Raw genomic sequence first — 72,089 nt, 5'->3', positions numbered from 1 at the left:
TTTTCCTGGGGCCTGTAACCCTGACTACCTGCCTATGGAATAGGGCTACCTTGTCCCTAACTCCTACCACTAAGACACTGCTGTGTTTCATCCCGGATCAGACAGGGATCATGCTGGTAGGTCAGGTGGACCCAGGAGATGAGCATATTCAATAATCCAGCCAGAAAGCTATGCATTGGATTGTCTTTCTGCAGACAGCCTTTCTGAACCCTCCCAAAATCTAAACATAGGCTTAAACATTGACGGTGGCCAGCCTGCTGCAGCTCAGCAGGGGAAAGAGGCTCAGGTGAACCGAAGTCTGGTGAATAATAGGCCATCTGGCCATGGCAGCCTGCCTAGCTTGCAGCAGGCTCCAGAGCATTGGGGAGAAAGACACCGTTTTCTCGGCTGCCTCCTCCAGTCCCAGTCTCCAATCCCCTCCAAGCTTAGGCAGGGCTACCCTCTGGGGAGCTGCCTGACTCTGCAGTCCAGGTGCTCTCTGTCATGCAGCTTTGCTCCCAGCAAGGAATCTCTGAAGAGCTGGCAGGCCAGCCCTTCTGCGAGCAGGTACGGCAGAGAGAGGGGGCTGGGCGTGAACAGGTTGCTGTGGGCACACAGATGACTGGAGGCCCCACTCAAGAGCCGCCGCTGGATCCTTTTGGCAAGACATGCATGCTGTGGTTTGATTCATGGAACTGAGGCAGGAAAGCAAAACAGGAATTATGGGGACCTGCGAAGGGACAGAGCCCGTTATCCCAGGCTCTGAGAAAGGCTCTTGGCAGCTGAGAGGCAAGGATTCCAGCACAATTAACAACATTTGCTGCAAAGGCTGCCTGCATAAGACTTAATATTCCTTTGATATGTAGACATTTGATGTTAAAACAGTACTGGATGTATAGGAGCTTGGGTAGAGAGAGCCTCATTCCTCTCCATGCGTTGCCTGAGAATCTCAAACAAAACTTTGTTTATAGTAAAGCCATGGCATCCCACCTTCCTACAGCCCTTTGGGCTAGGCTCTTACTTTAGTAATTGTAATCCTGTCAGGCCGCAAGCCCAAACACCTAATGATAATTGAATAACTTCAAATCCCACCAGAACCCTATATATGACTGTTTGTAACAATGATCTATGTCTCGCCTTTGAAGAGCCTGTACCCAATGTTGAGTTTGTCCGACTTTCTGAGACGCAGCTTTGAGAAGTCCACTCCCATGTTCTCAGATGTTGCTTCTTCTGACCACCCATCCCTCTTTCTCCTAATCTTCATACTTAAGCCTACATTAAAATATCTTTAATAAAATCTCCAACTCTGCTTTGTAAACTGGCTACTCCTGAAATTATTTTCAGTGTGGAAGCTGAGAGTCCTGGTTTGGTCTGAGCTGAAGTCTCTACAATTGTGGAACGCCTCAAGCTGCTGAGGGAGACAATGGGGAGCTGTGCCTGCTTTATCTGTACCCCCAAATGCCGAAAGGACAACAAAAGCATACTTGGAGGTAACCACCTTTGATGATGGGTCTGCTTTGCTGTCCAAGATGGTTCATCTACCAATTCCACAAGGAGCCACTGGGCCCCACGGGAAAACAAAAACACATAGAAAGCATCCCATAAGACACTTTTTTTTTTTTTTTTAAAGTTTTGAGACAGGGCTTCATTCTGTAGCCCAGGCTGGCCTCAAACTCAAAGCAATTCTCCTACCTCAACTTCCCAAGTGCTGGCATTATATGCACAAGACTTCTTTATAACTGCAGCAGTAAATATTTCTCACTTGGCATGGCTTGGCATGGTCTGAAGTCAGTCCATTTTGGCCTTCTGTTTCTCTGGCCACTGCTGGAGTAAGTAAAAAAAAAAAAAAAAAAAAAAAAAAAAACAAAAGCCACCATTTTCCTAGGCAAACTGCCCTAGCTGAGTCATTTAGAGGGAAACAGTAGGTTGAAGGATGAAAAGCAGTTAAGGATTTGTGAAGGGTGGCTGGCTTATAACCCAATTAGAATTTCAAAGGCGGAAGCCTAGAGCCTAAATTAATTTAGAACGGCAGCTTATCTTGCCAGCACTCACCTCAGAATTTATAGTGTCTCTTTCTATCTCAAATTACATGAGAGTACTCTAAATCAGAGAAGGCTTCTGAATGATCTTTGCTATGGGCTGCTGATGCCTGATAACAAAAGGGCTTCCCACCATCCGGTTTGGGCATTGATCTCCTTGCTGACAGGTCTTCACTCACTGACAGCTGCCTCCTTGAGCAAAGCTGTTTGTGGGAACTGATGCATCGCCCCCACTCCCACCCCCACCCCCCACCCCCTGCCCCCACCCCAACCTACTCTGGAGGTGGGCTAAGTGGCCTTGTTCCTTAGTGCTTCTTCCTTTTCCGGTCACACTGAAACCTCTCCTCCTTTGAAACTCCTTCTCCCCTTGGGCATTATGGTCTGTCACTAAGGTGTCATTCAGTGACTAAGCAGGAGCTTGCCTCTCTGTCTTCCTGTTGCACCCCACACTCTCCCACCTTTCAGCAGCTCCATTTAGCATTTGGAATTCCTGTTTACATTCTCCCCACAAGAAACAAACAAAGTGTGTGTGTGTGTGTGTGTGTGTGTGTGTGTGTGTGTGTGTGTGTGTACTTTTGTTGAGATAGGGTCTCATGAAGCTCAGACTCATCTTAAACTTGCTCTATAGCCAGGGATGACCTTGAACTTCCTGATTCTCTTGTCTCCACCTCCTGAGTTCCAGGATTATAGGCATGTACCACCATGCCCACATTATGTGGTCTGAGGAACTAAACCAAGCTTTTATGCATGCTAGACAAGCACTCTGCCAACTGATTAGCATCCCAAGCCCATTCATGTATACATAGATATTTGTTTACCTTTTTCGATGGGCTCCATACCACCCAGGCTGGCCTGAATGCCATTATGTAGCCCATGCTGACCTCAAGCACAGGGACCTCCTGCTTTGCTCAACAGAATCCTGGGATTACTGGCATGTGTCCTGCTGCAAAGTGATATTTTTTATTAAAATGTTTTCATATAATATAGCTTGATTGTGTTTTTTCCTCCCTCAATTCCTTCCAGATCCTCCCTACCTCCCCTACTCACCCAACTCAATGTTATGTTCTCTCTATATGTATTTCTTCCAAAACAAAACATAAAAGTGAAAGGAACTGAACAAAAACCCCAACAAGACAAAAAAATAAATAAAATAAAACAAAATGAACCCCTTCAACACACACCGCCAAAACAAAACAAAGCAAAAGGCCCCTGGAGTCATTTTGCGTTGGTCACCTGCACCTGGGAATGAAGCCTGGCTTGGAGTGTGGTTGATATACCCAGTAACATTTCACTGGAGAATACTTTTACCTTTTCCAGCAGGTGTATACACTATGAAAGGAATTTAAATGGAGTTAGCATATAATGGGGAGATAATGCCCCAACTAGACATTTTATGCTACCAAATAGACCCTCCAGTGCCAGGAAGGGGTTCTATCTTGAGTCTTTGGCATATGGGGCCCCATAGATGCCATCCTCAAAACATTATAGGCTACTGCCCTGGCTGTTTGTTACTCTCTACAACATGATGGTAAAGCCCTGTTGCTGAAGGTATTTTTAAAAACATCAATTGTGAGCCGGGCAGTAGTGGCATACGCCTTTAATCCCAGCACTCGGGAGGCAGAGGCAGACAGAACTCTGTGAGTACAAGGCTAGCCTGGTCTACAGAGTGAGATCCAGGACAGGCACCAAAACTATATGGAGAAACCCTGTCTCAAAAAAAAAATCAATTGTTACCCCCATTGTTTTCAAACCCATTAATAGTTTCCTGACATTCTTGGGCTGCAATTCCATACTCTCTGGTATCTATATTAGATATCACACTGCATGAACTGGGTTGCATGTAGGTTTAGTTGCTTTTCTATGGTTTGGGGGTTCTGTTTCCCTTTTCTGGCCACATTGGCAACTTTTGAGTCTCTGAACTCACAAAATTAATCCCCTCCACCAGGAAATTTGTTTTCAGTTGTTTCTTTTTCCCCCTGAGACAGGGTTTCTGTGTGTACTCCTATCTGGAATTCACTTCGTAAACCAGGCTAGCCTCAAACTCATGGATCTATTTGCTTCTGCCTTCCAAGTGTCAATGTTTTTCTTCAATAGCTGCCCCTTAATTTTCCCCCATTGCTTAAGTATCTCTACAGAAGCATTCCTTAACTTGCTTATCTAAAAACAATGCCCCTGCATCCAATCCTTCCAACCACCTTCTTAAATACTACCATGGTTTACTGCTGAAGTACATGTTGTTAAGTGATCTTGTGTTTGCTTGTTTGTTTTATGCACCTTGAATGTGGCTATGCCAAGGAAGGAAAAAAAAACCTGTCTGTCTGTTTTGTTCATTGCAGTGTCTCTGGCATCTCGAATAGGGTCCCTGCCCATAGCAAGTATGGCAGGCATTCTATACACACGGCTCACAATGATCCCTGACATGTGTTATGGACACCTTCTCTGAGTATGGACCACTCTTACTCACTTTTTAAATAATTATTTTCCTTATTTATTCTGAGACAGGGTCTCTCTACATAACCCTGGCTGTCCAGGAACTCACTACATAGACCAGGCTGACCTCAAACTCATAGAGATCATCTGCCTGCCTCTGCCTCTGCCTCTGCTTCCTGAGCGCTAGGATTAAGGGTGTGTGCCACCACATCTGACGTATAATTTACTTTTAATTGGCATGCAAAGCCACAAGTTTCCTTATGGCATTTTTATGCATCCTCAGTTTTGGTTAATTCTCCACCCCAATGGTCCTCCTATCCCTTTGCCCTCTGTCCCCACTGAACCCTTCTCACCCCAGTATTTCCTCTTCCACTTTCATGGGTGTTTCGTTACCTTCTCCATCCCTCCTTAAAGCCCCATTTCTCTCCTCTCCCGAGTCCCTTTAAATTTCATGATCTCTACCCATGATCCCCAACCTCTGTCGTCATTAGTTTTTTTGATAATGATACTAACTAGAGTGAGATGGACTCTCAAAGTAGTCTTAATCTGCTGCATTTCCTCCATTGTCTAAGGACAGTGAGCACTTAGTATTTATTGGCTACTTCTTTGAGAACTGTCTACTCAGTCCATTGAGCCATGTGGTGACTGGCAGGCTTGTTTGTTTGGTGCTTATTTTTTGCACTTATGTATGTACTCTTGATAGTAACTAATGAGGAAATTCCACGGAGTCTATCTGATAGTCAAAGGAACTTATTTGGGTTTAACTCACAACAAGCCTGAAGGGGTTGGTCTCGGAATCCAGGAGGGGTGGGGCTTGGTCCAACTTGGTTCTTTGGAGAACTCTGCCTTGATCAACAGCACCACATCAAGATCACATCAAGACCACGAGGTAGCCAAGACAGAGGAGCGCGTACTCACCCAGGTCTTAAGGAGTTTCCATTTGTGTGATCATACTTTTCTGTGGCCACATCCTTCTAACCTTCTTATTCACTTGGTTATTAAGAAGTGACATCAGGCCCGACATGGTGGTGCATGCCTTTAATCTCAGCACTCCAGAGGTAGAGGCAGGAAGATCTCTGTGAGTTTGTGGCCACCTGGTTATAGGATAGCCAGAAGTGTTACACAGAGAAACCCTATCTCAGAAAACAAAAACAAAACAAAATGAAACAAACAAACAAAACAGTGACATCATGATTAGAAAGAAGAAGGAAACTATCAGGAAAAATTTGGAGTCCAATGAAGACCTGGACAAACCTGCAACAGAGTTTGAGCTCTGGTGCTGCAATGATCCTTCAGTATTGCTCTGAGTTTGACCAAGATGGCTACGCCTGTCTTTGTCACTAAATGTGGCCTCCTAGGAAGTGCTGAAATGATAGAGGCATCTTCATGCCTATCTGAGGACATCTCAGGAAGGCCTGACCGCTCCACTGACGACAGCCTGTGATGCTATGCATAACAAATGGGGAAGTGAGTTTTCGATTGCAAGGCAATTGGATGGCACATTGCAGTGTTTACCCCACCCCAGTCTATTGGTCTTTTAACTGCAATCATTTCTTTCCCTACTTAGAACCATTGTTCAGCAGTCCAACTATATTTAAGTATCTTCAAATGCTTGCACCACTACTTTGGCCCAGGCAAAACTTCCACCCATCAGTGACTTCAAGTAACTGTCTTTATATGTATGCCTTGGCTGCTGTACATAGAGAAAATATAATAATTGTCAACATTGGAGTTTCCATGTTTGTGGTCTGTCAATATTGATATACTCCCTCATCAGTATTTTCTCAGTAGTCCAGTAATTTCAAAACAACATATACTTCAAAGCGTTCAACTTCTTACCTCTCCCACCAGCATCCAAACAGACGATCTGTGTTCTGGGAGAAAATCATTATCAAAAAAGAGTTTGTGCAATTTCTTGCTGACAAATGTTCAAGCAGGCAAGATCTATTAATTATACCTTCCAAATAACTTTCAAACTCATCCAGTTCTTGAATTGTTTTTAAACATTTTGTTTTGGGGCAGAAAATCAGAAGACAACTTGTGGGAGTTGGTTCTCTCCTGCCATGTGGTTCCCATGGGTGAAACTCAGGTAGTCAGGTTGGGTAGCAAGTGCCCTTACCCACTAAGCAATCTTGATAGCCCCTAACTATTCATTTCTTACTATGTCCTCATTTCCATTCACTATCTTTGTACATTTGAGTGCACACAACTGCCTTCTAGCTGGTCTCCTTGATTCTAGATTTTTCTTTGTCTCTACGGGAATGAAACAGTTTCTCTTTTGCTGTTGTTGGTTCTTTTTGCTCTTTTGGGGGCCCGCCACCCAGATCCCAAATAAATAACACACATGGAGGCTTCTTCTTCTTCTTTTTTTCCTTCGAGACAGTTTCTCTGTGTAGTTTTGGTGCCTGTCCTGGCTATCACTCTGTAGAACAAGCTGGCCTTGAACTCACAGAGGTCCACCTGGCTCTGCCTCCCAAGTGCTGGGATTAAAGGTGTGTAGCACCATCAGCCAGAAGTTTCTTCTTAATTATAAATGCCTGGCCTTAGCTTGACTTGTTTCTTGTCAGCTTTCCTTAATTTAAATTATCCCATCTACCTTTTGCCTCTGGGCTTTTTCCTTTTCTTCTGTAAATCTTATTCTTACTCTATGGCTGGGTGGCTGGCCCCTGATGTCCTCCTTCTCTGGCTACTTCTCTCCTGTCTCAGAGTTCTCCTTCTATTAATTCTTTCTGCCCGCCAGCCCCGCCTATACTCTCTTCTGTCTCACTATTGGCCGTTCAGCTCTTTATCAGACCATCAGGTGTTCTAGACAGGCACAGTAACACAGCTTCACAGAGTTAAACAAATGCAACATAAACAAAAGTAACACACCTGAAAATAATATTCCTCAACACAAGGCCTTCAGGCATGTTGCTCTTATCCAAGAATACTTTTCCTTTTGCACTAACTCTTACATCATGGCTAATTCCCATGCTCTAGTCTGGTCATACCATAAGTCACCCCTCAATAAGCACTTATTTCATTCTCCAAACTAGAAAAATATCCTGTGCTGTATGTTTTTTTTCATAGCACACAAAGATTTCCTTTATAGCACTGTGATGGTTTGAATAGGAATGGCCCCCATAAGCTCATATATTTAAATGTGTGGTCATTAGGGAGTGGCACTACTTGACAGGGATTAGGAGATGTGGCCTTGTTGGAGGAAGTTTGTCACTAGGGGTGAGCTTTGGGGTTTCAAATGCTCAAGCCAGGCCCAGAGTCTCTCTTTTCCTGCTGCCTGTGGATCCAGATGTAGGACTCTCAAGCTATTTCTCCAGCACTATATCTGCCTGTACACCACCATGTTTCCCAGTATGATGACAATGGACTAAACCTCTGAACTGTAAGCAAGCCTCAATTAAATGCTTTCCTTTGAAGAGTTGCTGTGGTCATGGTGTCTCTTAACAGCAATAAAACACTAAGACAAGCACCTTTTTCATAATACTTTGGATTAATTCCCTTTGCTTTAAAGATGCATTTTTATTATTTTGACTATGTATATGTAACTGTATGGGGATTTGTGACTGTTGAGTGCAGGCATCCATGGAGGCTGGAGGCATAGGATCCCCCTGGAGCTAGAGTTAATAGTGGTTGTGAGCCTCATGACAAGGGTTCTGGGAACCAAACTTGGGTCTTCTGGAAGAGTAGTATGTGTTCTTAACCACCAAGTCATCTCTCTAGACCCTATTAAATGCTTCTTAAACATTTATTTATTTATTTTTGGTACACTTTGTGTGTGTGTGTGTGTGTGTGTGTGTGTGTGTGTGTGTGTGTGTGTGTACCAATTGAACTACATCCCTGGCCCATTACATGCATTTTATTTCATACCTGATAGAGTCTCAAAAGTCTCCATTGATTACAACACTGCTTCTTGCCATCTACTGAGAGGTGGAAGTGGCCAGGAACCCCAGTAATGCAAATCTTGACCTTTACTGTTTGAAGCTGTTATTGGTAGTGCTGGCAATGACTTTCTTGTAGGGTCACTTCAGTGGTATATTTTTGAATATTGTCTTTGGTTTCTTTGCCTTAAGTTTTGTTCTTCACCCCTCTCAATTATTCTGCAAAGTGCCTGAATAAATCCATTATCATCTTAAATTAATTACAGTTAGTCTCTTGCAGCTGAGAACCTTGACTAATACAGAGAGCTACAATTATCTGCTCAAAGTCACTAAAGCAGTAAATCATGAAAATTTGCTTTAAATGTGTCTATGTCTGACTCTAGGGCTAAGTTTCTTTACCCTTCTCACCCTTCTTACCTGTGAAAAGCTTTCCTTCCAAACAAGTCTGGAGCCCCAGTTGTCTCCCCCGCAGTGGTATATCCTTGATTAGTTCTGATAAGTTAAACAAGAATCAAGGAGTCTCTAGTTTATAAAAACCAAATCTAGATTCTTGGGGTGGGGATGGGCATTCCCATGGTTGAAGGCAGAGCTTCACCTAGAATCTTTTTTTCAGAGAGCAAGTATATTACCTTAAAAACAATTGAGGTGACAATAAGCACCATTATAAAGGGCTGCCAAGTGGAGATGCCATTAATTGGGAAAACCAGCAAAAGTACAAGAAAGTGACATCAGTCTAGACTATGAGAAACTATAGGAGACTGTTTGCTTAACAGATAAATGACAGAAGACAAGAGGGATAAAGATTTGTAAATGCACAAAAGCTTATTAATAGTTGCAACATGTGGATCTTATTCTTTCTGATTGCAGTAAACTTAATTAACGTTCCTTAACAATGTGTGTGTTGGATGATTAATGAAATACAGAATTTCTGTCTGTGTTTTCTGTGAGATGATCTCGCATTTTTTTTTTTAAACAAGGTTTATCTGTGTAGCCCTGGCTGTCCTGGAACTTGCTCTATAGACCAGATAGCCTTGAACTGAATCCAAAGATTCACCTACCTCTGCCTCCCAGTGCTGAGATTAAAGGTGTGTGCCCTCATGCCTGCCTTGATCGCTTTTAAATAAATTGAACAAGTTTTGTTTTGTTTTTAGTAAGGTCTTGCTATACAGTCCAGATTGGCCTTGAATTGGCCAACTTCCTGCCTCAGACTCTAGAACACTGGGATTGTAGGTGCACTCCACTCCACCACACCAGCACAATGGATTTGGTTTAAAAAATAGCTTTATCTTACAGAGGTACCTAGTAAAATAGTAGCAGGTAAATGATGTAATGACAGATTCATTTCACAATAATGCCAGAGGAAAGGTCTTTAGAAGCAACAATGTTGACCATACATTGATAAAACTTGAAGCTGGGTGATGATGGGTAAATGGTGGGATGTTACTATACTATTCTTTCAATTTCTGAAAATATCTCATAGGCAAAAAAATCACAAAGGAGGAGGTATTATATGGCATAGACTAATGGTCTAATGGTGTGTGACCCTTTAATACAGGTCTCATGTTGTATTGACCCCCCAACCATAAAATTATTTTCATTGTTACTTCATAACTGTAATTTTGCTGCTGTTGTGAATTATAATATAAATATCTGATATGCAACCCCTGTGAAAGGGATTGAGACCCACGGGTTGAGAAACATTGGCCAAGACAATTAGAAATGAACTCTAGAGTTACATGCCCTGAGTTCATATTCTCTGTTTTTAATAACTTTGTTCAGGACAGATGTGTGGGATGTTTTTAAGGGCGAGGCCTAGGAATGGCTTACAATACTTCTGTTCATATTGTGTTGGTTAGACACCAGCCATAAAGTCTTAGACAAGCTATAAAGGGGAATAGAGAATATGTGCTTGGGAAGATGAAACAGATATGGTAAGCATATAACATGGTTTGTGCCATGGTAAGTAACTTCACTTCCCTGTTCTCCAGTCTACTTCTCTGTAGCATGGGGATGATAATGGGCATATTTCCCTGGGTTACATTAAGTATTAAATGAGTTATATTGAATGGATAGCTCCCATAACAGAATATGACATTGAAAGTACATGTGTGCTGTGGGTTAGGGTTAGGGTTTTGTACACTGGTTAGGGTTAGGGTTTTGTACACTGGTTTAATAAAATGTTGATCGGCCAGCAGCCAGGCAGGAAGTATAGGTGAGATAAGCAGACAAGAAGAATTCTGGGAAGGGGCAGGCTGAGTGAGGAGATGTTAGCCTGCCATCCAAGGAGTAGCATGTAATGGCACACAGGTAAAGCCATGAAAAATGTGGTGACATATAGATGAACAGAAATGGGCTGAGTTTAAGTGTAAGAGCTAGTCAGTAGTAAGCCTGAGCTAATAGCCAAGCAGTTTTAATTAATATAAGCCTGTGTGTGTTTACTTGGGTCTGAGTGGCTACAGACTGGGTGGGACACAGGAAAACTTCTGGCAACAAATGGTGTCCAACATGGGGCTCGAACCCATGACCCTGAGATTAAGAGTCTCATGCTCCACTGACTAAGGTGTGTTTACTTGGATCTGAGTAGCTGTGGACCAGGTGGAACACAGGAAAACTTCAGCTACACATGTGTCTTTTCTTTCTTTCTTCCTTTCTTCCTTCCTTCCTTCCTTCCTTCCTTTCTTTCTTTTTAAGACAAGGTTTCACTGTACAGACCAGACTTAAACTCATGATCCTCTACTTCAGCCTACTGAGTGCTGGGATTACAGGCATGTACCTGCATACCTCATTATTTTTATTTATGTATTAATTCTATATAAAGGTCCATTTTGATACATGAGGGAAATTAGGGACAGTCAAAATATAGGGCCCTTAACGTCGAAACTGGTCTCTAATATCCCTTATTTTTACAGCCCTTAATTTTTCAGCTGGAAATGACTACTAAAATAAACTTTTGTGCTTCTACTCTTCTTTAGAGCTGTGATTGGCTATGTAGGTGTATTCTGGCCAACAAGCATTATCTATGTGTCTTTGGTATAATATTTAGGGAGTAGCCTTCAAAAGAACACAGGAAGCTTCTACTATGCTTCCTACTGGGTGGAATGCTGACACAATGACTGGAGCAAGCATTTGGAATTATGATGCACCATTGATCTGTGTGAGGAAGCTAGGTTTTAGAAGTACACAGCAAGGGGATACAGTCATTCTTAATTCCAGAGACTGAGGAGTTAACACACTAGCCCTAGACTTCCTATGGCTACATTAATGTGAAATAGATCTTTATGTTGTTTATGCCATGTCATTTTGACTGTTTGGGTACGTGCAGCTGAACACTTACTGTAACTGATGTAGGAGACAGCTGATGTACTAGCTGGGACTGAGAGCCTGAACTCAAGAAGTGGATGAGCTTTGTCAGAAATGAGGAAGTCAGCAGAAAAACCGGCTTGAGAGAGATAATGGCATTTAATTTTAGATATGAGTGACTGGAGGCATGTTTAAGATATCAACTGAACATTTAATGCCCAAATGACAGCTGCTTTCAGAGACACCTGCATGCAAAAGGACCCAGTCATTCCTCAAACACCCCCTTTCTTACCTTTGTTGACTTTCCACAGATACCTGTTTTTTTAATATTTATCTTTATTTTGTGTACTGTGCATTGGTGTTTTGCCTGTGTGTATATCTATGTACCATGTGTGTGCAGTTCCCAAGGAGGCCAGAAGAGGGTATCAAATATCTTAGAACTGGAGTTACAGTTGTTAGCTGTCATGTGGGTGCTAGGAATCGACCCCAAGTCTTCTGGAAGAGCAATTATCTCTCCAGCCTTCCATGGACATAATTACTTCATGCTTAGGACCATGTTCTTTTTTTTTTTAATTTTATTTTACAATACCATTCAGGTCTACATATCAGCCACGGGTTCCCCTATTCTCCCCCCTCCCACCCCCTCCCCTTACCCTCAGCCTACCTCCCATTCCCACCTCCTCCAGGGCAAATCCTCCCCCGAGGACTGCGATCAACCTGGTAGACTCAGTCCAGGCAGGTCCAGTCCCTTCCTCCCAGACTGAGCCAAGTGTCCCTGCATAAGCCCCAGGTTTCAAACAGCCAACTCATGCAATGAGCACAGGACTTGGTCACACTGCCTAGTTGCCACCCAAACTGATCAAGCCAATCAACTGTCTCACCTATTCAGAGGGCCTGATCCAGCTGGGGGCCCCTCAGCCTTTGGTTCATAGTTCATGTGTTTCCATTCATTTGGCTATTTTTTTCAATAATTGAGTAAAACCGAAATTTATTATAAGCCACAGTCATCCTAGGGACCTCCATGCTATATATATAGCCTCTATGGTTCTATGGGTTGTGGTCTGATTGTTCTTTATTTTGTATCTAGAACCCACTTATGAGTGAGTACATAACATGACTGTCTTTCTGGGTTTGGGCTACCTCACCCAGGATGATTTTTTCTAGTTCCATCCATTTGCCTGCAAATTTCATGCTTTCATTGTTTTTCTCTGCTGAGTAGTACTCCATTGTGTATATGTACCGCATTTTTTTCATCCATTCTTCCGTTGACGGGCATCTAGGTTGTTTCCAGGTTCTGGCTATTACAAATAGTGCTGCTATGAACATAGCTGAGCATGTATCTTTATGAACCATGTTCTTTTATGTACTTTCATCCCAGCTTTCTTACAAAGTCCTTTGCCCCTTCCATCCCTCAGGGCCATGAGGATACTTTGGCCCATGTGCAGCTGTGTTCTGAATGTCTCTGTTGTCTGTGGCAGGGTGTGAAGTAGAGAGATGGTTGGTGTATCCTCTACTTTGTGTCTCATTTTATTGCTTCAGTTATGAAACAATACAGTTTATGCTCACAAGCATGCCAACATCCATAGATTTCCAGCATCTGAATGTAACTGGACTTCCCTAATCACTAAGCAATCTTTTGCTAATCACTACAGCACATATATAGACTGAGTGATTATGCTGGACAGCCTCTAAGAGGACTCCTTTCCATCCTGATCTGATACATTGCTGTATGATCACTTGGTTGCCAGCTAACTCAGAAACTGACTTCTAATCAGCAGAACACAGCTAAGATGATAAATCACTTCTGTGACTATGTTGTGTAAGATTTTTAAAGGACTTACTTATTATATTTATGTATGTACACATGTGTCTGTGTCTTAGTATGTTTATGTGTGTGGCCGGCCCACACGAGATTGTTGGATAACCTGGAGCTGTAGTTACAGGCAGCTCTGCTCTGACGTGGGTGCTGGGAACTGAACTTGGCTCCTCTGCAGGAACAGCAAGTGATTTCTTAAAAAATGTAATTACTTGAGAAGTTCTTACATGAGTACTGTGTTTACATCATTTGTAGCCTCACTCTTTCCCCTCCAGCTTTTCCTGTGCCCCCCCCCCCACCTCTCAAAGACCCCCTCCTTCGTTAAGGTCTTAGCCTTTGAGCTATCTCTCCAGTCTCATTGTTACATTACATGAAGTTTTAACTGTCTTACTAGCCGATTCTGACTATTACTGTTATTGCTTGCATATTTTGATAAAGCAAGCAGCCAAGCTAAAAGGACTCACATGGTAAGGAATTGAGGTTTTCTCCTACCCAATAGTCAGGAGGGAATCAGAACTCTCCGTCCAAAAGCCAGTGAAGAACAAACTTGCATCAGTAACCACATGAGCTTAGAAATGAACTTTTCCCATGTTGATCTAATCAGTTTCCAATCCTGGATGACAACTTGATTGTATGAGGAACCTCAAAACAGGAGACCTAGATAAGCCATAATCCCATTTCTGTCCCATAGAAAATGAGAGCTAATAAATGGTTATTGGTTTCTGCTGCTAAGTTTCTAGGCATGTATCATGCACCTACAGATAGCCTTCCTCCAGGACCATCTCTATCAGGGTTATTAACATATGCAACTGCGTGCCTTCAGGGACCACTAACTAGCCCACTAGTTCAGCCATCACTGAGTTCTGCACACTATTTGCAGGTACAGTACAGCCTGGATACATACAGAAATGGTAGTGAGTTTGTATGTGGTGCATAGCACAGCTTCATGTAATGCTAGATTGACCCCCTGACTTCTTTCCTTTTTTGGCTCGCTGTGTCCAGTTCCTTTTAAGGTTGTTCTGGGGATCCAAGGAAGGTCAGTTATGAAGTCTCCAGATAGCTCTCTCAAAGCCTCAATTTTTCTACTACAGCATTGGCTTCAGCAGAGCCATTCAAGTCTCCATTTTGACTTTCCAGCAGTGAGGGAAGGACTCCCCTCTGGGTTTCTTGGATATCCATACTTCCATTCTTCCAGTGAGCTAATTTTTTTCTAATCTGAAGGTATTTCTGAAAATATCAATGTTCCTTCCCAAGCTAGCTGGTACTTTCTTTTCATATTCCAGCCCCATTTAGTAGTTACCCATGTTATAATATTGTCAGTCATTCTCAAATGACAGTATGTGTACTTTAAAAATACTCTCTTAGCAACTTTCAAGATGTTTCAGATATATTAATTACAAGTTACATTACTTTTCTTTTGTTTTTGGCTTTTGGCTGTCCTGGAACTCAACTCACTCTGTATACCAGTCTGGCCTCAAATCCACAGAGATCCGCCTGTCTCTACCTCCCAAATGCTGAGATTAGAGCCATGTGCCACCACCTCCTGGCTTGTAAATTACATTTGAATGGACTTATTTTGTGTACGTGCATACACATGGAGGTCAGAGAACAGCCCTTCTGAGCCAGTGCTCTGCTTGCACCATGTAGGTCCCTGGGCTTATCAGGCTTGGTGGCAAGTGCCTTTATGGGCTGAGCCATCTCACTAGCTCTTAAATTGTTTTTCAAGGGTCTCACCATGTAGCCCTGGCTGGCCTGGAACTCACTATGTAGCCCAGGCTGCTCCTGAACTCACGGTGATCTGGATGCCTCTGCCATCTAGGTGCTGGCATTAAACACACAAGGATTAGATAATAGTTTTATATGTTAGTGGGGTTCTATTTTGTATTTCAACATATGTGTGAAGCATACACCAACAAAATCCAGAAAATGGCTTTAAAATTTTAATGTTGGGTATAAAGTTCTCTTCTTTGGAGACCTATCTATTTTATTATGATAATGTGTCCTTTTTAGTTTTTTTTTTTTTTTTTTTTTTTTAAGATTTATTTATTATGTATACAGTATTCTGTCTGCACATATCCCTGCAGGCCAGAAGAGGGCACCAGATCTCATTACAGATGGTTGTGAGCACCAATGTGTTGCTGGGGATTGAACTCAGGACCTTTGGAAGAGCAAGCAGTGCTCTTAACCTCTGAGCCATCTCTCCAGCCCGATAATGTGTCCTTTTAAAATGACATTTCTTGATGTGTGTGCGTGTGCCTATGTATCTGAATGTATGCTGCAGTGCTGGTGTAGAGGTCAGAGGACAGCTTATGGGAGTCAGTTCTTGCCTCCCACCACATGGCATCCAGGAATGGAGCTCATGTCCTCAGACTTGACGACCTTTACCCAGTAAGCCATCTTACCAGTCTTGCATATGTTAAATTGTTGTATCTCTTTTAACAGCTGTGCCATTTTTCTTAATATATCTCCAGCGTGAAAAACAAGGTCCCAGGAATTTTTTTAAATCACTGGTTATTCATCTACTATGGTTTAGCTACTAGGAATACAAAGATGACTAGGCATGAGGCTTTCCCTCAAGAAGTTCCATGAAATGCAAGACACAGAAAAATAAACCAACACTAGTAATGCCTGTGATGAGATCCTTAATAAAAATGTATAGAAAGGGCCGGGCGGTGGTGGCGCACGCCTTTAATCCCAGCACTCGGGAGGCAGAGCCAGGTGGATCTCTGTGAGTTCGAGGCCAGCCTGGGCTACCAAGTGAGTCCCAGGAAAGGCGCAAAGCTACACAGAGAAACCCTGTCTTGAAAAACCAAAAAACAAAACAAAACAAAAAAAAACTGTATAGAAAGGACTGAGAGAAAACCAGTGGGAGTGAATGCAATGGTAAGAAAAAAATTGACAAGGTCTCACTACGCAACCCTGGATGACGTGGAACTTGCTGTGTAGACAACACTAGCCTCAAACTCACAAAGACTGGCCTGTCTCTGCCTCTTGAGTGCCGGGATTAAAGATGTGCACCACCATGCCTAGATAGTAAAAGAAGTTTTATCTAGAAGGTAACTGTGGAGATGAACTTTGAAGCTTACGTAAAGTTTTTGTATATGAAGAAAGGCAGTAGAACATTCGAAGAAGAAACAGCATAATATCACATGTGTCCAAGAAGATATTTTCTTTAAATAGAGTTAAAATGGCTTTAAAATTGGTTTCAAGTGGTTTTATTATGCCCTCTTCTAAAGTTTCAGGGATACTTCAAATGATTAAACACATATTACAGGTTGAAGTAGCTAGTAAGTACATTTTTTCAACCTTCAGATTAGAACACGTGATCTGAAAAGTAAAACTATATAATTTTAGGAATACTAGAATGAAGTGTTTAAATTTGAATTTGTCTGAGAAAATCAGGCCACCACATGTGTTCTGCAAGAAATTAGATGCTATGTAGAGAAATTGGTTCTTACAGCCATTGACAATCTGAGAATGAAAGAAGAGTGTCTGGAGGTTTCTTTGTGGATCTGCTGGCTCCATTGGAGGCTCTCTCACAGGAATCCAGTCCTTCTAGTATGTTTGCATCTTTTAGCTGTAAGGAATGGGAATGGCAGTTTAGGTAGTAAAATGTGTTGAAGGGATCATTTTGGAGGCTCCTGGGATACCTCCTGGAAGAGTGAAACAGTCTTGGTTTCTTAGGTCACTTTCTGTGGCTGCAGTAAAGCACAAAAGGCTGACTGCTTCATAAAGAACAGAAGTGCCAGACGGTGGTAGACCACACCTTTAATTCCAGCACTTGCGAGGCAGAGGCAGGCAGATCTCTGTGAGTTCAAGGCAAGCCTGGTCTACAGAGGGAGTTCCAGAACAATCAGGGCTACACAGAGAAACCCTGTCTTGGAAAAAAAGAGAAAAAGAAGAAGAAAAGGAAAAGAACAGAATGTTGTTTAGGTGACGATAATAGTCCATGACCACATGGCTCATCTCTTTGGCCTCCAGGGAGGGTCTCCAACCTGCATCATAGCATGGCAGATGATGAGGTGAGGGCAGTACACACAAGACAGATCATGTGATACGGTGGGAAGTAAGAGATTCAAGAGTGAGATTTTCTCTTTTAATAACCATCTGCTCGCTTAAGAACTATATAGGAGCCTTCAGGTACTACATTATTCCCTTCTCAGTGTCATGTACCCCATAGCCCAGTTGTCTTCCATCAGGCTGTACCTCCTCCAAGCTGCACCACTTCAACCCCACCAGACAAGAACCCAATGCCTTGTCCATGAAACTTTGGGAGGCGAACGAACCCTCTACAAAGTACGGTACTGGGCAGTAGCAGTAGAATGGCCTTTCAGAGCAGGGTTCACGAACTCTGGACCGAGCAAGGAGAAGACAGCTTAGTGGGCTTATTTCCTTCTAGCCAATTACTGCTGTACAAGAACTTGGCCTGGTGTTTCTAGAGCCAGGAAAGCCAGAATTGGGAGTTTATTATCTGACATTCGCTCAGTTTTCAATATTGGCAACTAACTCAAAATTTAAAAATACCAAACACTTTAAGGGCCAAACAAAACATGTCTACAGCTTCTGTCTCAAAGTGCTGCCACTAGAGTGATTCAATTTCAACAGACTGATCTCTCTATTTTGCTCCATTCTGTTTACTTTTCCTGGAACGAGATTTTGACTAACCCACCTAAAGTCATTCTCTACCTCAGCTTTTTCAGCTATTATTGGAAAGCAGTCACTTAACATGGGCCCAGGTCCTGGGAATGACCGTTTTTATGAGCACAATGAATCATTTCGGGAGACTAACTATCATACCAGCCTGTACTGAGCTCTTAGGCCCATCCTAAGCACATGATGTTTACTGTCCCATTTCACAATAACCTAATGAAATGCCCATTTCCATTTTACAGGGGAAGGAAGAAGACCTCAGTATTGTTTATCTTCTTTGAAACACATATGGAAATTGAATTCCCATTGTGAGACAGGAAGAGGTGGAACTTCTAAGAGATTAGGATTCTGTCCATGTAAATGTATTAATTAATGCATACGCCTAGTGGGTTAATAGGTTCTCTTGAGAGTGGGTCTGCCCTGAGATGCTTCAGGATTCTGCCAGCAAGAAGGTCATGAGCACATCACCTTTGCCTTGGATTAAATCTTGGAATCCAAATCATCTTCTTTGGACCTGTTCCATTCTGTGGTATTGTTATCAGCAACAGAAGATGTACTGCAGCCAGGAGGTTAAGACACATAGTTGGCAAAGGGGAACCCAGGCAGTATGTTCTCTGATCTTGACCTCTTGACCACCTCACATGGCATTCCTAAGGCAAAGGAGGTTTTGACCTAGACAGCTGCTTCACTTGCTTGATTGAGCAGGCAATTTCAGGAAGCATATGGACGACAGAGTTACAGATAAGGGGTTACTGACCTTCCAGATTCTGACAGCCAGGAAACTCGGTCTCAAGCTGGAAAAGCGGCTTGCCTGAGGTCACAGAACTACTGGTAGGAGGCTAGGATCCCTTCACCATCCCTGTTTTCCTAACACCGGCTCCCATTGTCAACCAATCAACCAATAGCTGTGCTCCACAACACCTCCTTTGTGAAGTCTGGGTCTCAGAAAAGTATTCAACTTCTGCCTTTCAGTCCAATCTGTTGGCTGCAATTCTGTGAGATCTACCATTTTATCCCAGGTGTGCCTGTTTATTTATGAAAGTCAAGGGCAGTCCCAGGATGTTTTCCAGAGCAGGAAGCATGCCATTTCTCATCTACATTGCTTTTCCTCTCTGCATTGATCTCCCCACTGGAGAAAAACCAGAAGCTTTCTGACACTGGCCAGCGGAACATAAATAGGAACTCAAGGGTTAAAGTTCAGAGGACAATGTTCCTGCCATTCTCACCGTGCCTTGAGGTTATCTTTAGGTTTGAAAGCACATTCAGATTGCGGAAATGTGAGAAGGGGGATTTAGAAAGAAAGTATTGGGTACAGTTTTTACAATTGGCCTGAAACTTCAGATCATATAGAGACGGCCCATTGGTTCATTTAGTATACTCAGATATTAGGCCCTCTAACAGAAGGCTATAGTTAAGATTGGGTGGAACCCAGAATTGGAGTTAACACTTAAAGCCACCCAAGTTTGCCTGCCTTCTTCTTTTAGCCTCTTTGTGATGTCCTATGGAACAAATGTGCTCATTGCCTCTGATGCATGACATTTGAACCTTGCCCAGGAAACTTGTGTAAATATCCGAAGTAAATTTCCAAAGAGGGTTCCGTATCCTGAGATGTGGAGCATGAATGGGCTTTGGGAAGCCCAAGAATCTTCAGAAGATGTATAAACATATGGAAGAGTGGTCACAGATCTGATCAGGTAGTTAAGGAACTCACATTCTTAAAAAAAAATTACAAGCCATTGCCATATAACCTTTAAGGTGAGTGAAAAAGTGTGGCATTTCAGAACAGTCCTTAAAAGCCACTTGAAAGGTGGGAGGGTGATGCAGTCAGTAAAATACTTGTGGACCAGAATGAGAACTTGAGTTCTGTCCCCAGCACCCAAGTAAAAGCTGAGCTTATGGGCCCATGCCTGTCATCCAGAACTGGGGAAGCAGAGACAGAGTGCCTGAGGCTTTCTGGCCCGGCAGTGTAGCTGAATCCCAGAACTACAGGTTCAGTGACAGATTCCTTCTCAAAAAGCAAGATCGGAAGTGATTGGAAAAGACATCCAGTATTGACATTTGTCCTCCGGTTGCATGGTGCACCCATTCACGGACCCCTCCCCACAAAGCCACATGAACTTCATGAATAAAATCACAGAAATCACTTGGCAGACAGAGGCTACAGCCTGCAGGAGCAACAACATGAGAGGATAATGTCAGCAGAGGCAGCAGAGATGGCGGGAGATTGGAAGGCAGGCCAGAATCCAATCAAAGCCAGACTCGTGGAACTAACTCAAGCAAAGGGGCCGATTTGGCTGTCCGGCAGATCGCAGCAGAGTGAGGAAGCTGACATCGGAATGACTGACAACAGAAGCTTTCTTGAAGAAGAGTTCTGTGTAACTGTGACTTTGACATTCTTTTGCAAGGCTACTTAGCAATCCATGTGAAAGTAAGGGAACAGCTGCGGCTCCCCAAATCCTGTCAGCAAGACAGAAAGTGTGAGAGGTGTTATGAATAATGGCTGCAATTAAGCAGGGCTTCCAAGATTATGCTGATCAAGTTCAATGTCAGAAGCACTACCTCTGTGTGTGTGTGTGTGTGTGTGTGTGTGTGTGTGTGAGAGAGAGAGAGAGAGAGAGAGAGAGGAGAGAGAGAGAGAGATACAAGTCCATTTCAGTGTTTACATATGTGCACATGCAACTAAGTACACAAACGCGGAAAGCTAGGAGAAACCAAGGAAAGGCTTCTGTAGCTGGAGTTTTCTCCGGTTCTGCTCTGGGCCCCACAGTTCCACACCCTACTTATAAAATAATCACTCAGAAGCTCATATTCATTAAAATTGCTCAGCCATTAGCTCAGGCTAACTATTGACTAGCTATTACATCTTAAATTAACCCATTTCTATTAATCTATAATTTGCCACGTGGGCTTGTGACTTACTGGTACTTTTACAACTCGCTTCCTCTGTGTCTGGCTGGTGACTCCTGACTCAGCTTTCCTGTTCCCAGAATTCTCTTCTCTGCTTGTTCCACCTATCCTTCTTGCCTGGCTACTGGCCAATCAGCATTTTATTTATCAATCAATCAGAGCAACACATTGATAGCATCCCCAGCAGACTTCAGAGAAGGAATCATGAGGAATGAGATACAGAGACCTGGTGGTAGGAGAGGATAAAAGAAGAAAAGAAAGATGACGGAGAAGAGAGAGTAAGAGGGTTAACTTTTCATAGTAAAGGCCAAGGCTTAAGCATGCTGCCACATCTTAGCACCTATATGAAGTAGGTAGCTTGTTTTGGTTTGTTTGTTTTTTGAGTCAGGGTCTGTCTATGTAGCCCTGGCTAGCCAGGAACTCAGAATCTGCCTGAGTCTGCCTTCCAAGTACTGGTATTAAATCTGTGCATGGCAGCCCATGCCTGTAATCTCAGCACTTGGAGACTGAGGCAAAGGGAATCTTGAGTCAGAGGTTAGCCTGAGTTACATAGTGAATCCTACACTAGTTATATCTTAACAAATAGGTGAAGTAGGTCACATGTGCACACATGGGCATACTGTTAATAATTTTTATAGTGTATTGTTTTCCTCAATAATTCTCTTCCTTCTTCCCTTTTCCTTCTCTCCTATTATTCTTATTTATACATGTCTTCTATTGAAATGTAAGTTCTATGAGGACAATGACCACATCAATCTCATTAGCAACGTGTAGGAATTTGCTTAGGGTAAGTAACACTGTGGCAAACAATTTACACAAACCAACGTTTATTTCTTGGACTATGCACTTGTTATGGCTCAAGTCTATTTGTCTTCACTTCGGGACCTAGATTTGCAGAGAGAAGAAGAATTTGGGATATTGATGTTCTCATGGCAGTAAGAAGACAGACCACAGTGATATGACTCTGACTTTTCTGAAAGCCTCTGCTTGGAAATGACACCATCACGTCTGCTCATATGTCAATGACCAACACAAGTCATATGACCAGACTTCAATTAAATAGAGTGAAGTGGTATAATGTACCCCTAGGGCTGTGTGATGAAAAATTTAACTGGTAATGCAATCTGCTACACTGCTGCATTCTCAGCACCATGCATAATACTTCCTGGAACAATGTAGATCCTCCTATTAATGATGCCATGTGGCCCTTGGCTGTTGGGAAGCTTTTTTCTAGTGTGTGCTATGAGATTGGATGGAAGTACTTCTCTATGGTTCATATTGTGTGATACAGAAATTTTATATTTTCTCAATCGTATGTGATATGCAAACAAAATATCTTTAGAAAGCATTGCTTTTTTATTGTTTTGTAGCATACAAGTGAACCATGCACCTTTTTTTTTTTTTTTTTTGGTGAAATGGTAGCTTCAAGGAAAGTCTGCTAGCCTCCTTTGAAACCAATAGCTTTCTTTAAGCCCTTTCAATGTAAAAATCTCAAAACCACCATTAGATGGGAAGTGTAGAGCTGGGTGAGGCTAAGGCATGGCTTTTGAGCTTTTCTAAACAATACAGGGAAGTGGAAACACTGTTTCTCATTCAGTCTATAATCCTGAACAGTCTGAGAGAACCACTGAACTGTAAGACAGGAAATAAATGGTACAATCTTAACATGCCCAGCACTGTATTTCTATTTTTTTCCTTACAGTGCTGGGGTAACCAGGGCTTTGCACATATTAGGCATGCACCCTAACACCAAGCTTTACCCCTAGTTACCCCCAAATCAATTTCTGGACTTTTCCCCCTGCCCCCCCCCCCCGCCTGCTCTATCTTCAGTCTTCCCCCTTTCATTGGATGACAACTCTCCTCCAGTTGCTCAAGCCAGAAAAAAAAGAAAAAAAAGTTGCTCTGTCCCCATCGCACTCATACTCAACCTCTAAATATCAGGACCCCTGGCGGTTCTATCTTCAAAATAGATCCCAAAGTGGAAATTTTCAATCATCCCCATTGCTATCACCTTGGTCTAAACACATCATCATCTCTCGGCTAGATTATTGCATGATCTGTTGTAGCCGTCAGCTCTTCCGCTGATGTTATTTCCAAACAACCCCTAATGTCAATTGCTCACAATAAACATTTGTTTTGCTTGCTCAATGGTCTGGGGTCAGCTGGAATAGCTTTGCTTAAGGCTTTGAGTCAGTTTTTGTATCCTCTCCATATATCTCCTCTGTGGAGGCCCGGCAGCCAGCTGGGGCATGTTCTTCTGGCAGATGGCAGGTGCACAAGAGGCCACACTAAATCATACAAACATTTCTGTGCTAGCATCATATTCACTGGCATGCCATCAAGCACAAAAAGTTACATGGACATGCTCAGCAGCAATTGCTATCAAAATGTGGTCAGCTTGCTCTCTAGGGAATTATCACAAAATCGTCTCATCAGGGACATATAAGATCCTGCAGCAGGAAGTGAAAACATAGTATGTCTTTCTATTCTCCTTATTTCCACCCTTTTCACTGTTGAGTGAAATTCAACTTAACTTCATCTTGTGCTAAATATGGGTCCCTGTTTCCACATTACCACTCCTTTCTTTTCCTTTCTTTCTTTTTTGATTTTCTTTTTGAGATAGGGGTTTACTATGTAGCCCCTATGCTGGCCTGGAATTAGTTATGTAGTACAGGATGGCCTCCAACTTGTGATCCCCGTGCCTCAACCTCCAAAATGCTATAATTACAAGTATGCACCACCATGTGTAGACTCAGACATCATTTTCCTGTGTACACTATTTTTTTGTTCACTTTTGAGACAGTCTTACTATATGTAGTCTTGGCTGGCATGGGGCTCTCTATGTAGACCAGGCTGGCCTCGAACTCACAGAGATCCACCTGCCTCTGCCTCCCAAGTGCTGGGATTAAAGGCGTGTGCCCCCATATCTGGCTTTGTATCACTTTTTAAAATTTGAATCTCTCTCTCTCTCTCTCTCTCTCTCTCTCTCTCTCTCTCTGTTGTTGTTGTTGTTTTTGAGACAGAGTTTCTCTGTGTAGCTTTGGAGCCTGTCCTGGAACTCACTCTGTAGATCAGGCTGGCCTCGAACTCACAGAGATCTGCCTGGCTCCACAGATTAAAGGTGTGCACCACCACCACCACCCTGCTAAAATTTGAATCTCTTTACTATGTAAGTTCCTCTACCCCTCTTTCTTGTCTGCTCTCTCTCTCTCTCTCATGTTTATCACTTAGTGCACTGTGGATTTTGCCTAGTTAATTGTCTTTTTCCTTTCGGTATAATACAAGCTCTCTGAGTGTTTAGACGCTATACTCAGCGTGTCTAAAACACTCAATAAATACTGACTGAATGTGCAAGTTATCAGTGGCAGGCAAGAAAAGGCTAAACATGGCAATAGAGTATAACCATTATGCTAAAGCCTTGCCATATACAAGTAGAGGAGACCAAAAAGAGCTTTTCTTAGTGAGGGGAGATAACCAGTGTCTCTGTATTCACGATTATTTGGGGTCGGTCTATGGGCAGTTGAGATGTGAGGACTCAGAACCAAATGCCTGTTGTACTGTTCCTATCTGCTTGCATTTCTGTGCAGGGAAGCAGAGCCAGGGCCACCATTCAGGTTTCCTGAATTCATATTCTCTCTTCTCCCTTGGTAGCCCATGTCTGTAGTTACCCGTGACTAAAGGTGAGGGGTTGGCCAAGAGGGCCATTTTCCCTGAGAGGGTCTCTGTGGGCACCTTTGAAATAAACCCCTAATTAAGAACCCCCCCCCCCCCAGTCTTCCCTGTAAATTCCTGGTATCTAAGAAACCTAGCTGAGCTACCGATTAGGGTCCTGAAATACTTAGCCGGATACAGGCCTGGGAATGGGTTTCAGTATTAGCTACATTTGCATAGTGCTGACCAGAACATCTGACAGAAACTACTTAAAGGAGGGGAAGTCACATATGGTTCACTGTCTCCAAAGATGGCTGCCATTAATTACTTCTTTCAATTATCTGCATGCATGCAATTCCATTCACCAAAAACCAGAATCTATTTTTTTTTTCCTTTTGAATTTGGTCCAGTGTCACTGTCAGTTTCCACCATGGCGGCAGCAGTCGCCTCTGCCGGGAAGCAGTTACGTCATCACCTGTCGCCGGGTGCCTCTCCACCATCAGCTATAAGACACGTGCACCCCTTAAAGTGCCCACCAGGCAGAGCACAGCTTGCTCTCTGTCTCTTACTCCTCTCTTGCCTCTCTTCTTCCTCTTGTCTCTGGTTTTGCATGTGGCATGTTTGCTTAGTGGCATACTTTGGCAGGGCCCGAAAGGTACCCACTTTGCCTTTCTTTTCTTTTCTTTTGTTTTCTTTTCTTTTTTTTTAAATCCTTTTACTCATGCTTTACTTTGAATGGTGAAATATGCTGATGCCATGCTCACTTCTAGGTCTATCCTGGAACTCACTCTGTAGACCAGCTGACCTCGAACTCACAAAGATCCACCTGCCTCTGCCTCCTGAGTGCTGGGACTAAAGGTGTGTGCCACCACTCCCGGCCTAGGTCTGGGTTTCCTAAGATCCGAAAGCTTCCTCCTTTTTTCTGAGACAGCTAGCTACCATGTAAAGAAATCTGTTTACGGTGAAAGCACCTTACTGTGAGGAATCTTAATGTAGCCATATGGCAAGACAATATGAAAGAGAATCAAAGAAGCCAATAGTCAGGAGACCAGAGGCTCCAAACAGAGCTCGCCGCTTCTGTCCTATCAAGCCATCTCAATTATGCTATCATAGCTGAGGCTCTAGGCATTATAAAGCCAATATAAACCATACGTGGTACTGTTGGAATTCTCAGCCCACTAACCAAATAGTTGTGGCTTTGAGCCACTAAGTTTGGGTGGAGTTCTAAAACAACAGAAAACTTGAACAACAGAATATGGGTAGCATGAAGCAGTTTAAGATGGAGGCAAGGCTGTGAACCCCAGGTAAAGGCTGCCTGGATACCAGCCCCATGACCCTCGGCAAGTCCCTAAATCGCTCTATGCTTCATTTTTTGCTTGCCTTTAAGACAGAGTTAATATCTCCAATCAGAGTCGTGATGATTGTGTTCGTGCACGTAAATCCCTTTCACTTCGGTGATGGCGCATAACAAGAGCTACGCAAATAGGTACTGTTGTGATGATGACAACAATATGTAATTTCCCATTCTCATTTCACTCCCATTTACTTTATTCCATCCCTGGGACCCCTGAGGAACAATACCACCCAAAATACTCAAGTGGGAAAAAAATTACTGCTTCCCTAGATACGAGTCTTTGTATAGAGAATTCACTTAGGATTTTTGGGTTCAATTAAAGGCCTCAAATCATTTCTGACTGGCAGAGGAGAGAACTAGATCTCCCCCCTCCTCTATCCAATTTTCTTCTGTATTTCCATTTTGCGTAGGCAAATGTTCAAGTTTGCATTCTTCAAGCATATATTCATAGGCTGTCATGGGAGCAGGAGAAAAAGACAACTCAGAAACCCACTGGGAGGCGGTGGAGGCCAGCTTAGAGAAAGGGCCTCGGATAATCTACAAAGTCAACAATTCCCTGGAAGAATCAAGAGCTAATGGTAGTAAATCACCACTTGCCAAGCTTTCCCAGGGGCCTGGAAAGTTCATATGGCCTCTCCCCATTGCCACCGCTGCTAGAGGGCAAGACTATAGACCCTGGGAAGCTTGGCTTCAATGCGAAATCAAGTAGATAATATGTGTTTGCACCCTCCTTGTCACTCTCATGGAAATGCAAGCTGCCAAGGCTGAGGGAGTGGGAGTGGAGTGTTCATCTGACTAATCTGTACATCAGCAGGATGCAGCCTGGGCCCAGGTAGTAGGAGGCAATGGGAGGAAAGAGCTGGGCCTCGCCACCGAACAGGGATGTGCAAACAGGGCTTAGAGGGCTCTGGGAGAGGACCAGGAGGTGTGGCCAGAATCGGAAGTCAGAAACAGGGGAAAGGTCAGAGGGCAAAGTCCTTCCTCTGCCTTTCCTTATCTCTCTTACCACCTGGGTCCACTTCCTTTACTTTTTCCACTTCCTCCCTCCTGTCGTGCCAAGTCGTCTACCCCCACCACACTTCTTCTCATCTGCTCTCCAAACATCAAAACAATAACCCTTCTCGGCTGTGATGCTTTTCTCTGTCCTCGGGAGTGTCGTTTCCTTGAAGCGCTGAGCTCATTCTCATCAAAGCCCCTAATGCATGTGCAAATGGAAGAAAGGAGAAAGCGCTCGCTCGGGAGGCGGCACGGGTGGTAACGTGCTTGCCACCACGCACGCTGGAGGCCTTGAATGTGGATCGTCACACAAACAGCCCGACATGATGGCACATGGCTATACCCCCAGAGCTGGACAGGAGGATCCCCCGCAGCTTGCTGACCAGCTAGTCCAGACCAGTCGATGAGTTTCAGGTCACTAAGAGATTCTGCCTTAAAAGAACAGACTGGAAGAGTCAGGCAGGGTGGTACATGCCTTTAACCCCCAGACACTTAAGAGGCAAAAGCAAGAGCGGATCTGGGAGTTTGAGACCAAACAGAGCTACAAAGTGAGACCCTGTGAGTCCAGACCAGCCAGGGCCCGAATGAATGAGCCAGGGTCTCAATGAATAAACAAACAAACAAACAAACAAATACATGTGTTTGCACGCGTGTGCACACACACACACACACACACACATTCAGAATGCCACTTGAGTGAGGCCTGTGAGGGGTAGAGGTAGAAGAACCAGGAAAGTTCTAGAATTCAACTGGTGTCTGGAGAAGCAGGGCAGAGAGAAGTGGCCAGGCTAGTTTGGGCAGCTTTCCAGCTGCTGGAGAAACCCTGGAGCTTGCTTTGGACACTCAAGGCCCCAGGGTGCTGGGGAGGATCTGCCACTAAGTCCTGACAGGTTTGTGGGGTGAGACTGTTGAAAGGCCGGCGTGGAGTGAGCTGAGAATGGAAAAAACCAAACCACCCTCTCTCCAGGGAGCCACCAATTGCTGTGTCACTTGGCTCTCTGTGCATTCCAACAGGGCCACTGTCTGCTGGGCATGTGATGTTGTGAGAAGCAAAAAATAGCCTCTGGTAGCTGCAAGAGGCTCTGTTTATAGAGCTCCGGCCTTCACACCACCTGGGAGTTACACATATCCAAGCAGTCCCTTCGGAAAAGAGGAATTCGCTGTCTCTGAAGAGCCCGTGAGCTAGAAAAGGCGGGTTGCTCTCTGGAGCCCTTTCTTCTTTGCAGGGGGGCCTTTCATCTTCCTCCTGTCCACAGGACCAGGCATGGGCAGCATGCTACCAACCACCCAGGCCCTGTCCTTCCTGGATGTGTCCTTGGGTCCTGAGCACTTCTCCATCCCCTCCCCTCAGCAAAGCTGATCTCCTTCACTTTCTCTTTAAATTAAAAAAAAATTACTTAATTTTCTTTCTTCAGGTCTCAGGAGACAGTCTAACCTAGTCTGGGCTGACTGACCATGCAGTCATGATCCTCCTGCCTCAGTTTACTGAGTGCTAGGATTATTGGTGGCATTTCCCTTCTCTTTTGCTAGAGGCCAACTAAGGAATCTAAGCTGGTTTCAGCAATGCTAACCCCCTTCCAAAATGCTGCCCATGCAGATCATGGTATTCCTGGAAGCGAGCATTAACAGGGTAAGATTCCCTTGCCCAGCTAGTGTTTTGTTTGTTTCTAATTGCTTATTTTGAGACAGGGTCTCATATAGCACAGCCTGGCCTCAAGGTTGTTGTAGCCACGGATGACTTTGAACCCCTGCCTCCCCTTCTGGAGCACTGAGATTACAGGTGTCCACCACTACACTTGGTTTATGCAGACTTCATGCTTTCTAGGCAAGCACGCTCCCACTGGAGTGCTATCCACAGCCAGATGGATCACCAAGTTCTTTAACCAAGGAAGTGATTGGTAGTGTGACTCCCAGGAAGGCCCGTCACAAGGAGGCTGTTTTTGAGGCCTGGGGAGCTTTGCCTGGCCAGTTGTCCCAACAATCTAGCAGCTATAATCCCTGCTTATGTCTCCGACTTGCGTCGTCCTTATGCCCTTAGAGCAAGGATTAGCCATTCAAAAACAGTCTTAGGGCTCAGGCAGCCAGGTAGGCAATGGAAATAAATCTCGTGGGTAGATAGCCTGGAGAGTGTGTGCCTATCTGTACTATGAAATAGTGTGAAAAGGGGGATCATAAACTGTCACAGAAAGCTTTGCTTCAGTGCTGGGCAGATAAGAAGGAGTAATGAGGCAGAGATGAACCTGGGAGTGAATGTGTGCTCTGTTCAAATAGGGCAGCTTGCTATACAGCCCCAGCCCAATATTGCTGCTATGTGTTAGACCGTGTAGCGAGAGCTGTCAGGGCTTTCAAGTTTTTAAGAGAGCCCAAAGAGCTGATGCTTGTTAATGCAAAAAATCTTCTTACTGTTCAATGTTATCATCAGTTAACTGGAAAATAGGATATAAATATTTAGCATGAAAGCAAAGCCCATTGCTGGAGTGCACTGGGCCATGGGTAGTCTCTGCTGGAGGGCATCAGAATGTGTAATTTAGCATTAAATCAGCCCAGAATTGTACTTTAACATTAATGGTCAATCTATATCTATAAATATGTATGTGGAGAAAGAGACAGAAAGTGTACACATTTATATGGCACAGGGTGATGATATTTCAATGTGTATTCCAAATGAGTAATGATCAGATCAGTGCAATTAGCACACCCACCACCGCAGATATTTATTATTTCTCTATATTGGGAGCATCAGCAATCCTCTCTACTAGCCATTTTCATGTATCCAGTTAATTGTTGTCACCCATGTATACAACACTAGACATTGTTTCTCCTATCCAACTGTATCCCCATATTTAGCTACCTTCTTTTCTAATAGCCATCTTCCTGACACTAAGCTTTATCCTCTCAAGTTCAATCAGTCGACGATTTTTAGATGCCACATATGAGAGATCATGGGGTACATGCCCTTCTGAACTTACCTTATCTCCATGATCCATCCATGTTATCAGAATGTCTAGGAGCCCAGACTATTTAAGCTTGGGCATTTTTTTTTTTTTTTGCTTGTCACTGTTTTTATGTCCATGAATAGAAGAAGGTGGTGTGTGTGTGTGTGTGTGTGTGTGTGTGTGAGAGAGAGAGAGAGAGAGAGAGAGAGAGAGAGAGAGAGGGAGAGGGAGGGAGAGGGAGAGAGAGAGAGAACAAGATCTCCAACTGCATTTAAAAAAATCTAATGAATGTGTCGGGGTAAGGCCACTGAGTGGTAGAACCTTGAGATTTAGCCAATAACTAAATTCAGTCACGAATTATCCATAGGAGGGCTGCCTACTCTATGGCTTAGGTGTAGGCATTTAAAGGTCCATGTCTTGGTTCTGGAGAGATGGCCCAGTGGTTAGGAGCACCAGCTGTTTTTCCAGATGACCTGATTCAATTCCCACCACCCATATGGTGGCTCCTATCTGTAACTTCAGTTCTAGAGGATACAATACCCTCTTCCGGCCTCTGCAGGTACTGCATGCACATGGTACGTAGACATATACAGGCAGGCAAAACACCAAAACAAAATACACACAAAACCAAAATAAATTAGTTAATAAAAAATAAAGTCTACTGTATAACTTTTTTCAGTAAAAATGCTACAACAACAACAATAATAAAAACCAGAATGAAAGAACAATAAAGTCTGTGTTTTGTTTGTTTTTGAGACAGGGTCCCTCCATGTAGCCTTATATGGCTTGAAACTCCCTGAGTTTGAACTGCCTCCATTTCCCAAGTGCTGGCATGCAACACCATGCCCAGCAAGCCTGTGTCTTCTGATGGTGACTGTGTCTCTGAATGCTGATTGCCTTTCACCTATGTTAGAAAATACTGGGACTTAACAGCTAAAGCACATACCAGTTAGGAAAGCCAATCTTCAGTGAGAATAACTCAATACGCATCCCAAATTTGATGCTGCTAGGAATCTCTGGCAAGAAAAAGAAAGGGGACTCCTCCTGTGCACCAACTCTAATTAACAGAAGTTGAAAAGGAGACTTTACTTGGCAGGTATGTAAGCAATTTCTTTTTGTCTAAAACCTTCTCAAGTGATTCACAAACACAACCAATCTAATCTCCATGTGTCAAAAATTCTTTCCTTTTTGCCATTTACTTCCTTTCTCCTTGTTCTCTCTTTCATCTTTAAATATTATTTAAATCACAGCCTTCAGGAGGCTTAGGCAGGAGGATCACTAGTTTGATGCTATTGTAGGTCATATAGAAAGACCCTACCTCAATTCAGCCCCAAAAGTTCCACAACTGTTTATTGAATGCCTTCTGTTAACTGGACACTGTGCTGGTCATTCAGCATAAAACAACAAGCAAGACACATGCCACCACTACTGTCCTCTGGAGATAAAGGAAGATTGATCCCATTCAGAGATGGGCATTCATGAAGTCACAATCTGTGACTTGGGATGATGCATATGCATGGAGATGCCAACATATTCTGAGGCCATAGCACAAGAGCATGTTTTTTTTGTTTGTTCGTTGTGAGACAGGGTCTCACTATGTAGCTTTGGCTGGCTTGGGACTCAATATGTAGACCAAGCTGGCCTTCAACTCACAGAGATCCACCTGCCTTGGTCTCCCTATTGTTGGGATTCTAGTTATGCACCACCACACCTTGCAATAGTATGCTTTGTAAGAAAAAACAAGGAGCTGGAGAGAGGCTCAGTGGAGAAAAGCATATACTTCTCTTGTAGAGGACCCAAGTTCAATTCCTAGCTTTCATGCCAGGTGGCTCACAACTGCCTGTCATTCCCATTCCAGAGAGATCTGATGCCTTTGGCCTCTGTGGGCACTGGCATTCACATGTACATACCCATACACAGACACACATATACATACAAATAATTTAAAAATAATAATATAAAATCATTAAAAAAGAGAAAAAGTTAGCGAGCCTTAGAATCAAACGATCTACTAAACTTGGCTTGCTACCTGTGTGTCTTTGGACAACTTTCCAACATGTCTTTATGCTTTAGTTTTTCTCATTTGGATGAGATGGGGACAACAATAGTATCTGCTATACACAATCCTTTGCTTAGCATAGGAATTGGTGACTAGTCCTCAGAAACACCAGTTCTGTACTTTAAAAGACTTGGGTTCAAACCCCATCACCAACATGCTAGCTCACAACAGTCTGAAACTGTTGCTGGTTGTTTTCTTACTCTTTGTCTCTTTGGAGGCCCGCCACCCAACTCCCAAATAAATCACAAATGGAGGCTTATTCTTAATTATAAATGCCTGGCCTTAGCTTGGCTGGTTTCTTGCCTCCGGGTTTTTACCTTTCTCTATTTTTGTATGCCTTTCTTTCTAACTCTGTTGCTGGTTGTGCAGCTGGGTGGCTGGCCCCTGATATCCTCCTCCTCCTTCTCTTGTCCCTAGATCTCTCCTTTCCCAGATTTCTCCTTCTATTAATTCTTTCTTCCAGCCTCGCCTATCCTTTCTCCTGCCTCACTATTGGTTGTTAAGCTCTTTATTAGACCATCAGGTGTTCTAGACAGGCACAGTATCACAGCTTCACAGAGTTAAACAAAATGCAACACAAAAGAATGCAACACACCTTAAAATAATATTCCCAACAGAAACTCTAGTTCCAGGTGATCTAATTCCCTCTTCTGACTTCCATGGGCTCCAAACATGCAGATGGTACACATATAAACACCCAGGCACACACAAATATACAATAAATAAATAGATAGAGAGATAGATGAATAAATAAATGAATAAATAATTTAAAAGAAACACCAAATTGCCTCTCTCATTTCACCTACCTAATTGGCAAGTGATGCCACTAGTTTTCCATGTGAAATAGGCACTTCTGAACTCATTTTTATTGGTGGAGATGCGCAGTGCAAACTCACCCAAAGTTGTTACTCTCTCATTGAAAACCTCTATGCTGGCTCTGGTTGCAGCATTTAGTAATAACTCAAGAATCCAGTGGTCTGCTAGAGCAAACTGACACCAGCTTACAAGAGCCCATTAGCCACATGGAGATAGCATGTTGTTAGCTTGAAATTAGCTATGGCAGTAATTAAGCAAGCAAGTAAGTAAGTAAGAAGTAAGTAAGTAAGTAAGTAAGTAAGTAAGTAAGTAAGTAAGTAAGTGATACTTACACCACACAAATCAGCAAATGTTACAAATCAGAGCTCTTAAGCCCCCAAATAGCTGGTGGGTAACCATTTACCAGCATACTACTGTTTAGGGTTATATGGACCAGGAAACTTACTAAGTCTCCTGGTGCATTCCCTGCAAGGATGGGCCTACACCCCAAAATTTAATAGACAAACTTACTTTAAGGTTCACATAGGCGGTCTGGGTGCAGTATTCTTTTTTCAAACATTATTTTGAAAAATATATTTATACAATATATTTTGATCATGTTTTCCCTTCCTCCAATTCCTCCTAAATCCTCCCCTCCTCCCTACCCACCAAACTTTACCCTTTTCTTTTTAAAACAAACAAACTACAAACAAAAACAACAACACAAAAGAAACACACAAAAAAACCCCACAAACCAAATAAATCAAAGGAAACCAATATGAAAAAAAAGAACAGAAAAAAGAAGAAAAAAGCTCAAACAAAGCAATGTGAGTTAAAAAGTCTAAAAAAGTACCATTGACTTGACTTTGTTTTGTGTTGGCCAACTGCTGCTGGGCACGAGGCCTGCCCTGAGATTTGGTTACTATACCCAGTGAGACTCCAGTGGAAAAGTGATTTTTCCTTTGCCAGTGGGTATCAGTTACAGATAGCTTCTTAATTAGGGGTAGGAGCCTGTCCACTTCCCCCTTGCTACAGTACTGTTAGAGCTTATCTTATCCTGGTCCCTGGCCTGCTCTGACTTTCTTCCATATGAGTGTGCGTTCAATCAATACTCATTCATCATTTGCCATTTCCCGGCATCTTATCTCAAAACATCCAAAATCCCTGGCTTTATGGAGCTTACATTTCAATGGGGTGACACAGGTATAAACAGAATAAATAATTAAACATATTGTAAGCTAGGGCAAAAACAAATCAGTGAAAAGGATACAGGAAATGTTTTGAGGTAGCAAGGCTAGAAAAGCTCATTGGAAAGTGATCTTTGCTTAAAGACTTAAGTGGGTAAACAACTTGATACTAATGGCTCATTCACAGCTCTAAGCAAAGAGAATCCATACGCTTCCACACCAGGCGTATGCATTGATCCATTTATACATTCAGCCACAACCTATTGATTGAATGCCTCAAGCCAGGCATTGTGTTCACTGGGGATGAAATAACTGTTAAACATGTACTGTGTGCTTGCCATGCACACAGCAATGTTGCAGCCATTTTCCATGCACCCAGTCATTTACTCATCAAAACAACTTCCAGAGACAAGTTCCAGAAATCTTATATCTCCATTTCACAGATAAGGAAATTGACGCAGAGGTACAGAAATGATCAAGACGTTACGTATCCTCAAAAGCCTCTCAATTTAACGAAGAAAATAGATATATAATTATAATGCAGCCCTCAAAAATCTGCTTGTCTGATGACAAATCTAGATATATAAGTAATTATAATATAGCCTGACACAAAGAAGAATACATCGGCATTCCAATCTAAGAGGTAGGCAATGGCAGCCAAGGATTTCTCCAAGGAAGCCATTGCTTTGCAATAAGGAAATAGAAAGAAACACTTCCCTATCCAATTCATCATAAGATGTGTAAATGATGTCATCCACTACATCGTATGGTAGTCTCTTTAAAAAAAAATAATCCTCAGGAGATATTTATCTCAAGAGAACCCTGGAGTTTCATTTACAAGAGATGGGGATAGTTTGAATGCTATGGGCACTGTTAATTTTGTAACTAATCAGGTGTCTATCCTTGTCTTAGCTTCCAGACAGCTGGAAAATCAATTTGTGGTCTGCCTCTCTAGGAATGGAAAAATCTTTTGGCAGGCATTTTTCTAGGTGAAGCTCTAAGTAACATTTTGTTTCTTCTCTTAACTTTCTTTCTTTCTTTCTTTCCTTCTTTCTTTCTTTCTTTCTTTCTTTCTTTCTTTCTTTCTTCTTTCTTTCTTTCTTTCCTTCCTTCCTTCCTTCCTTCCTTCCTTCTTCCTTCTTTCTTTCTTTCTTTCTTTCTTTCTTTCTTTCTTTCTTTCTTTCTTTCTTTCTTCTCCCTCCCTCCCCCCTCTCTTCTTTTCTTTCCCCTTAACTCCCTCCCTCTTTTCCTTCATTTTTGTAGTGCTGGGATTTGAACTTAGGACTGTGTACATACTGAGCAAACCCTCTACCATTGAGCTACACCCACAAACACCTCACACTGATTGTCTTTGGCCATGAGTTTATAAGTTTTGTTTTTTTTTTTAATTTTAAAGGCTGCCTCAAATATACCATGAAGTATAGATTGGTATGGCCCCCACTTATTTGTGGTTTCATTTGCAGTACTTTCAATAACCTGAAAATACAGTGTACCACAGTAAAATATCAAAATGTAGGGTGGAGATTGAACATTTTATTCAAGGAAGAGGCAGATGATATTTTTATTTTGAAAAAATGAAACAGGGTCCCTGTGTCCAAGTGAAATCTCTTTTCCTGTGGTTTTGAGGCACATGTCTATCATCCCATTGTTCTTCTCCCTCTTCTTTTTTACTCATTATTCCTTCTATTCCTACTAGCTTTCATTTCTTTAAAAATTTTTATTTTAACTTGTGTGTTTGTGTGCCTGTGAGAGCAGGTGGCCATGAAGGCCCGAAGAGGGGGGTATTGGATCTATTGGAGCTGGAGTTATAGGCAGTTGATCCAAAGACATGGGTGCTGGGAACTGAACTCTGGTCTTTGGCAAGAGTAGTAAGCACTCTTAACCACTGAGCCATCTTTCCAGCCTCTAGCTTTCATTTTTTTTTTTTTTTTTTTTTTTTGATTTTTCGAGACAGGGTTTCTCTGTGTAGCTTTGCACCTTTCCTGGAACTCACTTGATAGCCCAGGCTGGCCTCGAACTCACAGAGATCCGCCTGGCTCTGCCTCCCGAGTGCTGGGATTAAAGGCGTGCGCCACCACCGCCCAGCTTCATTTTTATATTATCACAAAGCTAGGCACTGTGCTGAGATCTTTTGTTTTTGTTTTTGTTTTTGAGACAGTGTTTTCTTTTCTGTGTAGCTTTGGCTGTCCTGGAACTCAATCTGCAGACCAGGTTGGCCTTAAATTCATGGAAATCCACTTGTCTCTGCCTCCCAAGTACTGGGGTTAAAGGTGTGCGCCACCAGTCCTGAGATCTTAATTGTACTTAAGGGTACCCACCTCATAGGCTTGTGAAGATTATCGCTTCCATTTCACAGAAAAAAAAAAGAACTTCTGAGAGGTTAGGTAACTTGCCAAGGTCACATGGTTAGTAAGTCATGGAGTTAACTCTGAACCCAGGGTATCTACAATAATTTGATAGTTATTTCATGAGCGCCAAGCATTCCCTGTGCTGAATTACATCCTCCACAACAACCTTGCTAGACAAATATTATTCCCATTTTAAAAATAAATTGAAGTCCTGAGGGATTAGATAACTTTGCCAAAGTTGTATAGCTTGCGTGTAGTGTAGTTCAACCTTAAAATTTTGGCTAGTGCTACTTTTTTGATGGGAAGATTTACAAGGTTGATATTTTAATCCCAGGTGATATAACTCAAATTCTGCAGGCCAGTAGATAGGCCAGATAAACAGTAATTTTTGTTTTCACTAGGGCACCTTTTCCTAATGAGTCTTGTGGAAGAAATATAAGCAAGTCTCAGAAGTTGACATCCCCTCCCTGGACAGCTGTTTCTGAGACATTCGCCTTTTAGCATATTAGAAAGGAGAGCCCTACTTTCCAGACCCTTCCACCATTCTATGGATCCTATCCCTCCCTTACAACCTCCCATATTCCAATGCGACAAAAGAAGCTGAACGTGTATGACAGAGCATGCACAGGGACATTTAGCCTGACTGGGTACCGAAGAAGCCCACAGAGCTAGAAACGAATGACTCTAGGCTTGACAGGTCTGTTTCCACAAAGCATCATTCTAAAATGCCATTGCCTCTCGAAGCCCCTCGGGCTGGCTCCTGATTCATGAGAAATAAGCTCTGAGTTGTAGTCTTGTCACCTTACTGCCACACAAAGCATTAATCTTGTGAGGCTTCCCACCCGCCCAACAGCACAGGGTAATCAGACAGAATTACAGTTCTGAGTTGGTCGTGAGCATGAGATTCACACCATCAGAACTGCTCAAGCTTCTGATTTAGTGGTTGGAGTTTGGCTTTTCTCAAGCGGAGGGCAGCTTTCCGCATTTCTGTTCTGCATAAATTTCTTTAAGAAGCTTCGAGTCTCTGTTAACCAAAGCAGCTCATTTGTGTCACTCACAAGTAGCATCTGCAGATACGGGGTGGGGTGGCAAAAAGGGCCAGAGCAGGGGCTAGGATTGGGAAAGGCAAGGTGTATACAGCTGTAGAGCAGGTGGTACTGCCGAGGTCCCTCCTTAGACTTGCTGCTGTTCCTGCAGAAATGCCTCAGGTTCGAGTCTCTGTTTGAATGAAGATGTCCTATGGACGTGCACATTAATGTGTTTCAGAACATGAGTTTGACATTTCACACGCATCACTAACAATGCTGTTTTTCTCATAACTTAATGTTTTCAATTAATCATTCAGTTAATCATTCACAGCATTTAAATTGAGACTATTAAACCAGGCGGTGATGGTGCGCACCTTTAATCCCAGCACTCTGGTGGCAGAGGCAGATGGATCTCTGAGTTTGAGGCCAGCCTGGTCTACAGAGTTAGTTCCAGACAGCCAGGGCTACACAGAAAAAATCCTGTCTTGAAAAACCAAAACAAAAAATTAAAACTGTTTAAATGTCTACATCAAGAAGTCTTTTTCTTATCCTGCCTTGATCTACTCTATAATTTCCCAATAATTAACCAGCTTCAGTAACTTTTATTTTGAGAAATGGTATCACTACGCAAACCTAGCTGGACTTGAACTCATGATCTTCCTGCTTTGGCCTGTTTATTCACTTGTTTGACCATATGGTTGTTGTTGGTTGGCCTTTGGTCTTTTGAGGGGTCCACCACTCAGCTCCCAAATAAAGCACACTGAGGCTTATTCTTAATTATAAATGCCCAGCCTTAGCTTGGCTTGTTGCTAGCCAGCTTTTATCTTAAATTATCCCATCTACCTTTGACCATAGGGCTTTTATCTTTCTCTATTCCCGTATACCATTTCTTTCCTTCTAGCTGTAGCTGGGTGGCTGAGTGACTGGCCCCTGAAGTCCTCCTCCTTCCTCTCTAGTTCCTAGATCTCCCAGAGTTCTCTTATTTATACTCTCTGTCTACCAGCCCTGCCTATCCTTTCTCCTGCCTGGCCATTGGCCATTCAGTTCTTTGTTAGACCACCAGGTGTTTTAGACAGGCACAGTAACACAGCTTCACAGAGTTAAACAAATGCAACATAAACAAAAGTAACATGCCTTAAAATAGTATTCCCCAAAATATGGCTTTTAGAGACAGGCTCTTGCTATATAGCCTGGGCTGGCCTTGAACTCACAACATGCCCCCTAGCCTTCCAAGTGCTGCAATTTCTATCATGCAACACTGTACACAGCTAAAGCTGGAAAGTTTGAGGGGAGAGAAATAGTGTGTCTGTTTAGTTCTAATTAGCACTTAGAAGTATGATTAAGTACTTTTTCATAAGTTTAAGATTCCCATCCAAAATTGAGTTCGGTTGGATAGAGAGTCTCTCATACCTTATGAATGCAGTGTACACTGAACATTAATGGAGTACTAATGGAGTAACTAAAAGTTACTAAGAGTGGAAGCAATATGGGAACTCAACATTGGGAAAGAATAAGAAGCGGCCTGGCTGGAAAAAAGGGCAGAGTACCTGTAGCAGTATCAAGTCATGGAAACATGACTCATGTCACCGTTGGGGACTGGGGGATAGTTTCTGACTTCTTTCATAGTAAGAGAAGGGTGTGTGAGCCGAGAAAATAAGTTCTAACACCAGCGTGATGACTAGTGCCTATTTGCCATTCCTTCCATATTGGTTGAGTGAATGAATAAATCAATGTGTGAATAAAGTTTTAAGTTACACAGTACAGTGATAAATTACTTATCCGCTGCTGTATAGCAAGTTTCTCCCCTACTTGGTTTTTTGTTTTGTTTTGTTTGAGATAGGGTCTTATTGTCTAGACTAAAGTGGCCTCAAATTCACAGAGATCTACCGTCTCTGCTTTCTGAGTTCTGTGATTAAAGGTGTGCACCACCATGCCCAGCCACTTTTTTGTTAACCTTTGTTTATTTGTGTGGGTCTGTGTGTGCTCTGGTAAGCCCATGGGAACTGGTTCTCTCTTTCCTCCATGGGGTCATCATGCTTCGCAGAAAATGTCCTTACTCACTAAACCATCTTGCCTGGTCCCCAGCTGTTATCTTGAAATAACAATTTATCATCTCATTCTGTATCTAAAGGTCAGGAATCCAGAAGTGGCTTATCTGAGTATCCTTGCTCAGGTTACAATTAAGCTGCTGGCTGGGGCAGTCCAGTCAACATTCTGCTAAGGCTGGATGATCCAGTTACACCCCCTCACACACTTGTTGCTGGGCCTCAGTTCCTTGATGTTGCCAGCAATGCATATCTCAGAGAATGGCTGACACTCACTATATATTTTGTAAATATAAGATGCGATCATTTTGCCTACAAACCGACGCATTATCAAAATGTGTGTGTGTGTGTGTGTGTGTGTGTGTGTGTGTGTTTGTGTGTGTGTGGTGTTGTTGTTGTTGCTGTTGTTGTTAGGGATTAAATATAGAGTGTTGTGCATGTCAGGCAACCTTTGTACTACTGAGCTACGTACCAGCCTCATTATCAAAATATTGTAACCAACGAAGTGAGCTCTATTTTTTTTTTCAGAGAGGGAGGAGCCAGGGGTTGAAACAGTCTCATGAGGCTAGTGCCAAACTTGTCTTGCATCCCTGATCCTTCTGCCTCTGCCCATCAAGCACTGGAATTACAAATGGGAGCCAATATGCTCAGCCAAAACTGTTTATTTTTGCCTTTGCAGAAAACTCTGGCTTTAGAGTTTAAAAAAGTAGATGGGAGATGATCCATTTAAAAAGCTGTTACAAAAGAGCCAGACATAATATCACACATCTTTATTCCAGCACTGAGGGGGCTAAGGCAAGTAGATTTTGAGTTCAAGGCCAGTTGTGACTCTACAGTGAGATCCCATTTCAAAGACCAACACACACACACACACACACACACACACACACACACACACACACATTTACAAGTGAGAGATGACAGTGTTTTACATAGTGCTGATGATTGTAGAAACAGCTTATATTCTAGAAGTAGAACTACCTACATATCATTGACTTGGATGTGGAGTAGGAGAAGCAGATAGTGATTACAGGCAAAGGAATAAGGGGTTTTCTTTGCACAGGTGGAGTAAGGTGAGTATGCTGAATTGGAACTCTGTAGAGTTTGAGATGCTTATAAAACGTCTATGTGAGCCGGGCAGTGGTGGCGCATGCCTTTAATCCCAGCACTTGGGAGGCAGAGGCAGGTGGATCTCTGTGATTTCGAGGCCAGCCTGGTCTACAAAGTGAGTTCCAGGACAGGCTCCAAAGCTACACAGAGAAAACCTGTCGCAAAAAAAAAAAAAAAAAAAAACCCAAAAAACGAAACAAACAAGACATCTATGTGGAAATGTCTGGTTGCTACCCAGTTCTATGGGCATTGCAGCTCAGAAGAGAGATCTGGGCTAGAGATTTTGTAGTCATTGGCATATGGTTCAATGAGACTAAGGGTATAAAAAAGATTGCCCAGGGGAGAGTGTTGTTGGAGGTTTTTGCTCTTTTGGAGGGTCTACCACAGATCCCAAATAAATCACACAGAGGCTTATTCTTATTTATAAATGACTGGCCTTAGCTTGGCTTGTTTCTAGCCAGCTTTTCTTAACTTTAAATTAACCCATATGTCTTTTGCCTCTGGGTTTTTACCTTTTTCTATTTCTGTATACCTTTTCTGTCCTTCTTACTCTGTGTCTGGCTATATAGCTAGGTAGCTGGGTGACTGGGTGGCTGGCCCCTGAAGTCCTCCCTCCTTGTTCTCTCGCTCCTTCTTCCCTTTCTCCCAGATTTCCCCTTCTATTTATTCTCTCCGCCTGTCAGCCCTGCCTGTCCTTTCTCCTGCCTTGCTATTGGCAGTTCAGCTGTGTTGTAGACAGGCACAGTAACACAATTTCACAGAGTTAAACAAATGCAACATAAACAAAAGTAACACACCTTAAAATAATATTCCCAACAGGAGAGTGTGTTGTAAGAGAATGGAAGTCTTCCTAGGACAAAATCCCAAAGATCAGCTGCACTTAATAGAGAGATGGAGGATAAAGCACTTACCAAGGAGTGGCCAGAGGGAAGAGGAAAGCTGCCAAGTGTGTAAGCCAATCTGTCTCGAAGGAGAGAAAAGAAGGCTCAACAATACCAACGATAACTGATAAGAGAAGATACGGGCTTGAAAGAAACCCATTGAGTTTACCAACAAGGAGCTCACTGGTGGCTTTCTTAACTGTAATTTACTGGAATTGGAGGGGCATTCGTGGCTCAGCCTCCTTCTCTTTCCTAGGGTAGCTTTAGGAGATCTACAGACCTCTATGTGGACTGTCTTCCCAAACCAAAGCTCAGCCCCTTGAGCTGTAGACTTCATTCAAACTGCAGCACTACTTGGCCAGGAGATAATCATAAATTACAGCTGCCAACACTGAGTGAGTGCTCTTTTGGCTTGAATGTGACCTTTCCTCTCCCAAAATTAAACTGAAATTTGGCTTCTAGTATAACAGGGTGAAAGGTTGAGGGACCCGTAAGAGATGTTTGGGTCATAGGGCCTCCACCCTCCTGAGGGATTACTGTTTGTTTCCCTGAGCTAGGTTAATTCTCATGGAAGTGAATTCTTAATCCCATGGGACTGGATTAGCTTCCATAAAAGCAAGTTTCTGTAAAGCAACACTTGCCCTTCTGGGTTCTCACCACAGGAGGAAGTAGTCCCAGGCTCTCACTAGATGCTACCACTGCAGTTTTGAATCTGCAGCCTCCAGAACTAGGAGCTAAAGTAAACTCTTTCCCTTTATAAATTATCCCATTTCCACCATTCTGCTATGGCAGCATTCTGCTAAGACAAATGCAAAGTACTTTTCATTTAAAAGCTGTTACATTCTGGGGTTGGAGAGATGACCTAGCTGTTAAGAATGGGTACTGCTCTTGCAAAAAACCCAAGTTGGGTCTCCAATGTCTCTGGATCCACTGGCACCTGGGCTCACAAGTACATACTCAGACACAGATAGAGACACAGGCATATACACATGATTAAAAATCATAACAACAAACCTTTAAAACATAAAAACCCTGATACATTCTAATTTACATGAATAACCTCCATCATAGTCCCAGGCCAAGCTGACACAGGCTAGGTTAAGGAAGAACTTAACCACGATCCCCCAGTCATTGAGAAACTTTGGCTTGGTTTCAGACAAAGCCCTTCTCTTTGATGAAGGATGCTATTGGGGCAGGACAGTCTGCATTAGGGACTCTTAATAATGTTTTAAAATATCCTGCAGGATATCACTACTCTTTGCTCAGAGGACCATACAAGATGATGCAATCATTAAGCACTGGAAGACACCTAACATTGCCTTATATTGTTCCCTTTGTGTACAGAGAAAGCTCTCAGTATCTCAGAAAAGTAATTTAAAGAAGCTTTAAGCACCCTAGGCTAGGAATCAGTAGCACCAGCTTGCCACTTTAGATGACAAAGCATCAAAGTGACCTGCATTGCCCTGGCTCTTCTATTAAGAATTCCATGCCATATTAAGGTAGAGAGAACATCTGTTTAGTGTTTCTGCTGTCTTCAGTACCTTTCCTGTAGCACATGAACTATTACTTCATCTAAAGGTGTATATGAGCAACTGGTTGTAGTTGAAGTTTTCCTGTGTCCCGCCTGGTTCACAGCTGCTCAGACCAAAACCAGTGTACAAAAGCATTAGTCCACAGTAACTGGTCTCTTCCACCAGATTAGGGATTTCTATTTGTGTGTGTGTGTGTGTGTGTGTGTGTGTGTGTGTGTGTGTGTGTTGCTGGGAATTGAACTTGGGGCCTCATGCATACTAGGTAAGCATCCTACCATTGAGATATATATATATATTTTTAGGATGCAAAGTATTTTATTTTTAAACTTCTAAAGTTTGAACACAAGAGAGCCTAGTTTAGATGAGTTTCCAAGCTGAATGCGCTTGCATGGAGCTCAGTTTGTAGCTGACAAACAGTTCCCAACATCCTAGGTGGGCGCCTACGTTCTGACCTGTGAATGTGAGCTGACCAGCATCCGCTGGTAACGTCCCTTTTTTCCTTGATAAGGGCTTAACAAACATTAGGCATTGTTTTAGTCTTACACAGCCAGTGCTGTTCCAAATGTCTCCTGGGAGGCATACACCATGTGTAGAAAGCTGTGTTCATCCTTCTCACTCTCGTACACTTCAGAAGTGGGTGTGCACACACTCACCATGCTGTGCCCATTCACCAAGAGAAAGAAAGCTTGATTGGCATTAAGCTGTCCTTCTTACTCTGTGTAAGTGCCTTCTAATTATCTTGATGAGCTCGCTCATGTTCACATGATCAGGTACAAGGAACTTGGTTTTGTCCAGGACGGGCAATTGTTTCTCACCCTTGTATCGCTCTTATCACCGGGATCTTGGTGGGGTGCTGCTCCCGTATGAGCCGGACATCTTCCACTCTTTGTTCGAAGCTGCTTGAAGGTCTTCTCGGACAGTATGGCGCGGGAGTCCTGGGTCGGAGGCTCTCAAGATATATTCTTAACTCAGCCCCAGGCTACAGATTTCTCTATGGCAGGGAGAGAATTTTGTTCCTATGGTGCTTCTCAGCTATTTGCAGTGCTAGGTATCTCTAAAAATATTTGTTGAATTGATTAATAGAGGAAGGAATGGATTTTCCCTATGTACAACCAGTATTGTAGCCTAACTCTTCTTTATATTCATCTCCAGATTAACGTCCCCAGCCAGAAGAGCATCTGTTGCTTTTTTAAAGGCAAGATTAACAAATAATGAGCATGGGAGGGCTAGATCAAGTTGAATCTGTCCAGCAGGTGTTTGGAACCTTGCCACAAACCCAGTCCTCTGCCATGTGTCCTTTCAGAAAGGACACAGCCCTAAGCAATTCAAATGTTTTAAAAACATATTTCAAACATACACACAAAAATGTATCAATAGTCAAAATCAGACAGCAGGGTTCCATGACTTTACTTCAAAAGCAAGACATAAGCAGTGTTTCCAGGCTCTGGAACCAAGAGCTTTGAAATAAATTGGTATAAAAAATTGTGTTTGAGACATGGTTGAGACGGCTCTGGTTGGCTTGGAATTTGATATATATAGACAGGCTGGCCTCAAACTCACTGAGAGCTATTTGCCTCCTGAGTGCTGAGGTTAAAGATATGTACCACCATGTCCAGCTCACATACAAAATATTTTTGGGACCATGCCAAATTTAAGCAGAATTTCCCTGAGGCTACATATAGTGCTCATACATCCCAGAATATAGACCAAATCATTCATCTCACAGGAAAATATTAATGTCTGATGTTGAAGTATTGCCCCAGATCCAACTCAGTATGTTTAGTATAGGTTTGTACTAGATTTATGAAATCCAAACAATTCTGAAATTTCAAAGCACATGTAGTCACAAAGGACATAGGTAAGGCATTATGAGTCTGTGCTCTATGTATTACAGTTTGGGACTTGGTTATTAAACAATGTTTTTCTTTGAATTACACACATACATGTGTGTATTTATTTGTGGGGTGCACACACATGTGAAGGTCAGAGGACAACTTGTGAAAGTCCATTCTTTCATGTGGATCTCAAGGATGGAACTCAGATTATCAGGCTTCACACTGAGCCACTTCACAGGCCTATGTTGGCTTGCTTGCTTGCTTCCTCCGCCCTTCCTTCCTTCCTTTCTTTCTATGCTCTTAAATGGCAAAAAGAAATGGGAAGAGGATTGAGCCAGGTCAGGTAACCAAGGGCATCTGATAACAAACTTTTATCCACCTCTTCTCCTCTCAGCTCGCACCTCTAACCCATCTTCCTTGGGCTCTGCCTGTTTTTCAATCTCTGGTCTGCCTGACTCAGTTGCATCCTCATCTAATAAAAATACATCTATTCTCCATCCCTGAGAGTCCATGTCTTCTGCCCTGTGTCTGATCCAGCTTCCCCTCTCAGCTTTGGGATCATTTTGTTTTTGCCTGTGCCTTCCATCTTTCTGCTCTGGTCATCAGCTCCAGATCTATCATTTTCCCCATTTCTCCTTAGGGAAGTTCTTTCTTTCAGGGCTATTATTATCTTTTTCATCTATGTACATCTCTCTCTTTTCTGTCTCCGCTCTCTTCTAGTTTACTTCTAAAATAAGTACATTTTATAACTATATAGGTATGTGCATGGTGGCACATACCTATAATCTGTGTACTGTGAATGCTGAGGCAGGAGAATCATGACTTCCAAGCCAGCTAGAGCTACATAGTGATACTATATGAACACATAATAAAAAAAAAACAAGAAAAGGGGGGCATATTTAAGTTAAAAAGCAAGCAAAGTTTCTCTCTTAAATAGCAGATTTACTGTAATTATAAAGTATACATGTTGATAACACATACATATATAATATAATTGGTATATATGTATGTATACAATTTAAACATTATGTGTATCCCTTGTGGGGGGACCTACTCATTTCTCTGTGGGAGGCCCCCTTTCACTTTTTCCCCAGGAGTCTTGAAGAGGGAGAAATGAAAAATATTTAGATAGAAAGATAGAGGGGGAAAGAAACAGGTAGAAACGCAGGATAGCTCAGGAGGGCCTGGATCCGTATCCACCAGCCCTTTCTGTCTCTTCTAAAGGGTCTTTTATAGGAATGCCAAGGGGTGGAGCAAAAGACCTCCCCCTAGTTCATCCAAGTGTAGACCCTTCCAATCACCTGGAAACCATGCACGTGGTCAAGCAATGCTCTAATGCAGCCCTGCTGGGTAAAGCAAGCTCAGTTCTCACTAGGGAACCTTTGTGGGCCTCCACAATCCCTAGCTCCTCTAAAATTTCTATAGGTCCCCAAATAATCTCTCCTTCCCTGATGGTATGGTTTGAATGTGAAATGCTTCCCACATGCTCATGTGCTAGAATATTCTTACCCCAGCTGGTGGTGCTGCTTTGGAAGATGGTAGAACCTTTAAAGTGGTGCCTAGCTCCCGGAAGTGAGTCACTGAGTGGGGTGAACCTTGAAATTGAGTCTGACCCTCTCGTCTTCTCTGCTTCCTGTTCTGATGAGATGTGAACATGTATGTAAGTGTGACATATACCCTCTGCCACAAATCGACTGCTGTCGTTCCTTCTGTTCCATGATTCATTGTAGCCTCTCAAACCATGGGTTGAAATAAACTTCTCTTAAGTTACTTCTCATCAGGCATTTGGTCACAGCAATAAGAAAAAGAGCTAATGCACCATTCTTTCCTCTTCCTTCATAATCTTAAGAAATCTCTGGTTTTATTTCTGTTGATATATATTGTAAAACATAAGACAATTCAAAGAAAACTATTGCGAGTATTTAGTGGTATACCTCGATGTGTCTAAAAATGATAGAAATATTTGCATGACCATGGTAACCTTATTTCCTAAGCCATATGAGGAACAAAGGAATTCTTTTGGATGATAGGCCCTCTAGTGGTAAATGAAGGACAAGGCTTTCATACAGAAAACAGTGGATTGTTAGAAGAAAGTTGGGTTAATCAACCTCTGCAACATAATAAATCCAAAGTACTAATTGTTGAAGTGTATAAACAGCAGTCAATACCCCCTTGGAATACAGCTAGGTGAGGTGGATGAATTAGCCCTGGCATTGCTCTCTGTTCAAGCAGTCTTAGGGAAATGTACACTTCATATATGGCATTTCAGATCGCAGATGCACGACCAAATTCAGAAATTCTGCAAATCCTTTTTACAGAAACCCCAAGAGACTTTTAACCATGACAGTGCAAGTGACTGCCTTGAATCATACCTTTATTCTGGGAAGCCACACTAAGAAAACATCAGTGTGGTGTAAGAGAGGAAATTGCTGTTTAAGAACGGATGCATTTCAAATCGTCCCCCCTCAGTTTCCCAAGCCACAGCTTCAAAGCACCCAAGTCAACGCATTTTAATTGACAGTCACTGTGGTAATTTGAGGATGGCCCCCATAGGCTCATATATTTGAATGTTTGCTTCCTAGTTGGTGGGTGCTTAGGAAGGATTAAGAGGTGTCTCCTCCTTGGAAGGGGAGGTGTCACTGCTCATGCTATTGCTCCAGTACCATGCCTGGCTGCCTGCCTGTCACCACGCTCCCCACCATGACTGTACTAACCCTCTGAAACTGGACACCAGCCCCCAATTAGACACTTTCATTTATAAGTTGCCTTGGTCGTGATGTCCCTTCAGAGCAATAGTAACTAAGAAAGTCATTTACTCATGCAGCTAGCATTTATCAAGATACCAAATAACATCCAAAGACACTACAATGTTGCATTTTACAAAATGAAATATATTATCCAATTAAGATGCGTATGTTGTAGAAACAAGGTATAGTTGTGCATAACTGTAATACCAACACTCAGTAGAGGGTGGCAAGAACATCACAAGTCTCTTTTTGCATTTTGTAGATTAGTGGTTTTTTATCTGTTAGAGTGCAGGCCCTGAGGGCTGACCCTGCCTTTCTTTGTGTGTATACTTGTGGGTACATACTTCCTTGCACGCTTTATGTGGGTAGAGGCCAGAGGTCAACTTTGGGAGCCATCCACCTTCCTGGATTTTTTGTCTGTTTCATTAGTTGGTTTGGTGTTTTGAGACAGAGCCTCTCTGTGGTTGTCCTGGCTGTTCTGGAAGTCACTTTGTAAACCAAGCTGGCTTCGAACTCACAGAGATCTGCTGCCTTCTGCCTCTTCAGTGCTGGGATTAGAGGCGTGCACCACAGCCACCCAGCCAATCTTTTTGTTTTTTGAGACAAGTTCTCTCGGTGGACGGAAACTCACTGATTTGGTTAGTCTGTTTGGTCAGTGAGTCCCAGGAATCCACCTATTTCTGTGTCCTAAGTGCTGGAGTTGAGTGCATGCCCTCTGCCTGGCGTTATTTTTACATCTATCTGTCTGTCCGTCTATCTATCTATCTATCTATCTATCCATCCATCTATCTATTTATTTAGATTATTTGAGATGGGATCTCTCTACACAGCTCTGGCTGTCCTGGAACTCACTATGTAGACCAGGCAGACCTTGAACGTACAGAGATCCCCCTGCCTCTGCCTCTGCCTCTGCCTCCTGAGTGCTGGGATTAAAGGCATGTGCCACCATGCCTGGCATAAGTCTGCCTGGCTTCTTGTGAGGGTTCTGGGGACCAAGCTGCTGTCCTCATGGTGTGTGGCAAGCACTTGTGCAGCTGAGCTTTCTCTCTAGATCAGCCTTACCTTTCTTGTAAAGATCCATTCTATTTTCCATTTACTGAGTTTAAGTTAGGATGTAAATAAGGAGTTTCGTCGTCTTCACTGATGCATGCACTCTCTCTTGTTCCCATTCATTTCTCTCCCCACACTGTCCTCCTCTCTCCCCGTTAGTTCCTGCTGCTGCCTTGTCATATACGTCTCACTACCCTAGTTCTCCCCTCTCTTGCAGCCACTTCCTACCCTCTCATGATCCCTTCTCTAGTTTCATGATCTTCACACCCGTGCATGTATAAATATAGCTGTCCTGCTACTTCATTTTAAATGTTTTCTATGTGTAAGGGAAAGCATGCAGGATTTGTCTTTCTGAGTCTGACTAATTACACCTAGTGTACTGGTTTCCAGTTTCATCCCTTTTCCTGCAAATGCCATGATTTCACTTTTCTTTACAGAAGGATCAGTAAAAACACTCCATAAGATGTCAAACTCCACCCAGGGGTTCAAGGTCTATAATATTTCAACAGAGAGAATTTGAGTTATCAAAGACCTTGATATTTCCTTAAAATAGTTTGGCAACCAGCTTCAAGATTTTGGAAAATTAGATGAGTGGTTTTCATTATGCTATCTTTTGTGTATTTGGATGCGAACTGCACAGGGGACCTATTTAAAAAATATTGCACAAACTTAAGCCCCCACTCAGCCCTCCTAAGTCAGAATGTTTGGAATCCTCATTATTTACAGGTTCCCTGGTGCATAGATAATGATCAGAGAACTGCTGAGTTGGCAGTTTCTGCAGAGATTGGCTAAGATCCAAAATTTTCACTTCATCCACTTTGGCTGCTTGCAATAACCTTTTCCTTCTCTCATCTCACCACTATGGACACACTCTTACTTATTGCTCAATCTTCTATATGGTCATCTTTCTCTCCTTTTTTTTTTTTTTCTCAATCTAGTTCCTTAGATCCATCAGCAACTGTTCCTAGTGAGTTACGTGAGGAGCTGGGTGACCCAGGTCCCACTGCCCATTCTACCATTCATTTATTTTGTGATGTTGTTGTGTTGTTCTCCTCTTTGAACCTTGGATTTCCCATTTATAAAATGGAATATGGTACCAGATCATCATGTAAAAGCACTTCAAGTTTTAAAATAATTATCCTTGTAATTATTCAAATGGTAATTATGAATGGTGGTACACACTTGTAATCCCAACGCTTGGGATGCTCAGGCAAGAAGAGTGCCATGGATGAAAACATGGAGTCCCAGGCCAGCCTGAGGTGAGAGTGAGACTATTTCCCAAAACCAAGAAGAGGAAAGTAAAAATAAATTTGTTCTTCAACCGTTCAGCAGTAGCAAACATCCAGAGTATTTATTGGAAGAGCACATCTGGCCTGGATGTATCCCAGTAGTAGAGCACTTGTTAATGTGTGTAGGGCTGTGAGTTCAGTTCCTGGTACTAGAGGAAATGAGCAAAACAGAAAGACAGGAAAAGCACTCCATCATCTACTGATGGATGAATGAAAAAAATGGAGGAGGCGGGCATGGTAGCTCACATAAACAATCCCAACAATCTGGGAGGCTGAGATAGAAACAGAAGTGGGATACCAGCCTGGGGCTACATCGAGGTTTTGTTTTGTTGCTTGGTTTGTTTGTTTTGGTTTTGGTTTTTGAGATAGGGTCTCATGGAGCCCAGGGATGATTTAGAACTTCTGCCCTTCCTGCCTGCACCTTCCAAGTGTTAGGACTACAGCCATGTAAATAGTCCATGCAGTGCTAGAGATCAGCCAGACATCTTCATGCATGCGGGATGAGCTCTCTACCAAGTGAGCTACATCTACATTATCAGCCCCGATTTTATTTCTACAGAATTAATTAGGGTTTTTTTTGTTTTGTTTTGTTTTGTTTTGTTTTGGTATTTCAAGACAGGCTGTCCTGGATCTTGCTCTGTAGACCAGGCTGGCCTCGAACTCACAGAGATCCGCCTGGCTCTGCCTCCCGAGTGCTGGGATTAAAGGCGTGCGCCACCGCTGCCCAGCTTCATTTGTCCTCTTAGTGGCACTGGAAGCAGAAGTGTGTCCTGCAGTATAGTTGGCTGACCAGACCCCTGGTATCCACACGGTTCTTGGTGTCAGCCCCGATTTTTTACGACACCATCTTATGCAGCTCAATCTGGTTTGAACTTTCACAATTGCTGCTTTAGCCTCCCAGAAAACTGGGATTACCAGTGCGCACCACCATGCCCACCTACCGCTGTTTCCATTTAAAAAGAAAGGAGACCTATCTCAGCCTAGAAGAGGATAGAACTCCAAGGGTATTGTTTAGTGGAATTAGCCAATCAAAACGGGACCCCTCATATGAACTATCTGGTCGAAACCAATCAAGTAGAAAGGCTGTTGTGAAGGACTGAAGAAAGGAGAGGAGAAATGAGCATCCAGTTTCCCTTGTGCAAGATGAAACCGTCAAGAGAGCTGTTGCCAACAGTATGACTATAGGATTACATTTAACACCAGTGACTTGTGCTCATAAAAACAGCGAAGATGGATGACTTAAGGCTATGGTGCTATTTTTAAGTGCCCGGGTTCAAACTCAGAGCTTTACACATGCTAAGCATATACTCTACCCCTGACTGTCTCTCCAGCCCCTAGTGTTAAATGTGCTTTGTGCTTTGTGTGTGTGTGTGTGTGTGTGTGTGTGTGTGTGTGTGTGTGTGTGTGCTGTCTGCAAATACAGGCATGTGTGTGCTACAGCGTGCATGTATAGGTCGGAGGACAACTTTCAGGAGTCAATGTTTGCCTTCCGCTGTGTTTTTCTTGGGCTCACACTAACACAGTTTTATCCTCTCAGCCATCTTGCCTGCCTTGTGCTTCATTTTTTAAAACTACAGGGAAAAAGTGTTGTTCTGAAACCCATGCCAGAGTCATTCAACCAATGACATTTTAATTTTAAGGGAGGGGTTTATTTTTTTTTATTTTTTATTTTTTTAAACAAATGTAATTATTATTTTTTTGACATTCATATATATATATATATATATATAATTTTACAATACCATTCAGTTCTACATATCAGCCATGGGTTCCCCTATTCTCCCCCTCCCACCCCCTCCCTTACCCCCAACACACCCCCTATTCTCACCTCCTCCAGGGCAAATCCTCGCCCGTGGACTGCGATCAACCTGGTAGATTCAGTCCAGCCAGGTCCAGTCCCTTCCTCCCAGACTGAGCCAAGTGTCCCTGCATAAGCTCCAGGTTTCAAACAGCCAACTCATGCAATGAGCACAAGACTTGGTCCCACTGCCTAGTTGCCTCCCAAACTGATCAAGCCAATCAACTGTCTCACCTATTCAGAGGGCCTGATCCAGCTGGGGGCCTAAGGGAGGGTTTTATGAATGAGCATTTTAACAAGCATTTTAACCTGATTTTTTTCAAATCTGTTTTCAATTTTGAGAGTTGCCATCAAAAATTGTATCCTAAATTCTGTCTACATCTGCAGTGAAGGTGGTGTTATGATCTTTGATTCCCCTTTCCTCCAGACTATTTTTGTCCATTTTTACTTCCTATGTTTAGAGAATGGAAACTGAATCCATGATTAGCTGAAGCAGGAAGGGACCTAAAAGGTAAATGTGCTACAAAAGAAGATTGTTCAGATCCTTTCTAAGCCGAACAGACGACTCTGGGCCCTGAACAGTTTGGGATTACCCCCAGACTCTGATATTCTCCATTAGAGTGAGTAATTGGACGCTGGCTATGTGTATGCTTACAGAAATTACATTAAATTGTTCACATTAGATAAATCTCAGTCACTGATGCTGTCGGCAAGAAGCAGCGGTAAGAATATTAATGAGCGCTTTCTCTGGAATGAGAATTTGTAACTTACAAACAACCACAAAGGCTGCTGTTTTCCTTGTCACAAATTAGGGAGCTACTGAGAAGGAGCTTGTGTTATTTAAATTCAGTGTCAGACAAGGCAACAGAATATGAGCTCACATTTACCCAGCACTTACCGAGCGCCAGGCACAGGGCCCAATATTTTCCACAGAGGATCCCATCCATTTCTGAACCTGGGCCCATAGGCAGGTGTGACTGTTACCCTAACTTTGCCCATGGTAAATGAGGCTCAAATGGCCTATGGAACTTGCCTGAGAAAGCAGTGCTGGTTCTGAAAACCCAGTCTTTGACTTTTTAAAAATACAACTGACAAGTTATATTTTTTGACAAATACAGTTGCATATATTTATGGTGTACAAAATGGAATTGCCATTTTTTAAGACAATTTGGGAAGACGAAAACAAGCAAATTAGTATGTTTGTTATCACAACTATTTTACATTTTGTGGTGAAAATAGTTGAAATTTCCTCTCATTGGTGTTGAAATCTAGAGTACTAATTTATGAGCTATGTACATTGCTGTGATGTCATTTGTTTCTAGTATCTGTATCCTGTTTCAGTGACTAATCCATCTTAGGGTGCCAACTCCGTCTCTTCCTGTCCTATTGCTGCCTTTCTGACCTTACAGCCTAACCTCTGCCCCAGGTCCTAAGGCTAGAAGCTTGCCTGTCCCTTTCCTGCCCCAACCCCAACTCTCCACTCTCCTTCCTCTCTTGGATGCTCCTGCTTCCATGCACACCATGGTTCCCCCCGCCCCCCCCTGGCCCGGGCTTCTTATTGATTTTCCTGTGTTGTAAAAATGTCCTTACATTTTTTTTTTTTTTTTTTTTTTGGCTAAAGAGAGATTTAAAAAACTTGATTTCATTTTGGCTGGTAGCATGAATAATTTTAAGAGTAAACAATTACATTTTTACATGTGGTTGACGTTAATCCCCTTTTGTTCAAATGTGGGCTAAGACTCAGTCATTACATATGAAGTTTTTTATTTTTTGGGGGGGCTTGTTCGTTTGTTTGTTTGTTTGTTTGTTTGTTTGTTTGTTTTTGTGTGTGTGTGACGAAGTCTCACTATGCAGCCCTGACTGGCCTGGAATTTGCTCAGGCTGGCCTCAAACTCACAGAGATCTGCCTGTCTCTACTTCCCAAGTGCTGGATTAAAGGTGTGAGTCACTATGACAATATGCTTAATGACAGCAGAAAATCTTCCCTAATAGAATCTCCTGGTCTGAAAGCTGCTTGCTACACATAGATGTATGATGTTAATATTAGAAGAGACCTTTTGGATCGTTTAGTCCGAGCTCTTTATTTTATGTATGGGAAATCTAATGTACAGAACAGACAAGAAGGATCCCCAAGGTCAAGAGAAGATCAGTAGCAGAACATAGGCAAGAATCTGTGGCTTCTAGCTTCCAATCTGATCGTAGATATAGCAGATCCTGGGGATCACAGCTCTTGGAACTGGAGTGCAAATGTGAAGATGATTCATCTTTTCAAAAGAAAGTGTTTGGCCTGGGATGAGGCCTTTAGAATGGGATGTCAACATCGAAGAGCCCAGAAGAGAATATCATGAGCCATAAAACCCCAAAAGGGCTTTTGTGATACGTTGTTTTAGTTTCTTTGGGAAACAGATGCCAAGCAAGTTAGAAATGAAAGAGATTGCAATGAGACATAAAACCAGTGAAAGATAAAAGAGGAGGAGAAGGAGAATTAGGCATAGGAGGACTTCATTCCACCTGCAGATATGCCTGTAAGAGGAGGGAAAGGGCAGAAAGATTAGGCAGGAAACACCTCAAACTGTGATGCAGCCATGAGAAGCCTTCACTACAAAGACAGCTCACAATAATCTCCTGTGCTGGTCAAAACTAATGATGTCCTTTCATTTTTAATGGATCCAGCCCTCATCTTGAGATTGAGAAAGATGTAAATAGCCTCAGTTGTAAGGATAAGGGAGACGTAAATGTGTTATAGTTGAAAGCTGTCACCTAATTGAAGCCCTTGTGACAAGTATTCTTTTAAAGGGACTTAGTAGCCTCTTGCTGGTGCTGCCACCCATAAATCCCTAAAATGTTTTTTAAATGATTCTAACCCTTCAATGGGCTGTAATGAAACAGAGAGAGATTACTGTAGGTTTTTTTTCTCTTTGGGGGGCCCACCACCAAGCTCCCAAATAAATACACACAGACTTATTCTTACTTATAAATGCCTGTCCTTAGCTTGGCTTGTTTCTGGTCAGATTCTCTAACTTAAATTATCCTGTTTCTCTTTAACTACATTTTGCCTCTGGGCTTTTTACCTTTCTTGATTCTATATAACTTTCCTTCTTACTTTGTGGCTGGCTGTGTGGCTGGGTGGCTGGCCCCTGGTGTCCTCTCCTCCTCATCCTTTTCTTGATCCTTGATCTCTCTCTCCTTACTCGGGCTTAGATTTCTCCTCCTATTTATTCTCTCTGTCTGCCAGCCCTGCCTATCATTTTTCCTGCCTTGCTATTGGCCATTCAGCCCTTTATTGGCCCAATCAGATGTTTTAGACAGGCATAGTAACACAGCTTCATGGAGTTAAACATATGCAACTTAAAAGAATGCAACACATCTTTGCCTCATCAAACAAATATTCCACAGCATAAACAAATGTAACTGTGGTGATATTTTGTGTTCTAACAAATAAAACTTGCCTGGGGATCTGAGTAAAAAGCCAGCCACTATATTAAATATAGAGGTCAGGTAGTGCTAGCACATGCCGTTAGTCCTAGCATTTAGGAGGCAGAGATTCATCTGGATCTCTGTGAGTTCAAGGCCACACTGGGAACAGAACTAGATGTGGTGGCACATGCCTTAATCCCAGCACTAGCTAACCATAGAGGTCTGGAGGTCTGTACAGACAGACAGGAAGTAATAGAGCTGAGTGGAAAGAGGAAGTGATGTAGCTAGGCAGAGAGAGGAAGTAAGATGTCAGGGCACAGAAAGGTATATAGGGGTGAGTATACAGGAAGTAGCTCTCTCTTGGGCTGAGGATTTCCCAGCAGTAAGAACTTGTGGCTGGGTTGTTTTATCCCTCTGATCTTTCAGCTTTGACCTCAATATCTGGCCGAGTTTTCTTTATTAATAAGACTGTTTAGCAATTCATGTTACATGTAACACATCTTAAACTAATTTTCTACAACAAGATTCCTCCAAGTCATCCCTTTCAAGGGAGCTGAAGTTTGAGTTGTAGGCTGGAAGAGAAAGATGGGTATGAATACAAGGGGCAACAGAATGAAATGGACCATTTTTCTCCTTGTCTGTTTTCACCAGGATGATGTGGCTGACAGAGTGGAGAAGGTACTCTGAGGTGAATATTCTGGGCATTCATTAAAGGTCTACTATGGATTGAGACACATACTAAATCCTGATGCTATCCCCAAATACCCACGGCATTCTCTAGAGGCACTGGCTGATACTCACCTCATAGATGCAAAAGTTAGGGCCGTGGAGCATTTGTTCCTAGCTGTAACCAGGGCACAAGTGTTTCCGAGACATGCAGTTGTGAGCTAATGTGAACCTGCCAGATATTCCTACAGACTGTGTTTGCAGCCAGTTGCGTCTCATAGTAGAGCAGGTCTCCTCTGTATTTATTCTTGGTGTGGAGTTACAGGCCGGGAAAGAGCTAAAACAAACTTGACAAAGGCAGAGTGGGAGGATATGAGCTACTTGATGGTTGACTATATAATTTCTTTATATCTACATATAATTTCTTTAGTATATAATTATAGTAATTAAGAGAATGTATTGGTGGAAGGGAACATGGATCACTGGATCAGAATTAAGTCAAAAGAACGAAAGAAAAAACCCAGAAATAGACTCACAAATACCCCCAACTGATTTTCATGAAGATGCAGAGGCAAAATGAGCAATCTCACACCATACATCCTTACAACCTCAGGCTGGATCACAGACTTCACTGGAAATTATCAAACTGTAAAGAACTTAGGGAAAAAGAAAGATTAAAGATTAGATTTAGCCCCCAAAGTATGGGCCAAAAAAGGAAAAAAAAAATGGACAACTTGGGCCTCATCAAACATTGAAAAACTTTTGTTTCATGAAGCTCAAATGAATAAAATGAAAATATATGCTCTGGATGTAAAACAGTTTGTACAAAGCACATGGCCAACAAACATGTCTCAAAATGGAACATTAAATAATTCAACTGGGGGGCCAATGATGTGGCTCAGTGGATCCTTGTCACCAAGGCTGACAACCTGAGTTCAGTCTCAGGGATCCACATAATTGAAGGAGAGAACCAACTCCCACAAGTTGATCTCTGACCTCCTCATGCATACCACAGCATTTGAACACCCAAATGCACACACAAGAGAGTGCTTGTGTACACATGTGCATGCACACACACACATGCACAGACACATTTGACAAATAAGTAATAAATTAATATTTTTAAAATTAAAAAGCCAGCTAGGAAGTGGGTATCTTTTCGTGTGCTCATTCCATGGCATTTTCTTTGGTAAAATTTCTGTAGTCCCAGAACTCAGGAGGTAGGAGGAGCATGAGTTCAAGGTTATCCTCAGCTACATAGTGAGTTTATGCCCATCCTGGGATACATGAGACTCTGTATTTGTGATACTTATTAGATGTTCAAGAGTGATGAGAGGCATGTAGATGTGATAAAAAGAAGCTAGATTATCCAGGGCCTAGTAATACATATAAGAGGTTTAAGATTCATTCTAAACCCATTGCAAAGTCATTGGAGAAGAGTCCCATGTACAGGCTTATATTTTAGTAAATCACTGTAGTTGATGTCTGGGAAGCCAAGAGTGGAACAGGGAGAACAGTGAAGAGATGACTAAAGTTTCTCTCACTGCTGCTATCACTATAGTAAGAAGTTCTGGAGCTTAGAGAGGAAGTGAATGAAGATGGAAAGACATGAGTGGATACAGAACATATTTTACAGGTAGAGCTAACAAACTCATAAGTGGACATATGACTGGGGAATTCTTAGTCCAGAGAATTTTCTAAAATGGACCCAATTCTACACACACACACACACACACACACACACACACACACACACACGAGAGAGAGAGAGAGAGAGAGAGAGAGAGAGAGAGAGAGAGAGAGAGAGAGAGAGAGAGACATACACCACATGGAGCTATTCTAATAGACTCATGGGAGTGCATATCAGAAGTAGAGATGGGCTGGGTGTATAACTTGATGGTAGAACACTTCTCTAATACCTGTGAGATTCTAGGTTCAGTCTTTAGCACCAACAAAACAAAACAAAAACCCCAACAAACAGAAAACACAACCAAAACAAATCACAGAAGTGGAGATGGTATCCTTAGAGGCTGGTTACTTGTCCACTGTGTGGCCTATCATGCAGGTCTGGTAGTAGTGTGTTATCCTGCCTTTAGAAAACAGAAATTTCTTGTTGAGGAAGAGGAGAGGGCAACAGAACACAGATCTCTGTGAGTTCGAGGCCAGCCTGGGCTACAGAGTGAGTTCCAGGAAAGGCTCAAAGCTACACAGAGAAAACCTGTCTCGAGAAAAAAAAAAAAAAAAAAAAAAAGGCTCTTAGGGTTGAAAGGGTACAAGAGAGTGGAGGATTCGAGAGTGGAGGCTGGGAAGAGTATCAACAAAAACAAATTATATTTGAAAACGCTATAATGAAGCCTAATGTTTTGCATGCTAATTAAAAAAATTAACAATAAAAATCAAGAAAGAAATCTCAAGCTATGTAAAAATCTCTAAAATCAAATTAGAAAATTTTCGAAGATAAATTAGAAAAAAAAAGTCAACTTCCAGGTGGTGGGATTCTGGTGAGCTAAATGTCATGGACTAAATGTCCAGGCCAGCCAAGCATCTTTGGGTGGCATAAATCCTTGGGTGCTGCTGCCCTGATTACAGGGAGCTGCGGCCTGCCTGTCGTTCTGCGCTGCGGACACCAGGGGGCAGCCGACTACATAAATTCTGCCTTCCCCTGGATTTTTGGGAGTGGTTGATGTTGCAGCCAGGAGATAAGAGCCAGGTTTCCGCTTCGGGTGAAATCTGTTAGTTTCTAGGAGACTCCTGGCCTTGGGAGACCTGGGAATTGCTCGTGGATCCCACTGAGACTTTGAAGCACTCGGTTGCCAGGCCATTCTACTGGCAAAAATAACCCAGTTTTTTCTGGCTCTGATTATTCTGTATCTCATTTCTTTCCTTTGAAAAAAAAATTATAGTTATTTTAAAAAGTGTGTGTGTGTGCGTGTGTGGAATGCAGGTGCCAATGGAAACCAGAAAAAGGCTGTAATGCATGTGAATACAGGTGAGTTCAGAAGTCCCTGGAGGCCAGAAGAGGAATCTGATCCCCTGGTGCCATAGTTAGAGAGGTGGTCATGAGCCGCCCGACATGGGCGCTTGGAACTGAATTCAGTTGCTTTGCAAAGGCAGTAAGTAATATTAGCTGCTAAGCCAGCTCTCCAGCCCCAGTGGAATAGTTCTCAAAGCATTTTCGGAGAAAACAAAACAAAACAACTCCCGCACAGTTCACATCACTCTAGGATAATTGCATCATGGTCTTGATTGCAAAGGGGGTCCTGTATTGCTGTTGTGTAATTTACACAGTGTTCCTTTACAGCCCCCGGAACTCAGTGTTTCCAGTTTCGATTATACCTGAGCAATTTAAATTGAATGAGTGCTCTTATTCATCTCATAGGAGGCAGCACAGGTGGAGGTGAGGGTACAGGTGGGGTTGATGGTTGTGAGAATACGTCTGCAGCCTGCATGCTTGCCTTCAATGCACCGGGCATTGCTTCGGGATGGATAACAGGTGATAACAGGTGGTCGCTGGGATTCCCAGCCCTACAGAGCAGATCAGCCCAAACCCAGGAGAAGGGCAGAAGGTGAGCGTGTGAAACTACCTGGAATGAACAAGGTGGCATTTGGGTTTGCTGATTTCCAGATGGAGGGATGGAGCTGCAGTAGCTTATGGCAGCAGAAGGAGATGGAGGGCGGCATCCGGAGCCCGTGTGTGGAGACAGCTAGGAATCCAAGAAAATAAGGGAATGGCAGTAAGATCCTTAAGCAAAGTGAAGGGAGGCAAATCAGGGACATGGGCACCCAGGACCCCCAGCTGGGTTCATTTGTACTTGAGTATTTCTGGAGAGTGAGCTCAGTTTATAGAGCCATGATGAGGGGGAGACCAGCAAGGCACTCTGTGCTCCTCTAGGCTGAAAGGCTGTCTCAGTTCTGAGCTTCGGGGCTGGATTGTCTCTCCAAGATGCTCTGCAAACATTTTAAAAATAAATGTACTGGGGAGGGCAGCCTGGCACCCTGAACCTTTTTATTAGAAGTGTGAGTTACACACCTCCACCATTGGCTTTATATAGTACTAAGGTCTAATGGAAATCCAAGTATGGCTGCACACCTCCCATGAGGCCTGACTTTCCAACAGAGGGCAGCATTTGCTGCTCATACTTCTCTGTTCTGGATCAAAGCTACTGACAATTGGAGGGAACTTAACAGGAGAGGACTGTGGGCTGGGAAATGGGTGTATTCCTGTCTGGAAGGATTGGAGGCCTATGATGATATTTATTCACGTTAATTACTAATTGATTAATATGTTACTTTTGTATTGCTCCTATTTCATCTTTTCTCATAGGAGTATCTTGGAACCTGGCTCTTACTAAATACTCCTCCCCATTGAGTATCATGAAAAGGTATAGCGGGACTAAAGTAGCCGGTGGCAACTTCCTGCTTCCCACCCCCACCCCTCGCCCCAGCAAAGAACCTTGGGTAAAGAGTGAATGTTTTTTTTTTTTTTTTTGCAATGAAGCTCATTTTGGTAGCCTTTTCTGTCATGGTGAAAACCCTGGCTAATCTCAAAATGGTTTATCTCAACATGATTTCATCTTCCTTCCCCTTTCCACCGGGGTCTCCTCAAGTTCCTCTAAGGGTAGCTGTCTTGCTTCCTCTTAGAAGTCCTCACCCCTCCCAGCAGCCATATTTATTTCAATGATCAGCTAGGAATAAGGAAACTACCCAGTACTCACTGGCCCTCCTCATCAGAGAGAGACTCAAAGCAACCTATGCTCACCCCCCAACCAAAGGCAGATGTCCATGTCTATAACTGATGTGATCCCTTGAGCTTGTCTGAGACGAGGTTCCCCTTTTAGCCCCCCCCCCAAATCCAGACAAGTCCTAGATACTCAACCCATAACAGAAATTAGTAAGAAAGAGATGTGGTATCTGAACAGTCTTTTGACTCCAACCCTGATCCCTGTAGGATGGGCTTATAAACAAAGGGGCAGCAGACATCTGGTTCTCGGTCATTGATGTGGCAAAGGTGGAAACTCCAGATTCTGACAATTCAGGCTGTGTGTGTTGAGGAGGTACGGGATGGGGTGTAGAGTATACATAATATAAAACTGATCATCTGAGCCACCTGAGATGTAGATCTAGCGCAATTGAGTGCATCCACAATGCCACTTAACTGCCACTACTTTTTGTCCTTAAGATTTTGTTATCTTCCCAAACAGAAACCTGGCACAGCCAATTGGTTTTGAATTTAGGTTCTGAGTCGTCGACACTCTGTGAATCTGTATCCATCCCTTAGTCTTTCAGGGCCTCAATTCTCTTTATTTATACAATAAAGATAATAATATGACACGTCTGGTAGGATTGAATGAATATAATGATATTTATTAATGTTAATTACTAATGTCAATCACGTAGCCGCTCGATTAATGTGTTAGTTTCTGTGTTGCTGTGACTGAAATACCTGGCAGAAACTATTTAAGAGAGGAATGGTTTATTTTAGCTCCTGGTTTTGGGAATTTCTATGCCTGGACCTCGACTCCTTTGATTCCAGGCCCCTGGTGAGACAGAGCACGTGGTGGTAGAACACACAGGAAGCACGGTGGATAAGGAAGGGACTGGGTATTGAGTCTAATCCTTAAAATGATGTCCTGAGTGGCCTCTATCCGATAGCTAGGCCTTATTTCCTAAAGTTTCCACATAAAACCTCCTAAGACAGCACCAGCTACGATCAAATACTCAGCACACGAGCCTGGGGGAGGCATCAACCCGTAACACGTGATGTTACTGTGAGCGTTGTGCCAGGACTCAAGGGACAGTGGGCTTGACCTCAGAGCTTGCATCTGCGATGCTACGGAAAGTCAATAGGACGAGAATGTCCAGTGCCTGCCCTATAACGTTCCCTCAGCAAACACTGGCCATCTCACCCTGAGCACTGCTACTGTCAAACTGAATTAGAAATCCATGCCTCCTGGGCATCTCTGGTCACACTGGGTTGTTCTCTCTCCATTGATCTAGGGAATATTACAAATACTGATACATGTTTTCTCCCCTCCAAGTAGAAGAAAGAGGCAGAGAAACTCATTGATGTATACATCAATAAGCACACCAGGCCCAGCACCTAGAAACCATCACCGTATTTGCATGTCTGCAGGATGTCCACTTTCTAGCAGCCTGTCATTTGTTTCTCATGGTAGGCCCAGGGCTGAACAGTGCCAGGAATGACAAAGCCACTCTGTAAGGTCTGAGAAAGGGACAGGGAAATCTCTGCCAGCCACTGCTGTCCAAGGCTACTCACCATCCCATCACTACCAGCATCCTTCCTTGGTCATGCCAAGAGGGAGAAGGAGGAAGCAGCATGCTATCCTGCTTCGCCTGTCCTGATACTTCTGGAGTGCCCCCAATTCACTCCCTCCTTCTTCCAATACTAGCTTTTTGCTTCAACTGGCCAGGGGTAGAAAAGAGGAGGGTGGGGTACAGTGGGAGAGACTGGGAGATGGCTATGGTCCCAATTTCCTGCTTATTTCCCAGTCCCCATCAGGGCTGCTCCTACAAATCCACAGACAATTCTAGATTCCAGCAACCTCTCCCCAGTAACTCATAACCTTAATTCACTGGGCGCCCTATCTGTACCCCTCACCCTGCCCCGTTTGAACTAGGAGAGTTGTGGTTCTCTTCCAAGCACTCTTTAACAAGTTGCCTCTGTTTCTGGCGTTAAGGGAAGCCAGGATAGTTCAAGCTTTTAACCCTCTGGTCCAGCAGGCAGGAGAGATGCCATTGCTAGATGACAACACGAACATTTTTTGACATCTTGGCTATCTTCAGTTGTCCCTGGCCCTCGAAGCACTCTGTCCCATTTCCTGCCACTGTCCATCTCACATGTCAGGGCAAGGCTAGCTTCCTTGTGGTGGTGGTGTGTGTGTGGGGGGGGGGTCAGTCTTCCCCGTGTGGCCCTCTGCAGATGGCTTTTCAAACAGCCGTTCATAGTCATTCACAATAGTATCTGAACTCCTCACTCAAGTGACTTTCTGAAAGGAAAAGTCACATTCTGACTGATATTGCTAGTCCTTGCTGTGCCTTCATATAGATGCCACTTCTTACACACTTGATCCAAATTGATAGCATTTTCTATAAAAACATCGGCAGGTTTTGTGAGTGCTGATGCATGGAAGCCAAACACCACGAGAAACAGTGATTGTGTTTATGGGAAAATGCAGACAAGCAATGGATTTCCACAGGCACACCTTATTTATAAATGGGCATGACCTAGATTGATAGAGGAACCGAATGCTGCAGCAGACCACTGGCAAATTGAGATGTCCGCCAGTAGAGGGCAGCATGCACAACAGTGGAACAACCTAATCTGGACGTCCTCTCCTTCTATGGTAACAGATATGAGACTCCGTACCGATTTTGTAGAAATTCAAGGATGGAATAGGAGGTGACTGAGGACTAAAAAGCACGGAATTTCCTGTACACACCACATTCCATTTTATTGGATCCAAGCAACATAGTTCTTTATGTACTGGTGATACATATGTTAAAATGGCATGAGGGGCGGCAAAATGGCTGAGCAGGCCAAGGCACCTGTTTCCACACCTAACCACCTGAGTTCCTTCCTCAGAATCGACATGGTGGAAGGAGAGAACAGAAAACAGATCCCACATGCTGTCTTCTGACTTCCATGTGGCACATGTACGTATACACACACACACACACACACACACACACACACACACACACACACACTCACAAACACTCATTCACACACACAGACTCACACTAAACAAAAATGTAATAATTTTTTAAATGACACAAAATGCCAAATAGCATATTGTAACTTATTTTGTGTAAGGATCCTAGTTTGATAAGATTTTCAGAGACCTTTACAATGAGAAGAGAATTGAAAAGATTGGCAATTTACCACTTTAAATTAAACATAATATGCATCTGAAAAGTAGAGAAGAGATGATATAACAAACACACCCTGTTATATTTTAAAAACGGCAGGAAAGAGTCACACCATGAAACAGAGCCCACGTAGAAGGTTTATTGAGGGGAGGGGAGAGAGAAGGGGCAGAGAAGGGGGCAGAGACCGATCCTGGGGACAAGGAAGAGAAGGAGAAAGGAGACAGGAGGTGGGCAAGGCCCGCCTCTTATAAGGAAACATAGCGAATGTGCACAGGAGATGCTCTTAGTGGCTGCAGCTGAGGTCTATCCTGTCAGGACCCTACGGGCAGGCCAGTGCAGATGCCTAAATGCTAACACACCCAACTTTTTAAAATATCCAAATTCTCCAGCTCCAGTGCAGGCCACATGCATGCACTTTGACTTGTTCCTCTGCTGCCTGTACTATGTGTCAAGAGCATTTTCCCAGACACTGACAGATGGAAGTCAAACTTCTCTATGTTCTAATCTCATCCTCCTGGGCTCTTCTGAGATCCCATGCACATCTTTGTACTTTCATTTCATTTCATCCATAAACAACATATACCACTCTTCCATGTCTGATAAATGGGGATCGGTTTCGCTCCATGAGCTTTTGTGTATTATTCTAGAAACAGGGCATACACCAGAACATAAAGGACTGTGAGCACTCTTATGTGTGTTTATACCTGAAATTAATTTTCCTTTTGAGGTTTGGAAGTATTTCCTTGAGGTCATTGGATTAGGGAGAGTCACCAAGCTGCAGGACCCTCAAATGCCCCCAACCCGACTCTATCCCTCCCCCTCAAGCTTCTACTCTCCACCCAAGGCTGTACCAAGAAAGCGTTTGTTTCCAGTCTTACGATGGTCAACCAGCAATTCCAAATAACAGTTTTTGAAAGGCATCCGTGAAAGGCAATTATGAGGAAGGCTATTATGATGCATATGAAAATATTTTATAGGCAACTCGGATTTCTGCTGAAATGTGAATAAGCTATTATCAGACCCAGGTTTCTCCCTCCCCCCTTTGTTTGTTTGTTTGTTTGTTCTTGTTGTTGTTGTCCTTTTGTTTTAAGCCTCTCCTCTCAAAGAGGGACACAGGAAGACAAACTGATGCCAGGAGTTAAGACAACATTGTGCACACAAACTTCAATCACATTCTTCTGTTACTAAACAGACAAAACCTCTCAGATACACATGCCCTCTTTCCTTTATCTCAGCAAGGGACCATTCACTTTACTCAAATGACTATTTTTCTCAGTCAAAGCCTAGTTATCATGCATTTGTGTATCATTTTCTGAAAGAGGTATAATGACCCAGAAAGAGGTCCATGTTAGAAATATGTGAGTACCTAATCTAAATATTGAAAATCTATAGCTAGGCAGTGGCGCACACCTTTAATCTCAGCACTTGGGAGGCAAAGGCAAGCAGATCTCTGTGAGCTCGAGGCCAGCCTGGTCTACAGAGTGAGTTCCAGGACAGCCAGGTCTATTACACAAAGAAACCCTGTCTTGAACAAAACAAAACAAAATCCAGTCATTGTGAAGAGTACTTCAAAGGAGAAAGCCTCGGTTTACACTTCTGCAAAGTGGAGCATCCCATGTCTCATTTTCTTCAACGAATTTTTATTTATTTTATTTATTTTTTATTTTTTATGAACCCAGGGCCTTGTGCTTGCTAGGCAAGCGCTCTACCACTGAGCTAAATCCCCAGCCCCTCCTCAGTGAATTGTTATTTCCTTTGCCAAGCTCATCCACTGCAGTTGCAGGGAATTATGACCAGATTCATATGGGACTGGCTGCATTTCGCAACTGCTATGGTGAAAATGGGGATATTGGGAGGGAAGTGAAAAGTGAAAGTCAACCCACGCAATCTTTGCTCCGGCCTCTTTCCCCTAGATTGTAGTTGGGCTACTGTTTGCTTATTCCAAAGAATCAGCAGAGGAACCGAAAAACACCAGAATAGTCATTAGTACACTTCAGGATAAACTTTGAGGTTGGGAAAATAAAGAACCTTTTTTTTTTGTTTTGTTTTGTTTTTGTTTTTTCGAGGCAGGGTTTCTCTGCAGTTTTGGTGCCTGTCCTGGAACTCACTCTGTAGCCCAGGCTGGCCTCGAACTCACAGAGATCCACCTGGCTCTGCCTCCCGAGTCCTGGGATTAAAGGTGTGCACCACCACGGCCCGGCAAAAGAACTTTTTTTTTTGTCCAGAGATTCATTCACGTCATCTATAAAGACTCACTGAATTTTCACTATCTGGTGATCAGTGTCCTAGGGCTTAAGAGTGTAGCAGTAACCAAGACTGGTAAGGTCCTTGTCCCTGTGGAATTGATGTTTTAGTGGAGAGAAACAGGTATGCAATCTAATGAAATAGACAAGATTATTTTGGACAGTGGTTAGTGGCATGCAGAAAACAAAATGGAAGAAATCAATAGAGATTGATGGTGGATGTAGGTGATTATCTTAGGAGTAATTAGGGAAGGGATCTCAGATGCAGTAACCTTTGACCCAAGTCCAAAGTAAAAGTGAGTCAATATGACTTGGCAATGTAAACCCTGAATATATTCCCACGGAAAATGAAAAAAAAAGTCTATGTTCACATAAAAACTTGTTTGAGTTCAGAGCAGCATTATTCACAATAGCCCAAAAAACCAAACCAAACCAAACCGAAACAAAACAAAAAACAAAAAAGAAAGTGGAAGTAACCTGGTTATCTACCAACTGAATGAATAGCTAAACAAAATATGGTATATACACACACGGAGCATTATTCAACCACAAAGAAGGAATGAAGCACCAACAGAGCGTGCGTGAATTTCCAAACTGTAATGGTAATGAAATAAGCCAGTCACAAAAGCCACACTTGATAGAATTCAAAATTTTAAGATGTATTTATTTTACTTTGTGTGTAAAAGCGTTTTTGCCTGCATGTGTGTACAAGCACCCCATGTGTGCCTGATGCCATGGTGATCAGGAGAGAGGATCTGATCCTGTGAAACTGGTGTCCCCGTGGCTGTGAGCTGCCACAGAAGTGCTGGAAACTAAACCTGGGTCCTTTTTAAGCACATCAGGCTCTAAGGCTTTGGAAGGAAAGGGTTTTACAATGCAGAGCAACAAGGCAGCCAAATCATTCCAGGCAACCGAGCCCAAAAGCTCTATATTGCTAACTTAATAAGGTCCCAATACTGTATTTTTCTCCTATATGGGTTCCAGTTTTAGAAAGGCTTTGGTTTCTAAAACTGCTTTTAAAATTAATGACGGTTTCTAAGTGCAATAGACTTCTGGCTAAGAAATGATGTAATTAGTAAGAACTTAATCTAGCGTTTTATTAGTCGCGCCAGATTCTGTGGTTTCTCATTACGCTCCTTGGAAGGTGTTCACGTTTCGTTCAGGTGCTGTTTATGTAAGAGAACTTGAAGGAGGCCCTTGTGCACTCAGTATGTTTACAATGTGTCCCAGAACTTTTCCTGCAAAACTGATTTCTCTAGTGTTCCTGTCCTAATAAACAGGACTCCCACCCATTGACGCAGTTATAAACTTCTCCCACAGCCCCTCACTGTCAGTTACTGAATCTTGTCACCTGCCTTCTGAACACCTTTCATATATGCCTAGCTGTCTATTCACATTCAGCCCCATTGCTGCCTTTTAAAACTCAGGCTCTCTTTCATGTGGAATATTGCAGCAGTAACCTGGGAAGTCACTGGCCTCTCCTAAGTTATTCTTCTTGCTACTAATCTGATTACGTTTTTATATTTATTTGTGTGCATCTAAGTGGATGTCTGTGTATGCACACATACACACATACAAAGAACATGTGTGGAGGTCAGAGGACAATGTGCAGGGGATGGTTCTCTCTTTCAAGCATGTGTGATAGGATTTCTTTTACTGCATATTATATTATAAAACCGAGGGACAAATATAAGATAAGAACCTGAGACAGTCGCCACGGCTGCAATACACACACCACTGTTCACCTCCCGGTTCCACAAGGGCCTCACAAACGTCTGGCCCTGCCTCTCCTCCCCAGGGCTACCCTCTCTCTCCTCCAGAGCCGGCCAAGAACTCTCTGATCCATTCTAGGCAGCTGAATGTGAACTCCACCCCGCAAACCAAACACTCTATTCAACTGGACAACAGACCATGACATAAACAAAATTCCAATAACTCATATGGATCCCCGAGATCCAAGTCAGGTAATAAGGCTTGGCAGCAAGTGTTTTTCCCCACTGAGGCATCTTGATGGCCCTACAGGATATTTTTAATACAAATATCTGAATTTTAGTCTTCTGCAGAAAGCTTTCAATGGCTTCCCGTCACCTGATGTATAAAATCCAAGACCTTAGTACTGCCAATACAGGCTTCTGTTTGGTTTGGTTTTTCAAGACAGCAATTCTCTAGGTAACTCTGGCTGTCTTGGAACTCACTCTCTAGACCAGGTTGGCCTTGAACTCAGAGATTGCCCTTGCCCCTCTGCCTCTCAAGTGCTGCGATTAAAGGCATGCGTCACCACTTCTGGACAGGCTTCTGTTTTGGTGTGTGTGTGTGTGTGTGTGTGTGTGTGTGTGTGTGTGTGTGTGTGTTCAGCTCATTTTCCCAACACGACTTCCAATTATTTTCTTATATTCTAGGTAGTGTTACTTCCAGAAAACCATGTGTGGTACTTTGAATCAGATATTTCCCCCAGAGGCTCAGGTCTGTGAACACTTGGCCCCTAACCAGTGGTGCTGCTTGGGGAGGTTAAGGATCCTTTAGGAGGTAGTGGAGACCATGGCTGGGTAATGACAATTTCAGGACTGTGAAGGATGTAGGAATTTGAATCGATAAGTTTGGATTAGGGATGGAAGAGACAGGAAGTGACAAAGAAAAAAGGCCTGAGCTAAAGCAGGTCTGTGGTTTCCCCAACTTCTTTTTTGTTCCTATTACTTGTTTCTTGTGCAGTGGGGGGGATGAAATCCAAGTCGTGACACGGGTTAGGTAAATGTTGTGCCACTGGGTAATATTCCCGTCCAAGATGTCTGTGCTTTTTACATTTAAATTTAACTTAATTTTCAATGATGCATAGGTGTTGGCCTCTGTGCATATATGTGCACAATTAGCGTGCCTAATACCCAAAGAATCCAGAAGAGGGCATCAGGTCCCCTGGAACTGGAGTTAGAGACAGCTGTTGTGGGAACTGATCCTAGGTCCTCTGGTAGAGCGCCAATGTGTTTAACTTCTGAGCTCTCTCTCTAGCCCCTAGGATGTCTATTAAAAAAAAAGTGTCAGTAGCATGTATTCATTGTACAAAATGATGGGTTTCATAATGACATTTTTGTTTACTTTGTCTCGTATTTTGGCCACATTTACCCTCCATTACTCGTCCCTCCTCTCCCTGTCCTGTGAGTCTAGCCTCCTCTTCCTAAAATCTTCATTTGATTTGTTTTTTTTTTTCCTTTTTACTATTCACATGTATCCAGGACCCGTAAGTGTGTTGGTTTGAATGAGAAATGTCCCCACAGGCTCACACATATGAGAGCTTGGTCCCCAGTTGATGCGGATGTCCGACGGGGTGGGGTGGGGATTGTTTAGCAGGTGGAAGCTTGCTGGAGGAAGTCCAAGCCTGAGGATGGCTTTGAGAATTCGTAGCCTCACTCCCACTCCACTTCCAGAGAAGCTCCCTCTGTTCGTGTTTGTGGTTAAAGATGTGATGTCAGCTTCCTGCTCTGGCCACTGGTTTCCATGCCTCCTCCAGTTGTTATGAACTCTTTCTCTGAAACCATAAACTCAGAGAAACTCGGCCTTCTGTAAGTTGCTTCTGGTTATTGTATTTTATAATATTAAGGGAAAGTAAATAATATAATATACGAAAACATATGTATTCTTCTTTTTTAGTCTGGGTTATTGAAGATCATGATCTCCAGTTCTGCCCATATTCTTGTAGCTTTATTATACCTTTATACGTATGCTTAGTTAATTTCTTCACAAAAAGGGACACGTGGTAAGTACCGAATTGAAGCCCTGGTTGAGGAAAGATTCTTAAAAAGAAGGAAAATAAGCTTGCCTTGAGACATTAATGGGCTGTACATGTGTAGAAGAAGGAAACTAGTCCTTATCTCACCCCATGTACAGAAGTCAACTCCAAATGGATCAAAGACGTCAGTCAATTCACACCTGAGACTGAAACTGCCAGCATTTGTTGTCAGTTGGTTTCCTGATGATAACCATTCTGCCTAGGATATGCTGGCAAGGGTGCAGGGAAAGAAGGATACTTATTCCCTATTAGTGGGATTGCAAACTGGTGCAGCTCCTATGGAAATCAGTGTGGAGATTCCTCAGAAAGCTAAAGATAGAGCTACCATATGACTCACATATTCAATGTCTGGGCATAGACCCAAAAGACTCAATACCCTTCTATAGAGATATTTGCACATCCGTGTTCATTGCTGTGCTATTCATAGTAGCTAAAAAACAGCATTAGCCTTGGTGTCCATCAACTAATGAATGGAGAGTAAAAATGTGGTACATATACACAATGGAGTTTTATTTATTTGTGAGGAAAAATTATAGTGTGAAATATGCAGGTAAATGGGTCTGTCAAAATTATGTTGAATGAGGTTACCCATGCACAGGAAAACATATGCCACATATTCGTCTTCATATGTCGATCTCAGTTTTGCATCTCTAATTTTGTATGTTCAACTTGGGGTACCTGCAGAAGCCAGGACTCTATAGAGAAACTATTGAGAGAATGTCCTTTAAGAGTGTGAAAGGTTAGTAAAAGGTAGGGATTGGGAATATAGGGGAGATATTGGGGTGTGGTTTGAATGAGAATGGCCACCATAGGCTCCTATATTTTAATACGTTGTCTCCAGTTGGTGGAATGGTTTGGGAAGGATTAGCAGATGTGGATTTTCTGCAGGAGTGTTGTCACTGAGGGTAGCCTTTGAGGTTTTAGGCCCAACCTTGCTGTCTCTCTGCCTGCAGATCAGGATGTAAAGCTCCCAGCCACTGCTCAAGCACCATGCCTGTCTCCCTGCCGCCATGCTTCCTGCCACGATAGTCACAGACTCTAAATGTCTGAAACTGTAAGCCCCCAATAATTTTTTTTTTTCTGTAAGTTGACTTGGTCATGTTGTCTCTTTATAGCAATTGATAAGTAACTAGACAGGGCAGGAAGCAGGGAGATGTTAGAAATAGGAAAGGAAAAATTGGGAGGGAGAGTTAGCCAAGATAAAGGAAATATAAAAACAGAATGGAAAACATACTATCTTGTAACCAATTTTAAAATAGAAAATTTATAATGGTTAAAATGCATTTTAGGGTTGGAGAAATGGTTCAGTGGTTAAGATTGCATACTGCTCTTGCAGAGGACCAAATTTGGGTCCAAGCACCCATAATAGGTGGTTCACAACCACCTGTAACTTCAGCTCCCTGGAAATCAAATGCCTTTGGCTTCTATGGGCATCTGGTCTCTCTCTCTCTCTCTCTCTCTCTCTCTCTCTCTCTCTCTCTCTCTCTCTCTCTCGTGTGTGTGTGTGTGTGTGTGTGTGTGTATGTGTGTGTGTGTGTGTGTGTGTGTGTAAAATAGGTCTGCACAAGAACTATCAATAGTGAACATGTAGGTGGAAGAGGAGCTCTTTCCTATTTGTCAGTGATGGACTATTTGCTACCAGGAGATGGAGAGTTATAACTTTAGTTATGTACCCACTAATGACCCAACTAGACTCCAATGAATAGTGCCAGTCCAGTGGTCATACAGATGGCCCTGGTTAAACTAAATAGGTCACAAAACCAAACCAAATGTCATAATTCTAGAAAAAGAACTGTGAGTGATGAAGAGGGCTGACAGGGATAGGAGGGAGGTAAAAAAAATAAGAGTGCAGGGGAGAGAATAATCAGCATATATTGCATATACGTTTGAAATCGTCAAATACAAAATTAATGAATAAACATTAGACCCAACAAAACCAAGGTAGGGACTGGGATATAGCGCAGTTGGGTAGAGTGCTTGCCTACCATGCACAAAGCCCCATTCCATCCCCAGCATTGCCTAAATACCAGATATGGTGTCACAAGACTGTAATCTCAGTACTTGGGTAGAAACAGAAGGATCAGAAGTTCAAGGTCATGCTCAGCTACATAATGAGTCAGAAGCTAGCATGGGATATATAAAACTCTTTCTCAAACAACAATGACGAATACAAAAACCAAGGCCTTGGGACATAGCTCATGGCCCTGCGTTTGTTGGCCAGCACTGGAAAAAAAAAAAAAAACAACAACAAAAAAACCCAAACCAACTGAACAGAAAAACCACAAAAGGTTAGAGAAAGCTTTCCTTCCCTGACTTTAAATCCTATGTTGTTCATTTTATTTGTTTGATGCAGATTTTGTCACAGATTGAAGAAATAGATCTTTGCTTCTCCATATTTTTTTTGTCTTATTCTGTTGTATTGCCATGTGGTGCCTAAGTCCTTCCTGTGTTC

General features: G+C 42.8%; 1 pseudogene; it reads right to left on the bottom strand.

Annotated features, from left to right (window-relative positions):
• Positions 1 to 43,216: 43,216 nt before the first annotated feature.
• Positions 43,217 to 45,268, bottom strand: LOC114698304 (annotated as a pseudogene).
• Positions 45,269 to 72,089: the final 26,821 nt, after the last annotated feature.

This window comes from Peromyscus leucopus, chromosome X (genome assembly GCF_004664715.2).
Source record: "Peromyscus leucopus breed LL Stock chromosome X, UCI_PerLeu_2.1, whole genome shotgun sequence".
Classification (NCBI taxonomy): Eukaryota; Metazoa; Chordata; class Mammalia; order Rodentia; family Cricetidae; genus Peromyscus; species Peromyscus leucopus.
The sequence above is the reverse complement of the archived record's forward strand: the minus strand, read 5'-3'. Positions and strand labels throughout refer to the sequence as shown.